At 43.1% G+C, this 72,089-nt stretch overlaps 2 protein-coding genes across 2 annotated transcripts; one reads left to right on the forward strand and one right to left on the reverse strand.

Annotated features, from left to right (window-relative positions):
- Nucleotides 1-11,242: 11,242 nt before the first annotated feature.
- LOC147310789 (heat shock 70 kDa protein 12A-like) lies at nt 11,243-45,016 on the reverse strand. The gene is made up of 7 exons (XM_086267050.1): nt 44,758-45,016; nt 44,582-44,683; nt 43,895-44,239; nt 19,257-19,555; nt 13,710-13,934; nt 13,472-13,637; nt 11,243-13,351 (listed from the first exon to the last, which is right to left on the reverse strand). The coding sequence occupies exons 1-7, from the start codon at nt 44,909-44,911 to the stop codon at nt 12,324-12,326; spliced, it is 2,319 nt and encodes a 772-aa protein (XP_086123176.1). The 5' UTR covers nt 44,912-45,016; the 3' UTR covers nt 11,243-12,323.
- Nucleotides 45,017-52,477: 7,461 nt separating this feature from the next.
- Nucleotides 52,478-54,082, forward strand: LOC147310790 (heat shock 70 kDa protein 12A-like). The gene is made up of 3 exons (XM_086267464.1): nt 52,478-52,696; nt 52,769-52,934; nt 53,055-54,082. Exons 1-3 carry the CDS (start codon nt 52,487-52,489, stop codon nt 54,080-54,082), a joined length of 1,404 nt encoding a protein of 467 aa, XP_086123590.1. The 5' UTR covers nt 52,478-52,486.
- The last annotated feature ends 18,007 nt before the right edge of the window (nt 54,083-72,089 follow it).

Here is a 72,089-nt window from a genome sequence, read left to right on the forward strand (position 1 = left end):
GATTCATCAGAGGTTATAACAATCACAGGAACACAGATGTTAGTACAAGGTCAAAAGCTTCAATAAATGATCATCGATGCGATGCTTGTTGCATGATTCTCATACAATAATAATGCTGATATTAAAATAACAGTAAAACCCCCTTTTATCCCGTTTCACTTGACCCATAAACGTTTATAAATGCCTCTTTTACTCTTAATTTTATTTCCCCCTGTTCTCCCCTTACTGACCACAGCAGGGGGATCTTAGTTTTGAATCAGCCATGAATCCAGCTCACCTGATTCATCAGTGAGCTCCACCATCACTGGCGTCTGACAGGGTGGCGCTGCATACTCTTCCTTTAATGTCACTATTTTCAACCTGTTAATTAGAGTGTTTAAACCTGAAGTCGACTACGTCCACAACAAGTCAATACAGCTGTAAATGTGGCCAATTATCAATCTATTACCAATCAATAACAACAGATAACTTCTATTTTACGCATGCTTTTAATCGACCACTCACCCAGAGGATCTCCAATCCCAGGAAATTCCTTCTCCTCCTTTAATGAGTCTGTCCTCCTTCCATGCCCTGCTAACTGGTCCATCCAGAGCCATATGATCTCAAAATATACATACAACAAGCCAAACCACACCTTGGTCACACCAACCCTCTCCCGCCCCGAAGATGTCCAATGCCATCCTAGTATGGACTGTCAAAAGTGGCTTTAACGCTGACTGTCCTTACAATCCATCATATACATTTCCTGGTCAGATTTGCCAATCTCTGCACCAGGGTTTTAAACGTTTCGCCATTTTCATTAGTTTTATTTTTATTTAGTTTCGACTCCAGATTTTCAATTTTTCCAGTTGTAATTAGTTTTTACCAATGCTAGTTTGCTAGTTTAGTCTAGTTTTCATTTTCTGAAAATCCTTAGTTTCAGTTCAGTTTTAGTTGTGTTTTGCAAAAATTAAGTGTAACAAAATCTCAGTTCCATCATATCAATCATGCTCTCCAGGTTATCCTTGGGTGTTGAGACTAATACCTGTTAACTCTTGCCGCACCAAATGTTCCTAATTTAGGTTGAAGTGGATTAATAACCTTTTTGAAGGTGATTGTTTCACACATTTATTTAGATGTCCCAGTCCTGTTATCTCGGGATACATCACGCTACCTTATCTGGGGTTAGCTGTTTTCGGGGGATGCGGGTTGAGTGGGGGAGCTCTTCAAAGAGGGGGAGTGTGCTCCCCCTGATGAGGTCTTCTAGGTAAGCTAGGTTAACCTTCTTGTGTGAGCTTTTCAAGTGCACTTTAAGGTTTGTGGGATTTTTCGTGTCATAAATGTCCCTCATAACCCCCTGATGGCCCAGTAATTCATTTTTTGCGCAATGTAGTACACATTTAGTTTTTGCTTGTAGCTCTCATACTCTACTTGCCACTCCTCTAAGTCCTGATGTTTCTTAGAGAGGATGACAGTACCTTTAAAATTATATCACATGTGTGGGGGTGTGGCCTTGCCAATTGGTTTTCCCACCTTTTCAAAATGGCTGGTGTGCCCACAAGCACATTTTATGGAAGAAAGGAAGGTAAGCTTGATATTTACATTTAAAATGTTTTGTTAAACTCAGATTTTTATTTTATTCAAAAAATAAACATCTAGTAAATAAGTTGAGGGGTCTTTGAGAATTAGGCTTATTTAGTTTCACAGAGAACATGACTAATTTATTAATGTGTGCTCTACACATTGGGACTTTGTACTTATATTTATTTCACTTTTTCCTAATAGACAACTTTTGACAAAGGTGGAGAGAATTCTTAACAGAATTATTGAGGGAGATTCAAACATAGATTTTTTCAAAATATGAGAGGGTCAGGACCCACTAGAAGCCACACAAAGATTATCGAGATGCAGTGGCAAATGTAATAGAGAAAAACACAGGGCCACCTAAAATCTGTCATCCTATTTGGTGCAAAACCAACATGTAGGAGAATCTGGAATTTTTTGATTTTGAGTTAAAAGAAAATATGGGTAAAATGCAGAAATCTTTTCCAGTAAAGTAAAAAATAAGAGTCGCAATTATAGCTGAATCCATAACACCTAATTGTTTCTACAAGATCACGTCATTGCTAAAAGTTATCAGTGATCTCAATGTGTGAAAAGAACTCACAGTATCTGGAGTTTAAGCTCCTCTTGGCTGAGAACCCTGGGACAAACATGTGAACAAGACCTGAATAGTAACAGTAATGAAGACTTCTCTCCAAAGATCAATAAAAGGAAGCCCCCGTCCGATGAGAGTGTAGCAAAATATGGTTCACTCCACTTGCCTGAAATGGTTAAGAGTCCAAGGCATTTCAGTTGTAGAATGGTTGCAACAGTAAAACACATGTGAGATGTGGGAAGTGCCAAATGTTCCTTTGTGTGTCCGAATAAAAAAAAAAAAAAAATCACAGTACTTCCTCAGATATCATAAATGAATTGACTTTTGTGAAATAGAAAGCCCAGTGCAATCACTTGTTCCTGAACCAATGGCTTACAGCTAGTGAAGTGTCAGTGACTTCTAAGTTGATCCCTGATCTACATCTTTATGATATTGTTATATAAATCAGTTTTAATATCCTGCTTACAACAATTTCAGTGGAACGTGTAATCTTCTTAAACAGCTCTTGAATGTTGTTAATTTCACATTCGTGATCAATGAACTCCCCTTGTGCACTGTGGTGCACATGTTGTAAAATTTAAATAAAATTAGTTAAAAACAATTTTGTTTTTGTAATGTGTTTATTTTACCGTCCCAACACTTGATTTATCTTAAAAAGAAAAAAGAAAAAAGAAAAAGAAAAAATGAAAATACTTATCAATGCAACTAAACACCTTCTGCTATAAATCTAATTAATTTTGTGAACATTCATTACAGTATTAGTTAGTTTTCCTTTTTGTTTTGATTTTATTTCCGTTAACGCAATTTTTTCCACTTCTAGTTTTCGTTATTTCATTTGTTGTCTTTAATAATAATAACCTTGCTCTGCACACTGGAATAAACATAATCAATATGATCAACATTTTTGCTATGTATCAATTCACCTTTTTGATTCAAATGCTCCAGCCTTATGTGGTTTATGACATGTGTTGATCTAAATCTCCACTTTGTCTCTAAATGTTTGAAGAATTTTTCAAGTTCGGGGTCAAATTTTGAAAATTTGACCATAAGTGAAAGTTATGGCGTTATCACCCCCTTTCGGGATTACCTTTTTCCAGTTTTGATGATATTCCTCCCCATTCTCTATTTTTTGCAAGTACCCCTCTTCGATGGCGAGAAACTGTTGGTGTGATCAAGCGAGTGCTGTAAAAACAAAAGCTCAGGACAGAACAGCCATCAGTCATGTACTTCATTCAAAATTAACATATATCAACCTTCATATTGATCCTCTGAGTGTAATGGTACATTTTAATTTGCACTTCTCAAAACTAAAAACAATATTTTCTTTATTTTACTCTTGTTCTTGTGCAGCACCACCCCTCAGCACATGCCCCTGTTATTTTATCTTACTTTTAAATTGTTGACTACTTCAAGAAAGCGCCCAAAAGACGGGGACCAGTGTTTATCATTACATATCTCCATTTTGAGTGTGGCTGTCTATCATTCCCCTGTTATTCATAGACCTCAGTGGAGGGTTTTTTTTTTTCTACCTCTATAAAATTAATTGACTTTTTACAGTGACCCACTATGGTTAATAATAACATGTTCAGTCATGAGTGGAATCAAACCTTTTCTTCACTTTAGCATTTAACATTCCCAACCATATAATATGATACATTAATTAAAACACAGCTACTAAAACACAATTTTCTTAATGCAAACATCAGTAACTCAAAATTAGCAACCAAAGGGTTAAGTCTGCAGTTCACACTCCTGTGAAGCTACAGCTCTTTAATCTCTGACCTCCTTCTGTTCTTGCAAACAAAACAAAGCAAGACAAAACATCCACCCTTCTTTTACAGGCTAGGTGAATTGTCTGTGGACATTCAATAATCCTAAAGTCGGCACCGTTTTTGTCTCAGTATCAAGTCAGTTAAACTTTTAGTCGTCAGTCCATCACAGTCCAGTCATGCATACATCCACACACATTCATACCAGATATTGCTGATAATGGAGTCTCACGCGCAACCTATTCGAGGCTCCATCACCAGCAAGATGACGTCATCATTTTAAAGGAAACAGTTCCTTGTTTGTTTTTCCTTCTTTAGACTGGATTGACTCGCTGCAATCCTTTTAGGCTTCAGGATCAGTGTCCCATATAAGTGAATTTTCTCCCAAGCCCATTATAATCATGGAGAAAAAATACTTTGCGACTGTTTTCAATAAGAATATTTTATAGCGCTTTAAAGTTCAATCTCTCAGGCCTGGATTAAAGAGCTGATTTGTTAAATCAGGAACTCACAAAATACCAAAATATCACCACCGGTGGATCACACCTCTCTGATGTTCTTATCTCAGTGCACTGTAACAAAAGAAAAACAAACGTAAACAATAAAACACTCATATAATAACAGATACTGGGGCCCATTGCAAACATGTCCAAAGTTCAAACCATCTTTCTCTCTCTTATAGAAAGAGAACAATCCAAACCTCACTGATAGAATCAACCTAGTGTCAAACAAAACCCAAAAATCAACCAAAACCTCACACACTATATTTTGTAGGCATACAGGCACCATAACTCATTTTTTCACTGACAAAAACATGTTGGATCAACTTAATTCAATAGTGGACACTGGTTACACACAAATGTTTTGCTTTGGCAGAAACTTAAACAACTGAGTCAAATCAACACAACCTTTTCATATTCTCTCCAAAATAAAACTCACATCGTTCACTCATCATTTTCACTCTGTACCACTGCTCCTTATCAGGCTGTGTGAAGCACAGTACACAATTCAGTGGAGGCCTTAAGCCATAAACAGACATCACGCACAGACATTGTTTTCACAACCAAACTACTTTAGACCTTGTCCCCTAAATCTACACAGATGCCCTCTGTGTGGCATGAAATGCATTTAACCAATAAACAATCAATGAGTTCTTATTGTTGTAACCGACTCCATATTCGGATGTTTGTGTGCAGCATTTGTTAGTAAAGCATTCTTCATTGCATCAGCGTGTGTGTATCACTCTTTATTGCACAAGCTTGTAGATGTGTGTGTGTGTGGATCACTTCTCAGTGAATTGAATCAGCATTTTGTTTTTTGCAGGTGTGTGTGTCATTTCTCACTCCATCAACGAGTGCATATGTGCATATGTGTGTTTTTCTTCATTCTGAGTCAGTGAATGTAGATGTGTGTGTTTTGTGGGTGTTTATGTTCATCACTTTCCTGTTCTGGTGTTCTGGGTAAACCACGGCCTGAAGCGTGCCCTGGGGTCCTGCCCTCCTCCTTTTCAGTCCGTTTGCATCCGTTCGTGCTGCTGCTCAAAGTTCTGTCCATACTGGTTCTGGCCCCAATTGAGGCAGGTCTTTTTCTCCAGTATCCTGCATCTTCTCCTTATTCCACTCCTCCTTAGCTTGACCCTTTTGCTTCTGTAGCTCCTTCAGGGTTTTGATACGCAGCTCAATCATCTGGATGTCAGTGTCAAGCTCCAGTCTACGCTGCTGCTCCAGCTCTTCCTCTGTTTCTCCCAGCCAATTCAAGATTTTGTTCAGGTCAAAGTTCAGCTGCTGTCACTGCTGCTCGTTCTGCTTTGTTCTCATCTCCTTGCTGAGGTCCTGAGCCTGATTTCAAGTCGTGTGTCTGGGACTCCAAGTCTGATGGGTTCGATAATCAGCCAGCTCCTCCTGAGCCATGCTCAGTTATCTGCTCTGATGCCTTGAGCTCTTACTGAGGGGCAGAAACCTCACAATCTTTTCCGTCCACTTCATATTGAAGTCCATCGATGTTTTCCTTGCTTTGCTCCACGGCCTTTTGCGGCTTTGCTGTTCGGCTCTTCTCAGAGGTCAGCTCCTGGCCGAGCCCCGACACCTGTGCCTTCCGCTCATTTTCTCCTGGTGTTTTGTCCATTCTGAGGTGCCTCCTGACCTCAGTTACTCCTCCTGTCTCTGGCACGCCCTTTTTGCTGCCCGATGGTCATTGTTGGTCCGTCACTGTCCTGCACAGTTTTAATGCAGAGTGGTTAAGGTCAGCATGGTTTTGCTCGGCCTCACTTTTCATCATGGGCTTAATGGGCGTCTCGTCACAGCTCTGTCAGCTGAAGCTGTCTTTTTCCATATGGCAAGAATGTAAAGAGTGTGTGAGAGGGGTGTGTCCGATCAGGCACAATGCTGGTGGCTTTGCGAGTGCCTCGTTTTCCAAATCCAGATGTTTATTTGTCACGTACACAGCAACAGAGAGAACAGTCTGTTGTTGGGATGGCTGAGGTCCTTCACGATCTTCCTGGTCTTGGTCCAGCACCGCCTGCTGTAGATTGAGTGCAGGTCAGGGTGCTCGGAGCGGATGGTGCGCTCAGCTGATTTTACAACCCTCTGTAGAGCTCGTCTGTCCGGCATGGTGCTGTTCCCAAACCAGACAGTGATACAGCTGCTCAGGATGCTCTTGATAGTTCCTCTATATAAGGTGGTCAGAATCGGTGGTGGGAGCCGGGCCTTTCTCAGTCTTATCAGAAAGAAAAGACGCTGACGGAAATCTCCCCGTGTAGTGAAACGGGCCTTGGATTTAACTCTCTCCGTCTCTGCTGCATGAGATCGTTTTCTTGCAGCTCTGTTGACGTTTTCAAGTTGTTGTTGTGGGTCCAGCTGCTTTAGCATTTGGTCAGGGTCACATCAAAGATGGTAAAGGAGAGAGCAACGATGGTAGGGGGGAGAGCAGGAGTCCAGGGTCCGCCTCGGCTTCCCGGGCCGACAAAGCAGCCTGTAATCAAGCATAAAGAGAAAAAACAAAACAAACACAAAACAAAAACAAACGAACAGGAAAATGATGTTATTTTGGCTGCGTTATTCAGAGAGGGGAGAAACAACGGGACCAGGCCCTGTGTCAGCCTTCTCTCCCCCTTTTTTTGTTTTTTCTCTCCATATAATCCACTCATGACCCGCCAAGCTGACAGGACAACACAGGTACATGTTAAAATTCTTAAGATCATGTTTAAAAGCACAAAAATTGGAATTTTCTTTCATTTAGTAATCACTTGTATTACTCAATCAGCAGAAAACATGTCACAATTTGACTTTTATTAACCACTAAATTTGTCGTGTCTTCTTTTTTCTTTTTTTTGAAGTTAAGTTGTTGTCCTGCAACCCAAGGAGTTTATTTGTTAGTAGTGGATAAACTTTATTATTTAACGGCGGGTATATGTTAAGTTTCACTGCTTTACTTGCTGGAAAATCTTCACGTGTTCATGGGTGTAAGCTGTTTCTTCATTGCGTGTATGTGCGTTTGTAAATGGGCTAATTTAACGTTTTTTTTTCTCGAACGAGGCATTTCTCTAACATGTGCCTCTCTCACAGTTCTCTGCTTGTGTGTGTTTTTGTTTCACCTTTTTGTTGTGATGCTCCGGACGCCTTCCCAACCTCCACAAGTCTGTTGGCCCCAATTTTATGAATTAAAACTTCTCTTAATTTCTCCTTTAATTCTCTGCTGCTGCTGTCTTTTCCACAGCTGCTGATTCTTGCTGAGTTTGGTTTCCATTACTATAATTTGCTTCGGCCGCTGCGCTTGTGGGGGCAGTTGGTCCAGGCCCGTAGCCACCTGTATCAACACACTGAGAGATTTATTAAATATCATTTTCATCACTGTTAAATAGACCAGCAGGCAAGACGCCCACCTTTGCACTGCAGACTACATGACAGTCTCCCAACACACTCCTCTCTGAGTTTCAGTTTTAAAACCCAACATCATTCACACCCTAGTCATTCAAAACCTTATTTGTAATATTATAATCAGCAAAATCAGCGTTTTAATTACAGGCATGTATCATTGTTTGCAACTCATAATTATAAAACTCAATAACACGCTAAACAGGAAGCAAAGTCCTCTGTGCGCGTCACCGCTCATTTGCATGTTCACACACAGTCTAAAAATAGCTCGCAGCGCTGCAATGCGCTGTCGTCACACACAGGGTCACACAAAGCTCAGACAAAACTCTTTTATTTTATATTACAAAGACGTCTTATATTTACAATCACTGACAGGCCTGACAGATTCAGCACCTAACAAATTTCGACAAATTTAATGTAACGGGTCTTACCGAAGAAAGTCTCACTTTTTTGTAATCAATCAAACAGTATCTGTTACTTCTGGAACAGTTTCTGACCTAATTTCTAAAGAGTGCCTACACAATTTCGACAAATTTAAAATAACGGGTCTTACCGAAGAAAGTCTCACTTTTTTGTAATCAATCAACCAGTATCAGACTCTAACTGTATCTGGCCTAATTCCTAAGGTCCCTAACTCAATTGAACAGTATCCAAAAAAGCACATCACACCGTTCCAAACGGTGAGGAGACTCTAACTCCTAGCTTATTTCAGGATGCCCTGTACCCCACAGCTAAGCCAAACTGAACTATCCCTGTTCGACGACAGGTCAAAGCCGCGCGTCCACGGCCAGGAGGGAGCGTAACCTCCGGGCTATGTGCTTCTTAGCGGACTCTAACCGCCGTTCTATAATAATTTTCGCCTACACAATTTGAAAAATTTTACTATAACGGGTCTCACCGAAGAAAGATAACTTTTTTACGGCCAATCCCAGCCTCTGTTACTTCTGGAACAGTCTCTGGCCTAATTTTCTAAACAACACATAACCAATTCCCTACCAAACTACTTGAGCCTTTATCTCATTTCCTTGGGACTCTAACCCAGCATTTCATACTTTTTCAACTTCATTAAAGACTCTTAGCCGACTTTAACTGCATAACACACGCGGATCCTCATCACAATTAAAAAAAGACCCTCTACCAGTAATTTCAGTGAGTAGACTTTAATTTAGTCATATCCAATTTGGCACACTTTGGAAATAATTCAACAGGTAGTGCCTTACCTTTAGATAAGCCGGCTTATGCCCACTCACGTCAGACCACTGGCTCGTGCCTGTCCGTTCGACAACCTCGGACCGTCCAAACTTTTAAATTCCACCCCAATACCACAGGACGAGCCCCCAAAATGTTATGGTTCAAAATATTGGGGGTGGAGACAAGAGAAAAACCACAATAACAACACTGGTCCGGTCGGGTTGAGTCAAACGATGATTTTAATGATCACACGCGTGGGAGATGGACACTGATGCAGACAGCCTCAAAATCTCAAAATGGTGGAGCATTGCTCAAACTTTTATAGCCTCTGGTGCCTCCACCTTATCATACAAAGCCTAAACATTCACATGCCTTCTCTCACACAGCGCCTAAGCTACGACCTTGGCTCCCTGTTTATCTGCTCCTGCTGAGATGGGGCAGAAAACTCCAGCATGTTCTGTTCTCTTTTAATCAGACAAATAAGGCGATGACTTTCTGCAAACAGTATTTCTTATAACTCAGCAGTATAATGCATCATAAAACAATATCATTCATTCACAATAAGTCAACAGTTTAATATAATGCACATCAATTTAACTAATGCAATAGTTATCAGCTTCTTCTAATTCAGGAGAATAATGCAAACTAAAACTACATAATAATTCACAATCTTTAATTAGGGGTATAGCATGGCATAAAATAATATTATAATCTAATCAGGGTCTGGATAAAAGATCTTTTGGTTTTATGAAAAATCGTAAATTGTGCTGAAAAAGTTTTAAAAAGCTTAAATTATCATGCTTTGTGCTTTAGTTAAATCCTAATGTAGTAACATATTAACAATGTTTCAAAGACACATTTTAACATCACCTCTGTAAAGCAAATAACTTCTGTGAAAATCTCCACCTCAACAACTTTCAAACATCTCATCTGAGTAAAAACATATGGTGGTGTAAATAATCTATTACATGCAAAACCTGCTCCCTCCCCCCATTCTAATCAAAACTAATTCAAAGAGCCTGTTTATGTGATTATACCAGTAGAGATGTGATCTTCAGGAAGACCACAATATGTACATCTCCCAAAGTTTGTGTCTGACAAGGTGATCAGCAACACAGGGGCACCACAGGGGACTGTCCTCTCCCCCTTCCTCTTCACCCTGGACACCACAGACTTCAGCCACTGCACAGAGACCTGCCATCTTCAGAAGTTTTCTGATGACTCTGCGGTGGTTGGATGCATCAGCAGGGATGATGAGACAGAGTACCGGGCTGTGGTCGACTCCTTTGTCACGTGGTGTGAGCAGAATCATCTGCAGCTCAACGTGGCAAAGACCAAGGAACTGATCGTGGACTTCAGGAAGACCAGGAAACACTTGACCCCTGTTTCAATCCAGGGGGTCAGTGTTGACATTGTGGAGGACTATAAATACCTTGGAGTACACATTGACAATAAACTGGACTGGGCTAAAAACACCACAGCACTTTACAGGAAGGGCCAGAGTCGTCTCTATTTTTTGAGGCGACTGAGGTCCTTCAACATCTGCCAGAAAATGCTGAGGATTTTCTACGAGTCTGTTGTGGCCAGTGCGATCCTCTATGCTGTTGCATGCTGGGGGAGCAGGCTGAGGGTCGCAGATGCCAACAGACTTAATAAACTAATCCGTAAGGCCAGCAATGTTGTGGGGATGGAGCTGGACTCCCTCAAGGTGGTGTCGGAGAGGCGGATGCTGTCCAAGATGAAGACAATGTTGGATAACACCTCCCACCCACTCCATGACATGCTGGTCAGTCACAGGAGCTCGTTCAGTGAGAGACTGAGATTACCGAAAAGCACCACTGAACGACAGAGGAAATCTTTCCTGCCTGTGGCCATCTCCCTGTACAACGCATCCACTTAACACACTGTTTGCTGCTACAGCTACCCCCTTCTTGCACATGTTCTTTTTCAGCTATTTATTAATAGTGACTTTTATGTATATATATGCCTGTATATATATTGTGCTATTCTTAGTTAGTGCATTGTCTGTCTTTGTTAATGTTTGTTTAAAATGGAGCACTGTAACGAAAAATAATTTCCCCCAGGGATCAATAAAGTGTTCTGATTCTGATTCTGATTCTTGATGCATGCTCAATCATCCAGGTAAGTAAATTTTCAAAAGTTGATTCTATTCATCTGGACATAGCGTTTTGTGGAAGAAACATTTCTTCACTCATCCATGTGACTTCTTCAGTCTCAGCTGATTGCAGGTTTCCCCAATCTTATGAACAGTACATTTGCATAATGACTGAAAACAGCCCACTGAAGGAACAATGGGCTGGGAGGTCAGTTCCTTAATCTTAATTATGCAAATTCTCATGACCATTGATCAACAACCACTGACCAATGGTCATGAGTCCCATTCACAGAGAGTTGGGGAATGGCTGCAATCACAGCATTGTAAGATGACAGATGTACCCTTAGGCCCCCTCCTCGATTCAGAGATGGTCTTTCCCTTTTCACAAAAATGGCCTCCTTGACTCCGCACTCAAACCAGCGTTCCTCCCTGTCCAAGATGTTACATCCTCATCTTTGAAAGAGTGTCCACTGGCCTGTAGGTGTAAATAGACAGCAGAGTCCTGGCCTAACGAGGTGGCTCTTCTGTGTTGTGCCATCCGCTTCACCATAGGTTGTTTGGTTGTATATATCCTGGCAATCCTGCTGGCACTAAACAGCGTACACTATGTTACTCTGTTTGTGTCGGGGGACCCGATCCTTCGGGTGGTTCAATTTTTGGCGCAGCGTGTTTTGCAGTTTAAAAGCCACAGAGACACAGTGTTTAGAAAAAATGTGTCTCAAATGCTCTTATACTCCTGACACATATGGGATCACTACAGGTTTTTCCTTGGGCAGCGGTTGTCCTTCTCTCCTGGATCGGCTGGAGCTTCCTTTAGGTGCCTTGCAGCTTTGACAAAAGTCCAGTTGTGATAACCACATTTACTCAGGGCCTTCTTGATGTGCTATTCTTTTGCCTCCCTGACCGCTGTGTCTGTGGGGATGGTGTTCGCTCTGTGTTGTAGCATCCTAATGACACCCAGTTTGTGCTCCAGCAGATGATGAGAGTCAAACCTTAAATACTGATCCGTATGCGTAGGTTTACGGTACACATCAGCTTTTAGATGACTGAAGAAGTCACTTGGATGAGTGATGAAACGTTTCTCCCACAAAACGCTACATCCACATGAACATAATCAACTGTTGGAGAAGAGATGTGATCATCATGACTCTTCTAGTTTCCTCACTCCTATCCTTCATTGGTTCTCTGTTGGAAACAGCAGACAAAGTGGCTGCATTCTGGATGTTTCTTAAACATATTCATGCTTTGGTCATGAATTCCATTTTTACTGATTTTTTTACATCACACAGCAAGCCTGTTCCAGACACTCCTATTTTTGAGGAGCCAAACTTGATTTCCAATTTAACTTCATGATTTTTGCTACAAGTAGAGGGCATTCTGAAATCGAGGGAACCAACTTCCTTTACTCCATCCTCATCTGTATACATTGGATTTTTATTGTGTGTGTGATAAAATTTGATTTCCATGCCGGTCTGACCTGCACTAACTGAGTTAAAGTTTAGCCTTCTGACTTCATTCCAACCCACATTTTCACCTTCTTCCAGAAGTGTCATGAAAATATCGCTGCAAAACTCCTCCCCATCTGCTGTGAACTTCTTGTCTTCTCTGTGCTTTAACTCATCAAACTTCTCACAAACAGAAACCCCGTAAGTAAAGGCAGATTTTCGAGATGCCACCACTGCTGGGGTTCTTCCAAACTGCACAGCTCCCTTCAGGATCACTTCTTGAGGCCTAAATGGACACAGAACTTTACACTGATCACCAAATTGATGGATAACATGTTGACGTAGAATCTGGCTTTCAGCGTAGCCCCCCACTAACAGAATGTACTCGATGTGTAGATCTTTCTTCAGGATTTCTCTGAGACTGTCAGTGATGCCCTTCAGACTCTCAGTAAAGAAAGACCTCAGTCTCTCTTTAGAGATTTTGATTAATCCACCATCCCAGGAAGCACCTCTTACTGTTTCAAAGAATTTTTCTATTTCCTGTCTTTTCTCAGCCAATTTTCCCAGGTTATATGGGCACACCACCTGAACATCATCATCTACCTGTTTGAGAAACATAAAATCATTCATTATCCTCTGAACCTCATTGGGAAAGTTTCTCTCATATTCATCCCAGACACCATGACTGAAGATTTCTCTTAGAAACTCTTTGAATTTCCTGTCCACAGTTTGTCCCCCCAAATTATTTCCTGAGGGCTTGTGTAGCTCCTCCAGGGCTCCTCCATCCAGGACTTTATGAACAGTGATGTCAATGGTTCCACCTGAAACACACAGGAAGTGATGAAAGTGGACTTCCTGCAGCAGCAGCAGACACAGTCAGATGTTTCCAATGTGTCTGTGGATGAATGTGTAACAGAATGTAACAGAGTCACATACAGTACCTCCACAGTCCACCACCATGAACTGTGTTCCTTGAGACAGTGATCTTCCATCATTGTTCTGAGTGATGAAGCCATCAGCTGGCAGCTTCTTGCACCAGACTGAGGCTGCCTCTGGTTCCAGTGCGATGATCAGTTTTTCCTGAGTTCCTTCTGTAATGATTCCTGCCTGGAAATGAAATACAACTGAATACTCTGAACATTTCAGCATCTCAGAGCTCTCTTAATAAAATTATGTTACCTGAGCTGCAGCTTCTCTCATGAACTGCTCTGCTGAAGAATCCCAGATCGCAGGTACAGTCAGCACCCAGGTGAGGTCAGAGGGTATGAACTTCCTCCCTTCTGTGTTGGTATTTATGGTTTTAATTGCATCTTTCCTCATGTATCTCAGAGCTTCTGTGAACACCTTCAAGGCCTTCATTGACTTCCCATTTGCAGCTTTAAGCAGCACATCTTTGCTGAGCTTCTGGAGACAATTGAAAGCATGTTGGGTTGTATGAATACAGTCATCAGTTTATCTACAGTCTAAAAGCCGGAATTTCTATTTGGAGCATTTTGATGTCTCAAGAGGATACAGACTCTTTATTTTTATTTTTCATGAATCAGTTTTGATTAATCAGCTCACACGCTGTGACAGATAGAAATTAGAGTCTCCTCTTGGGTCATTATTAACAGGATCTGTAATAAGCAATCACTGTGAGCTGTACAATTTTCACTGCTGTATCAATATGAACTCTCCATGAATAGCTATCTGATCGTGATGGAGGGGTTTGTGTGTCCCAGGGATCCCAGGGGCTATGTTGTCCGGGGGCTTGTGCCCCCGGGTAGGGTCTCCCATAGCAAATTGGTCCTGGGTGAGGGACTAGACAAAGACCGATTCAGAAGACCCTTATGAGAATATCACAGAGGGAACAGTTTACCCTGCCTTGGTAAACTGTAGCCAGGCTACAGGCTACAGGTGCCACCCCCTGGAGAGGTGAAGGGAGCCACCGGGCTGAGGAAAGAATCCTGTCGAGCTTGGTTAGCCTTTGGGACTCCGGAGGCAGCTGACAGGTACCAACAGGCCAAGCGAATGCAGCTCGAGCAGTGGCTGAACCAAAAAGTCAGGTATGGGAGTAGGTCGGAGAGGCCATGGCCTCGAAGAGATTCTGGCAAAACGTCAGGCAACTCAGGATGGGAAAGCGGTGCTCTACCTCCATCCATCCATTTTCATCCCCTTTATCCGGGGCCGGGTCGCAGGGGCATCAGCCTAAGCAGAGAAGCCCAGACCTCCCTCTCCCCAGCCACCTCCTCCAGCTTATCCGGGGGAACACCAAGGCGTTCCCAGGCCAGCCGAGAGATATAATCTCTCCAACGTGTCCTGGGTCTGCCCCGGGTCCTCCCGGTGGGACATGCCCGGAACACCTCACCCAGGAGGCACCCAGGAGGCATCCTTGTCAGACATCCCCGACCAGCAGTGGGCACTCCACCCTTTTCCGACTTATATCCATGGCCTTAGATTTGGAGGTGCTGATCCTCATTCCCAGTGCTTCACACTCGGCTGCAAACTGATCCAGTGCGAGCTGGAGGCCTTCACCCGATGAAGCCAAAAGAACCACATCATCCGCGAAAAGCAGAGATGAAATTCTGAAAGCCCTCCACCACTTGGCTGCGCCTAGAAATCCTGTCCATAAAAATTATGAACAGAACCGTGACAAAGGGCAGCCCTGGCGGATCCCATCATCCACCCGGAACGAGTCTGACTTATTGCCAGCTATGCGAACCAAGCTCTTGCAACGCTTGTATAGAGATCAAATGGCCCATAGCAATGGGCCAGACACCCCATACTCCCGCAGCACCTCCCACAGGACACCTCGAGGGACACAGTCGAATGCCTTCTCCAAGTCCATAAAACACATGTAGACTGGTTGGGCAAACTCCTGTCCACCCTCAAGTATCCTCGAGAGGATAAAGAGCTGGTCCAGTGTTCCGCGACCAGGACGAAAACCGCATTGTTCCTCCTGTATCCGAGGTCAGACTAGCTGACGAACTCTCCTTTCCAGCACCCTGGCATAGACTTTCCCAGGGAGGCTGATGGTTGTGATCCCCCTGTAGTTGGAACACACCCTCCGGTCTCCCTTCTTAAAGATGGGGACCACCACCCCGGTCTGCCAGTTTAGGGGTATTGCCCCTGATCTCCACGCAACATTGTAGAGGCGTGTCAACCAGGACAGCCCTACAACGTCCATAGCCTTCAGGAACTCGGGGCGGTCTTCATCAACACCAGCGGCTCTGCCACCAAGGAGTTGATTAACTGCCTCAGGACTCCTTCTTCAGCCTGGTGACTCCCTTCACCTCTGGTATCCACCATTTGGTTCGGTGATTACCACCACTGCAGGCACCAACCACCTTGCGGGTGCAGCTCAAGGCAGCAGCTTCGGCAATGGAGACATTGAACATGGTCCATTCGGACTCAATGTCCCCAGTCTCCCTTGCAATACTGTTGAAGCTCTGCAGGAGTTGTGCGTTGAAGATCTCGCGGACTGGGGCCTCTGCTAGACGTTCCCAGCACACCCTCACTACGCGTTTAGGTGTACCGGGTCTTTCCAGCATCCTCCCCCGCTACCTGATCCAACTCACCACCAGGTGGTGATCAATTGACAGCTCAGCCCCTCTCTTTACCCGAGTGTCCAGAACATATGGTCGAAGGACTGGTGATACAATACAAAATCAATCATCGACCTGCGGCCTAGAGCGTCCTGGTGCGACGGCACTTATGGACACTCTTTTGTTCGAACAAGGTATTCATTATGGCCAAACTGTGATTTGCACAGAAACCCAATAACAAAACACCGCTCGGGTTCAGATCAGGGAGGCCGTTCCTCCCAATCACGCCCCTCCAGGTCTCGCTGTCATTACCCACGTGAGCATTGAAGTCTCCCAGCAGGACAACACTGTTTCCAGGTGGAGCACCTTCCAGCACCCCCCCCCCCCAGGGACTCTAAGAAGGTTGGGTACTCTGAACTGCCACTCGGCGCATAAGTGCAGATGACAGTCAAGACCTGTTCCCCGACCCTAAGGCGCAGGGAACAAACCCTCTCGTCCACCGGGAAAAACCCCAACGTACCGGTAGCAAGCCGAGGGGATATTAGAATACCCACCCCAGCCCCCCACCTCTCAACAAGGGCAACTCCAGACTGAGACAGAGTCCAGCCCCTCTCCAGGAGACTGGTTCCAGAGCCCAAGCCATGTGTAGAGGTGACCCCGACTATATCTAGCCGGTACCTCACGCACTAACTCAGGCTCCTTCCCCACCAGAGAGGTGACATTCCATGTCCCTATTGCCAGTCTTGGCAGCCGGGGATCAGTCCGCCAGGACCTCCGCTCCTAGCCGCCGCCCAGCAAAGAATGCACCCGACCCCTACGGCGCCTCCGGCGGGTGGTGGGCCTGCGGGAGGATGGGCCCATGTCTCCTCTTCGGCCTAAGGCCCGGCGACCAGACGCTCGCCCTCGGGCACCCTCCCCGGGCCTGGCTCCAGGACGGGGCCCCGGTAACCCTATCACGGGCAGGATAAACTGTTTCCTCGATGTTTTTCTTTATAAGGGTCTTCTGAATCGCTCTATCTGACCTGTGGAGCGCTGCTGACTTTGAGTGAGAAAATTGTCAGGCAGTGGAAGGATGCCTTCGAGGACCTCCTTAATCCCACTGACACGTCTTCCGAGGAGGAAGCAGAGTCTGGGGATGAGGGGAAAGACTCGCCAATTTCTGTGGGTGAGGTCACTCAGGTTGTTAAACAACTCCTTGGTGGCAGAGCCCCTGGTGCGGATGAGGTCCACATTGAGTTCCTGAAGGCTCTAGATGTTGTAGGGCCGACCTGGATGACACGCCTCTGCAATGTTGCGTGGAGCTCGGGTGCAGTACCCCTAAACTGACAGAGTCAAATCTTGGATATAGGAGGAACAATGCGTTTTTTGTCCTGGTCACGGAACACTGGACCAGCTATTTATCGTCTCAAGGATACTTCAGGGCACAAGGGAGTTTGCCCAACCAGTCTACATGTGTTTTGTTGACTTGGTGAAGGCATTCAACAGTGTCCTTCGAAGTGTCCTGTGGGAGGTGCTGCAGGAGTATGGGGTGTCTGGCCCATTGCTACGGGCCATTCAATCCCTATACAAGCGTTGCAAGAGCTAGGTTCGCATAGCTGGCAATAAGTCGGACATGTTCCTGGTGGGTGATAGGCCCTTTGTCACCGATTATGTTCATAACCTTTATGGACAGAATTTCTACGTGCAGCCAAGTGGCGGAGGGCTTTGACTTAGGTGGCCTCAGAATCTTATCTGTGCTTTTCGCAGATGGGTTCTGTTGGCTTCATCGGGTGATGGCTTCCAGCTCGCACTGGATCGGTTCACAGCTGAGTGTGAAGCAGTGGGAATGAGGAGTGCCCACTCCAGTTTGGAGACGAGTTCCTGCTCCAAGTGGAGGATTTTAACTATCTCGGGGTCTTGTTCATGAGTGATGGGAGAAGGGAACCGGAGATCGACAGACAGATTAGTGCTGCAGCTGCAGTGCACCGGTCCGTCGTGGTGAAGAGGGAGCTGAGCATAAAAGCGAAGCTCTCAATTTACCGGTCGATCTACTTCCCTACCCTCACCTATAGCCACAAGCTGTGGGTAGTGACTGAAAGAACGAGATCGCAGATACAAGCGGCGGAAATGAGCTTTCTCCGAAGGGTGGCTGGCATCTCCCTTGGAGATAGAGTGAGAAGTTCAGCCATCTTGAAGGGGCTCAGAGTATTTAAAGTGACCTATTAATCTAAAACAAAAAATGTTCATGCTTTTTTCATTTGTCATTTATTAAAATTATAAATATATATTTTAACTCAAAAGTACAGTTTTTAAATTTAATGTTGCTGAAAAAACAAAGTAATAAAAAAATAAATCTATCTGATCGAGAAATCACTCATCTTTGGAAAAGAGAGTATATTACAGAGAAATGTCTCTTTCCAAAATAAAAGCTCTACTATACGCTTCTTCTGGGCTATATTCTCAGCAGCATATTAAACATATCAGGTCCCCATAAGGAGAATCCTGTGCTAACAGCTGTCTAAATGACTCGGGTAAAGTTTGTAGCATGGTGCTTGTTGTTTTTGTCTGCTTCCACTTGTCTTTGCACTAGGATGATTTTGGCGTAAATGTGCAGTCATATGCATTGTGTTCCCACTAGTGCTGTCAGCGTTAATCTGAGATGACATTAACGCAACAACACGGAAAATCTCCGTTAACGAGCTACTGCGGATCCCCCCGTGCGTGGGGCTGGATGGCGTCAACACGTTAATGAGCAAACTGCGCTAACGCAGTAGCTCCCACCCATGTAATTGAGCATTGCGGGCACATCCGACATACTGTTTTACTTTTGCCCACGACATGCTTACCTTCAGGGTCATGCTTCACATGAAGACCAAAATAGTTCCAAAGGCCAGATCTGAATGAGGGTGGGGGAGGTTCAATTTGCCATGTTGCAAGGAGAGCTTAACTTCTGTCATGCTAGCTTGCGCTGTGCTCAACGGATCTGCGCTCAACAGTGCAGCCTAGGCAGAGTAGTCGAACGCAAATCCACTGAGCTCTCAACACAGACAGCATCGTCAGAAGAAAAGTTGATAAAATTAATTTAAAAAATTTTATTGTTCGATACATATGCGTACCGAACCGAAAGCACTGTATCGAACGATTCAATATCGATACGAGTATCGTTGCACCCCTAATATATAGGTAGATAGATAGATTATTATTTGTAGAAATTTTGACTTACTTTTCCATATAACGTCATCTTGAAGTTTTCAAAGAAGTAGTTTTTCTTTGCTTCTTCACTTCGCATTTTTATATAAATTGTTTTGGCTTCATAACCAAACTTGAGAAATTCTTTGTCTTCATTGAACAGAATGCAGGTTGGAGTCTTTGGAGTGTCCAGTCTGAGCTCTTTACCCCATCTCTTCAAAAAGGGATCAATTTCTGCCCCGCTGGGTGTCAAACTGAAGGCATATCCACTGTATGCAGTGCCAAAGTCTATGGCTACGATAACCAACTCAGTCATTGTAGAAACTGGTCCAGCTAGCCAAGAAGGAACAAAGTGGCAATAAGAAGGAGTAAGAGTTCATTTATTGTTCAACTTTTATATAAGACCTATCTTCTGCTTTGTTGTTGTTGTTGTTGTTTTTAAAAATAATTTCTCAAAAGGTGGTTCTGTATGGCACCCTGTGCTTGAAAAAATATTATAAAATATATATATAAATGTATATGGAGCTTAAAATAAGAGAAACTTCAGACCTTGAGAAACACATCGCTTTAGTATTTCGCATTAAGTGAAAGGATAGTCATTGACTTAAATTTCAATATTTCATACTCAAAACAATGTCGGACTCTGTAGTTTTCTCTGGTCCCCTCCCCAATCAGACCAGGAGTGACATGTTTAGCCGCATGTTCTCCTTAAATTGCTGGCTGTCTGAGTGGTGTCCCAGAAACGATGTGGGCTTCATAGATAATTGGGAAACTTTCTGGAGGAAACCTGGTCTTGTTAGGAGAGACGGCAACCACCCCACTTTCTGTGGTCCATATTTCTCATTTCTAGAAATATGAACAAATTTATTAAACCCCCCAAAATATGACTATCCAGAGTTGACCCAGGAAGCAGAGTTGCAGTCTTACACGCGTCTCTGCAGCTTCTCTCCTCCTATTACCCCCCCAAAAGCCCATCTCCATAGAGACTGTGTCAGCTTCCAAAAAGACAAAAAACAAACAAAAAAAACAGACAAAAAACAACGTAAACACAAAACAATCACAAAGAAAGAACAATACATTATCCACATCTGAACCAAAGAGTAAAACAGTGAAATGTTGATTATTAAATATTAGGTCTCTCTCCCCGCGAAGCCTCTGTTAGTACATGACTTAATAATTGATCAACAAATCGATTTACTCTGCCTTACAGAAACCTGGTTGCAGCTGGATGATTATGTTAGTTTAAATGAATCAACACCGCTGAGTCATTCTAACTACCAGAAACCTCGAAGCACAGGCCGAGGGGGCGGTGTGGCAGCAATTTTTACTAGAGATGGCACGATACCACTTTTTTATGTCCGATACGATATCATGAATTTTAGATCTCTGCCGATACCGATATGAATAGTGTGTTTTTTTAATCAATAAAACTGTTTTTTAATATCTTGCTGCATTTTGTATAAGTTCATACTCGAGTTTAAATAAACAACAACACTAAAGCTATTCTGTTACACCTGTATGTAAAAAATACACTGCACCCAAAATATTTCATAGTTCAGCAATACTGATCAATCTAATAAACTTAAACCTACACCATCCTCCCTATTCTGGTATTTTAAAGAGTGTTTAGCAGAAATATTAAGCAACCTACCTAATAGGGTTGCAAACTCCCAGCAAAAAAAAAAATAGGGAACTACCCCCCACCCTCCACCTCATGATGCTTAATCGACGTAATCAACTTTAATTTGATACAGTGTGGGAAAAAAATGCACAGAATTAAATTATTTTCAGGAATAATTAAATAGATTCAACATCTTTCTTCAACAGAACTGCAGACTGCACAGATGGTATCTTCCCAAAGGGGAAAGTACTACAGCTTATTAGGGTATATTAGACTTAACAGTTACTATATACAGTCATGGACTTCTATACATTTTACATCAGATTAAAAATCTGGGTGTAAGATTCAGATAATTATTTATTAAAAGCTAGAAATTTTAAATGAGAATAAGAAAGAAAAGTATGTCTTTGTGCCCACTTTTCCCAGTTAATGCCCTATCGGCCCCCCTGGCTAAACTTTGCTAGATCCACCCCTGCACAGTTACCAGCGTCAGCTACTTAGAAAAAGATCCTGGTGTAGAAAGTAATATTAAATAAATTCTAACAACAGCTTATCAAGCTTAAACGTGCTGCTGTTGTTCAGCCGCTGGTTTGCTCTTTCTGGTGCAAAGTGGGCCAAAAACAAAGACGAGAGATGGACTCGCGACAGAAAAGCCGATCAGCTGATCATCAAGCAGTTTCATGACTGAAGTAGCAACAGGAGAGGGAAGGACAGAGAGGCAGTCGCTCCATATATCGGTTGTTTACACAGTGACACAAAGAAACACTGGGCTTAAATACACTGAGGAAGTCATCAAGGAATTAGAGGCAGAAGGGGAACACAAGTGGGAGGAATGAGACCTAACAAGAAAGGGGGAGCAAAGCTAAAAACACTGAAATCAGACACAAACAAGAACCTTCAAAGTAAAACAGGAAACAAGACTTTACTAAGACACGGACTAGACAGAGAGAGACAGACTTGACACTGAACTAAACCTGAAATAGTAACAATATTCAAAACAGTATCACTAAATAATCAGAAAATAAATCATAATTCAGAAAAACACTAAAACCTAAAAAACAGAAAAAGCTGGGTCAAAATGACCCAGAACCGTGACAGTTTCTGTCTGATTTCTCAGACTTTTTATCTGACTTAGTGCTCAGCTCAGATAAAATAATTATTGTGAATGAATTTAACATGACAGCCTCAACACAGCATTTAATCTGTTATTAGACTCAATTGGCTTCTCTCCAAATGTAAAAGGACCTACCCACCACTTTAATCACACGCGCTGTAACTAAGTTTAAGAATTTAATCCACCCACTGCTATTGTTGTCAATGCCCTGTACCAACATAGAGCAGAGCAGCTATCTGAACGCTACCCCAACAGAGGTCGATCATCTTGTTAATAATTTTACTTCCTCACTACGTACAAGTCTGGATACTGTAGCTCCAGTGAAAACTAAGGTCTCTAATCAGAAGTACTTGACTCTGTGGTATCATTTTCAAATATGTAGCCTAAAGCACATAATGCGTAAACTGGAGAGGAAATCTCACCGATGTAATATTATGTGATATGTATATATGTAATAGAGATACTTTTAGTACCATTGATATTCATTTAGACTCCTTTTCTCCAATTGATCTTTCTGGGTTAACTTCAGTAATTACTTCCTCCAAACCTTCAACATGTCTTTTAGACCCCATTCCATGCACCTTAGAACAGCACGCAGCAACACTACACATGAGCGAGAGGAGGGAGGTTTGGGGTCTTCACACACCCCTGTTGGCCATCGGGGCGGGGGGGCTGGGAGGAGGTGTTGGCCGTCTGATTGGGATCTGGGATGCGGGGCCTCCCTGCTGCTGCGGAGCCTGGGGTGGTCCGCTTGCCTCCACCCCGGGGGAAAGGGTAACATCTCCTGGGTCTAGGTGCCGCTTCCCCCTCCAGGGGCGAGGGAACCTGGACCTGGGGTATAGAGTTTGTTTGGGGAGTGTGATTGTGTGTACAGTGTCCATGTATGTCTATCCCTACGTTGGGTGAGTGCTGAGTATTTGTATGTGTGCATGAGGGTGGGAATGCATGTTTGTGTGTGCCTATTTGTCTGTGTTTATATGTCAGGTCGGGTCTTAGACTCCACCTCTCTGGGAACTCCCAGGCCCTCCCAGGCCTATCTCCCCTCACCACACTCATTGCCGGTAACTGATGCCCTCTGGGGTCGGTGCGTTGGTGGTTCTTGGTGTTCGGGGCTGGGCGCTCAGGTATGTACCAGCTCACTCTCGGTGACTACTTGGCGGGGCCTGGTACCTGTTGCTCGGTCAGGCCCCTTCCGGGGCAAAGGGGGCTCTTGGGCCTGCGGCCTCTGGGCCTGCGGTTTGGTTCACTCTGGCACAGCTGGCTCCCGGCTGAGTCGACTGGCACGCCACGCCAGTGCAGCCCCCTCTGGCTTCTGCTCCCTGGCTACTGGGTGACCCCTCATCTGGGGCTCTCCTCAGCTCTTCCCAGGAGTGTGGCATGCACTCTGGTGGTCCTCCTTAGGCTCTCGCACTCTGGGGACTCTGGATGTCTGGGGCCTGGATCTCCTCCATGCCTGCTTCATGCTCTGGGGGACGGGGCTATGGCTCTCTACATCCTCTAGCAGACCATTACATGGGGAAACCTTTTGAATAGAAGCGCGCTGATCCACACAGGTGTGCACACGGGTGTCCACTGTTCATACACATAAACTATACCTCTATTGGCTGCTATTTCCAAGCACAATGTGCGCTGTCGGTCCTGCTTGCTACACAACAACATTCAATATTTAGTATTTACTGCTGTTTACACTTAGCTAGATTAATGTGATGGTGTTGTGTTTAGTATGTTGCTCTGTTCTGTTCTTTTTTTGCTTGTTTTCTCTTCTATTCTCTCAACAGGTGATCCAGGAGATTTTTTCTTCTTTTTTTTCTCTTCTTTCTCTTTTTAAGTGCCCTCTTTCACTGTCCCTCTTCCTTTCTGTTTTTCTTTTCCTTCATCTTTCTTTCTCCCTTTCCTATCCCTCAGTCATGTCTGTCCCGTCTGTAACAACTGAAAATATATTAAAATAAATAATAACAACAAAGGTCAATCAAATGGACCAATACGGCAATACTTGGAAGGTCAGACAATAACCTGATTCCTCCACCACCCCCCCCCCCCCTCCCCGCTATGTGCCAATTGCAAGGAGGGAACCTGTGACCACGAGTAGCATTGGGAGGTGGTCAGAGGAGGCCTTAGCGGAACTACAGGGCTGTTTCGAGGTGACCGACTGGGAAACACTCTGTGAGCCTCACGCCGAGGACATCAATGGGCTTACTGAGTGTATCACAGGCTACATAACTTTCTGCACCGATTCCATTGCGCACTGCGGTTGTGAGTTCTCAGAATCGGCTCTTTGAACACAAGAATGACAACATCACGGAGAGTAAGTTTGATAACATCATGGAGAAGCTCACGGCTCTCCAAAGGGAGATTGAGAGACCAGTGTCGGACTGTTAGAACAGCTATGAAATTTATATGAGTTGTTCGCACTAAAGTAAAAACCACCATCATTTCATGCGGACACCCCTTTGGCGCCAGCTGTGGTCTCAAGGCTGGAGCTGAACGACAACACCCTGATAATGATTGTGTTTAGACTGTTCTTCCCATTCTATGCAAGGCCACCTGGGTTGGCTGGAAGACTGTTTACTTAGCCTAGCAGGGCGAATGGTAAATGGTAAATGGCCTGTATTTATATAGCGCTTTTACTCGTCCCTAATGACCCCAAAAGCACTTTACATATCCAGTCATCCACACATTCACACACTGGTGATGGCAGCTACATTGTAGCCACAGCCACCCTGGGGCGCACTGACAGAGGCGAGGCTGCCGGACACTGGTGCCACCAGGCCCTCTGACCACCACCAGTAGGCAACGGGTGAAGTGTCTTGCCCAAGGACACAACGACCGAGACTGTCCAAGCCAGGGCTCGAACCGGCAACCTTCCAATTACAAGGCGAACTCCCAACTCTTGAGCCACAATCGCCCGAAGGACGATCGAACGAGCAAAGGACACTGTCTCAGCTGAACTCTGGACATATACACACACACAGACATCTATACAAATGCAGATGTACTCTCATCCCTCCTCCCCCTCCAAATGCCTTCAACGCTTATTCCCTTCCAATGCTGACGGTGGATCAAGGAGACCAGCGCATAGGCTGCAGGCCCGGATGCACTGTCTACACTGACTGTCCCTCACCCTTTACCCACCCCTGTTGCTTGTCATGTGTTTCTTTGGTGTATTGAGAGTTTTTTCATGTGTAGAGGTGTTTTTTCTGTTCTCAGACTGATCTCCCTGTTGGAGCTCAGTCTGGGGGGAGTTATTTTTTTCTCCTTATCTTTCCTCGTGTGGTGCATTTTCCATTGTTATACCTCTCTGACCTGTCTTCCCCATGTGATGTTTCTGTGTAATGTATGTATGGTCGGAGGGTAAGAAGGCGCCGCCATTGCGTGCAATAGTTCGGCAGCCTTAACATGAAATTTCCCCTTGTGGGACTAATAAAGGTATATCAAATCAAATTGTTCCAGCTCAGACTGTCCATTGTTTCCCAAATAACAAGCCGTGGGTGACTAAGGACATCAAAGCCTTACTTGATGACAAGAAGAGGGCTTTCACAGGGGGCAATAAAGAGGAGGTGAGAAGGGTCCAGGTGTTGCTAAAGGACACAATAAGAGAGGCTAAGGACACCACAGTGTCTGCTCACACCCCCACAACCTCACTGTAACCTCCTTTCTTTCTGGCTCTTGGCGAAGGCGGTCACACTTTTCTCCTCTCCCTTCCCTTATCTTCCCTGCTTAGCGTCTTGTGTCCTTGCCTAGTCTCCTCTATTTTCTTAGTCCTTCCCTGGAACACTCTCTCACAGTCTGTTCTCTAAAACCTAAAAGAGGAATTATGGATTTGATCAACTGGTCCCTTAATGCAACTGACACCCTTTTCTCAATGAGAAGCCTGAGCTCAGGTGAGCTTGAGTGTCCTGGAGGTCCGTTCCCTGCCAGATACACAATGAACGGGTGGCATAAGTGGAGGGTCGTGTGCTTGGCGGGACTGTCGATCGAGGACATCAAAGACATCTACCTGTTCAGAACCATGATAACAGTGTTCTTGCTGATCAGAGCTGGCTTGGCCCTGGCTTATCAAAGATTAAAGAAAGCGAAATCAGCTGTTCAAACCCCACAAGGCTACCCGCTGTGATTGAAATGATGGGACGAGTCGTGAGTTCTCAAAATGGGCTCATTGAATGAATGAAGATCTTGGAAAAGCTTGAGGCTGCAGTGAACACTCAAGGCCGCTGAGCGGAAATTGGATAACATCTTGGAGAAGCTCACGGCAGTTGTGAGTTCTCAGAATATGCTCTTTGAGCGCAAGACTGATAACATCATGGAGCACAAGATTGATAACATCACGGAGAAGCTCACAGCTCTCCAACGGGAGATTGAGAGACCAGTGTCGAACTGCTAGAACAGCTTTGAAATTCACATGAGTTGTTAGCACTAAAGTAAAAACCACCATCATTTCATGCGGATACCACTTCGGCGCCAGCTGTGGCCTCAAGGCTGGAGCCGAACAAAAACAACCTGATAACAGATTGTGCTCAGACTGTTTCCTCCCATCCTACGCAAGGCCACCTGGGTTGGCTGGAAGACTGTTTATTTAGCCTAGCAGGGGGAAGGACACTGTCTCAGCTGAACTCTGGACACACACACACACACACACACACACACACACACACACACACACACACACACATATATTTCTACACATGCGGATATATACACTCATTGCCCCTCTTCTTCCAAATTCCTTTGACGCTTTTTCCCTCCCGACGCAGACGGGCCTGGATGCGCTGTCTACACTCGCTGTCTCTCACTTTTTACCCGCCCCTGTTGCTTTCATGTGTTTCTATGGTGTATTGACACAGTGGTCAGCAGCACAGGAGCACCACAGGGAACTGTGCTGTCCCCTCTTCTCTTCACCCTGTACACCTCTGACTTCTGCTACAACTCTGAATTATGCCACATTCAGAAGTTTGCAGACGACACAGCCATCATGGGGTGTATCTGGGATGATCAGGAAGAGGAGTACAGAAGTCTGGTGAGGAACTTTGTCGCATGGAGTCACACAAACCACCTGCAACTCAACACCTCAAAGACTAAGGAACTGGTTGTGGACTTCGGGAGGTCTAGAGCAGGTCCACTGCCGGTTCAGATAGAGGGGGAGGAGGTGGAGGTGGTCAACAAGTACAAGTACCTCGGGCTGTGGGTGGACAATAAACTGGACTGGTCATGCAACACAGAGCACCTGTATAAAAAAGCCCAAAGCCGACTGTACTTCCTCAGGAGGCTGAGGTCTTTTAACATCTGCAGGAAGCTCCTGAGGATGTTTTACCAGTCGGTGGTTGCTGGAGTACTTTTCTATGCTGTGGTGTGCTGGGGGAGCAGCACAGCAAAGAAGGACTCATCCAGGCTGGAGAAACTGATCAGGAGGGCTAGCTCTGTGGTCGGCATGAAGCTGGACACTCTGGTGACAGTGGCAGAGAAAAGGACATTAAAGAAACTGATGGACATTATGGACAATGCCAGACATCCTCTGCACACGGCCATTAACAACCAGAAGAGTCTGTTCAGTGACAGGTTGCTTCTCCCAAAGACAAGAACTAACAGACTTAAAAACTCCTTTGTCCCACACGCCATCAAACTGTTTAACTCCTCCCTGGAGGGGAGAGGGAGGGGAAACAGGAGGACAAAGGAGGGGGGAACAACTAAGCTGTAGTGCCTCTTCACCTCACTGTGCAATACCTTTTGTGCAATACTTTTGTAAATAGTCAACGGTGCAATAGACTCAATACTTGAAATGTGCAATTCACTTGTATTTTTATTTTTATTCCTATTTATTCTATTTATCCCCTTTGTATATTTTATTTATATTGTCTCTGTATTTATATATATATATATATGTGTGTGTGTGTGTGTGTGTGTGTGTGTGTGTGTGTGTGTGTATTATATATATATATATATATATATATATATATATATATATATATATATATATATATTTATATATATATATATATATATATATATAAAATATTCTGTAACTCTGTAACTTCTGTCGGTGCTGTGCTTTTTTGGAAATCGAATTTCCCAGAGGAACCCACCCGAGGGATTAATAAAGTTCTATCTAATCTAATCTAATCTATTGAAAGTCATGTGCTTTTTGTGCCGGGGTGTTTTTTCTGTTCTCAAACTGTTCTCCCATTAGGAGCTAAGTGTGGGGGGAGTTTTTTTCTCCTCCTCTCACCTCATGTTATGTATTTTCATTGTTTTTTTCCCTATCAGCTTACCTCTGTGACATGTCTCCCAATGTGATATTTGTGTGAAGTTTGGTCAGAAGTGCGCATGCGCCACTAGCGTGCTGCCCGCTGTAACCTATAATTTCCTTCGGGATTAATAAAGTATTCTGATTTTGTAGTCAGCCTGGAATCCAGAGCCACACCACAGTGCCTGCCTCTCTCTCCACATAGTACTGTTGCCTCGGGTGAGAATCCTGACACCCCTCCCCCACCCATCATTTTTGGTCAAGACCAGGTTCAGATGCAAATGAGGAGACTCCACTCAGGCAAGTCTGCTGGATCAGACGGAGTGAGTCCCAGTCCTCAAGGCCAGCACCCCCCAGCTGTGTGGAAACTTCCATAAACTATTCATGCTGAGTCTGAGTTTGCAGAGGGTCCCAGTGCTGTGGAAGACATCATGCCACGTCCCAGTACCAAAGACGCCATGTCCCAGTGGCAGTGATGCCGGTAACGCGTTGCTTAGTAACACGTTACGCATTGCGCACCACTGCCCAGCATCCTACTGGCCAACGTACAATCGCTGGAGAACAAGCTCAGTGACCTAAGAGCAAGAGTCACCTTCCAAAGTGACATGAGGGACTGCAACATTCTGTGCTTCACGGAGACATGGCTGACCCACACCGTACCAGACCAGGCCATAACTCCATCAGATTCATTCTTTGTGCTCCGCACGGACAGAACGGCAGAGTCAAACAAAACCAAAGGTGGAGGAATGTGTTTCATGGTAAACAGAAAGTGGTGTGATGCCAGGAGCATTTCTACTCTTTCCAGCGGCTGCTCGCCACATCTGGAATTCCAGAGCATTATGTGCCGCCCTGTCTATCTGCCTCGTGAGTTCACCTCAGTCATCGCCACGGTTGTCTACATCCCACTCCAAGCGGACACAGGTATGGCTTTATCCGAACTACATGATGTCCTGAGTTCGCTTCAAAACAAGGACCCGGGCGCAGCCCTCATTGTGGCAGGAGACTTTAATAAAGCGAACCCTGGACAAGTCATGCCAAACTTTTACCAGCATGTCTCGTGTCCAACGAGAGGGGATCGGATTTTGGATCACTGCTACACGCCATACAAGCAGGGCTACAAAGCTGTCTCACACCCGGCTTTTGGGAAGTCTGACCACAACGCCATCTTCCTCATTCCCCAGTATAAACAAAGCATACGGAGGGAAGAAGTAACCACGAGGGAGGTGAAACGTTGGTCTGCCCAATCAGAAGCTACGCTACAGGAAGCAATCACGTAGACTGGGACATGTGCAGTCGACATCGACAAGTTTATGGAAGTCGATGTCGACTTATTTGGCACTATTACTTCCTAGGCTGCGCAAACACAGAAATGACACTACTACATCAAAGGAAACACCAGACAAATTCTCTTAAAGTGGCAGAGCTACACTTAGCAGGTCAGTAATGTGTAAATACGTCGAAGCATGCAATGGAAGTACCTAGTTTATCATCAGTGTTTAATGAGAAACACTGATGTAGACAGGAAATCTAGAAAGAAGTGGTAAGTGGAGCTAAAGGAGGACAGACTATGGAAGTCATATCGCCAGTGGCGGGTCTCGCCAGTGGCGATCTGAGCGCATACAAAGCAGCCTCATACGGCGTGTGGCGCGCGGTGAGAGATGCCAAACGCCAGTACCGGGAGCGCGTGGAGTCTCGCTTCCGCCAGGGCGACACACGGAGTATGTGGCACAGACTACGCACCATTATGGACTACAAAGCCAGGGACACTGCGCCGATCAACTCTCTGCATTCACCAACGAGCTGAACCAGTTCTACGCCAGTTTCGAGGTTAGCCAGGCGGCTAATGCTGTAGCTCAGGTGGCAGAGCAGGTCAGCCACTAATCAGAAGGTCGGTGGTTCGATCCCAGGCTGCCTCCTGGCTGCATGCAAGATACTAACCCCATGTTTGCCTACTGGTGGTGATCAGAGGGCCCGGTAGCGCCTGTGTCCGGCAGCCTCGCCTCTGTCAGTGCGCCCCAGGGCAGCTGTGGCTACAATGAAGCTTGCTATCGCCAGTGTGTGAATGTGTGTGTGAATGGGTGAATGACTGAATGTAGTGTAAAGCGCTTTGGGGTCCTTAATGACTAGAAATGCTGGCCATATACCATCTACCGCCTGACTACCGAAGACAGTGACATCATCAGTGAGAGACCGGCGACCAGCATCGCGGAGCATGACGTCCGACTGGCATTGAGAAGAGTGAACACAAGGAAAGCGGCGGGGCCAGACGGCATCACCGGCCGTCTGCTGCGCTGCTGTGCTGACCAGCTAGCAGGTGTGTTCACTTACATCTTCAACGAGTCCCTGGCGAAGTCTGTGGTCCCCACATGCTTCAAAAGATCCACCATCATCCCTGTGCCCAAGAACAGCAAACCCTCATCCCTGAACGATTACCGGCCAGTTGCACTGACCTCAGTAGTAATGAAGGTGTTCGAGAGGCTTCTGAAGAACATCATCTCCTCCTCCATCCAAAACACCACAGATCCGCTCCAGTTCGCCTACAGATTCAACAGATCCACAGAGGATGCCATCGCTCATGTCCTGCACACCACCCTCAGCCACGTGGACAAGAAACAGAGTGACTGAGATTGCTGTTTGTTTGTTGATTACAGTTCAGTGTTCAACACAATAGTGCCCCGTAGACTGTTCACAAAGCTAAGGGATCTGGGACTTAACAGCCGTCTGTGTGCATGGGTGTTGGACTTCCTCACTGGCAGAACTCAGGTGGTGAGGGTGGGTAGATGCGTCTCTAACAGCATCACCATCAACACAGGAGCACCTCAGGGATGTGTCCTCTCGCCACTGCTCTACTCCCTCTACACTTCAGACTGTGTGGCCACCCACGGCTCCAACACCACTGTGAAGTTTGCTGACGACACAGTGGTGTTGGGTGCCATCTCCAACAACGATGAGGCGGCCTACATGGATGAAGTGAAGAATCTGGCGTCATGGTGCCAGGACAACCATCTCCAGCTGAATGTTGGCAAGACCAAGGAGCTGGTGGTGGACTTCAGAAGGAGTCAGCACAGAGACTACAAGCCCATTATCATCAATGGAGCTCCAGTGGAGAGGGTGCAGTCCTTCAAGTATCTTGGTATCCACATCTCCTCAGACCTGACATGGTCTGCCCACAATCAGGTCCAGACCAAAAAGGCTAGGCAGCGCCTGTATCACCTACGACAACTGAGGAAGTTCAGGATCTCTCCAAAGATCCTTGGGAATTTCTATACAGGCGCTGTGGAGCGCATCCTCACATAGAACATCACATCCTGGTTTGGGAACAGCTGTGTTAAGGACCAAAAAGATCTTCAGAGAGTGATCCGTACAGCAGAACGCTCCTGCAGGATTGCCCTCCCCCCGCTTCAGGACACCTACACCAGGAGATGCCAGACTAGAGCAGCGCAGATACTTTGTTCTTTTTTATTATTACCATCCCCTTTTTTAGTTTTGCAAATATAGGCTACAGTGGGGCAAAAAAGTATTTAGTCAGCCACCGATTGTGCAAGTTCCCCCACTTAAAATGATGACAGAGGTCAGTAATTTGCACCAGAGGTACACTTCAACTGTGAGAGACAGAATGTGAAAAAAAAATCATGAATTCACATGGTAGGATTTGTAAAGAATTTATTTAAATTAGGGTGGAAAATAAGTATTTGGTCACCTCAAACATGGAAAATCTCTGGCTCTCACAGACCTGTAACGTCTTCTGTAAGAAGCTTTTCTGTCCCCCACTCGTTACCTGTATGAATGGCACCTGTTTGAACTCATCATCTGTATAAAAGACACCTGTCCACAGCCTCAAACAGTCAGACTCCAAACTCCGCCATGGCCAAGACCAAAGAGCTTTCGAAGGACACCAGGAAAAGTATTATAGACCTGCACCAGACTGGGAAGTGTGAATCTACAATAGGCAAGCAGCTTGGTGTGAAAAAATCAACTGTGGGAGCAATCATCAGAAAATGGAAGACATACAAGACCATTGATAATCTCCCACGATCTCATCCCGTGGGGTCAAAATGATCATGAGAACGGTGAGCAAAGATCCCAGAACCACACAGGGGGACCTGGTGAATGACCTGCAGAGAGCTGGGACCAAAGTAACAAAGGTCACCATCAGTAACACACTACAACGGCAGGGAATCAAATCCCGCAGTGCCAGACGTGTTCCGCTGCTGAAGCCAGTGCACGTCCAGGCCCGTCTGAAGTTTTCCAGAGAGCACATGGATGATACAGCAGAGGATTGGGAGAATGTCATGTGGTCAGATGAAACCAAAGTAGAACTTTTTGGTATAAACTCAACTCGTCGTGTTTGGAGGACGAAGAATACTGAGTTGCATCCCAAGAACACCATACCTACTGTGAAGCATAGGGGTGGAGACATCATGCTATGGGGCTGTTTTTCTGCCAAGGGGACAGGACGACTGATCCGTGTTAAGGACAGAATGAATGGGGCCATGTATCGTGAGATTTTGAACCAAAACCTCCTTCCATCAGTGAGAACTTTGAAGATGAAACGAGGCTGGGTCTTCCAACATGACAATGATCCAAAACACACCGCCCGGGCAACAAAGGAGTGGCTCCGTAAGAAGCATTTGAAAGTCCTGGAGTGGCCTAGCCAGTCTCCAGACCTCAACCCCATAGAAAATCTGTGGCGGGAGTTGAAAGTCCGTGTTGCTCGGCGACAGCCCCAAAACATCACTGCTCTCGAGAAGATCTGCATGGAGGAATGGGCCAAAATACCAGCTACTGTGTGTGCAAACCTGGTAAAGACCTATAGTAAACGTTTGACCTCTGTTATTGCCAACAAAGGTTATGTTACAAAGTATTGAGTTGTATTTTTGTTATTGACCAAATACTTATTTTCCACCCTAATTTACGAATAAATTCTTTACAAATCCTACCATGTGAATTCATGGATTTTTTTTTCACATTCTGTCTCTCACAGTTGAAGTGTACCTCTGGTGCAAATTACTGACCTCTGTCATCATTTTAGGTGGGGGAACTTGCACAATCGGTGGCTGACTAAATACTTTTTTGCCCCACTGTATATTGAGATTTCTTATTGTAGTCCTACTTTATTTTGCAAATTTATTTAAGAATTAGGCCATTGTTGATTGTAAAGATCCAGATGGAGATTTTATTTTATTCTTTATTTCTATTTTTCAGTTTTATTTTTCAAGACTTGGTGAATTTTCGTTTTTTATACTTTGGCCTACCCTTTTCAGTTTTGTTAATATAGGCAATAGTGCGAAGTACTATTGTTGGGTTCAAATATATTTAGTACAGGCCATCCAATTAAGGTAAATGTCATGTCTTTAGTTGTTAGAATCTGATGAGCAATATTTTAATTAATTTTTTGTTGTTTTGTTTTTCTGTTTTCCCCTTGACGGATTGCCACCTTAACATGGTTGGCGTTTGCATGCCTCAGTGCCCCTAAAAGCTAGATCAACAGAAGCTTAGCCTTCAGGTGGGACACCTAAGTTGATCAGGGGCCCGTTCTTCGTACCTCGCTAAGTAAGTTAGCTGGATTAGATGGTTGACGATTTTGCGTGATCTTGGATCGTTCGGTTCCCCGAAGCTCATCCGGGACTTGCTGTCATAGCAACAGAGCCGTAAGCGTAAACCTGCTCCCGAGCAGGTTTACTTTATGTAAACAGGATTATATCGCAGCCACGCAGGTATGTCCGCTTCATTTATACGAAAGCAACAGCGATATTCCACCACTGTTTCACCATAAATAAATAACATCAATGTAACTAAAGATAATGCAGCACCTGATCCTTTTATTGATGTCACACAGATACATACAGGTCATTTCCTAAAAAAGGGAAATGTACTATTAACATTCTATTACATGTATGTGATTATTACAGATGTAATTCATATTTCAGAGTAGTAATTGTAAATTACTTTGTGTAATCAAGATGAGAGACCACGGCTATAAAAGCGAAGGTGGATTTGGGAAGCCTGTCGCAGCCATGTCCTGTCCGTATACGCGAGCCACCCATTGCGGAAGGTGCAAGATTGATAAGGAGAGTCCTCAGAATTCAGCGTATATTGCGGGATAGACAGGATCCTTTAGCTCAGCACGACAGTGTACTCATTGAGAGATATCGATATTCCCGTGAGGGTATTATTCACTTAACCAACTTGTTGATGAGGGGGTGCAGGACCACCACCTGTCTTTTTTTGCTCTGCCCTTTTCGTGGTTGCTGTTATGAACAAACTAACAGATTATTCCAGGGTCTCTTTCCACGAGACTAAAAGCAATATAAGTGATAAATATTACCATTCTGTAGAATATTCTTATATTTCACTTTTACTTGTTCCCATGTTCTTGTGGGTCCTGTTGTGGCTCTAATGTGAAAGGGGATATAATATAACATATTATAATATAATATAATGCCATATAATATTGGATAATATAGTGTCATATGATAGATCTACCCTACCGCCTACTGGTGTTGGCCAGAGGGGCTGATGGCGCGATATGGCAGCCTGGCTTCTGTCAGTCTGCCCCAGGGCAGCTGTGGCTACAACCGTAGCTGCTTCCACCAGTGTGTGAATGTGGGAGTGAATGAATAGTGGTATCGTAAAGCGCTTTGGGTGCCTTGGAAAGCGCTATAAAAACCCAATCCATTATTATTATTATTATTAAATTACATACGAGTTGTCAGCAACTTCCTGCCAGCCCTCTCTCCTTGCTTTTGCAGCCTTTGCAGTGTTCCCTTGCGTTTTAATTAAACTCTGAAACTCCTGAAATCCCTCACTCAATGGTTCTTGCTCTGCTGCCGGAAAATACCGAGCGCGCTCCTTCGACATTTTCGCCGACCAATCAGCGGGTTGCCGATCAATGTTTCTACTATCTCCACCCACCACCACTTCCCCTGCCGGTGGCGGACTCCCTCAGGTGTCGGTGCATTGGTGATTCTTTGTATCTGGGGGTGGGCGTCCGGGTACACACCGGCTCACTCCTTGGTGGCCGCTTATTGGGGCTCGCTCAGGCCATTTCGGAGGTGGGGTGCCCCCGGCCTCTCGGCCTGGGGCTCGGTCACTCAGGCACAGCTGGCTGCCGGCGGAGCCCACGGGCGCGTCACTGCAACTCCCCCTGGCTTCTGCTCCGCGGCTGCTGAATGAGCCCTCATCTGGGACTCTCCTTAGCTCTAACTGGGACAGTGGCGCAGCTGCCCCTCTGTGGGTCTTCCTTGGTCTCTTGTGTTCTGGGGGCCTCTGGATGTCTGGAGTTTTGATCTCCTCCATACCCGCTTGATACCATAAAGGACAGGGCTGTGGCTCCCCACACTCCCTAACAGATCATTACATGGAGAAACCTTTGGAATGCAAGCATGCTGATTGTTACAGGAAAAATGATTCTATGTTTCTTTACCTTCTTTTAAATGTACAAAGATGCCTTTTGTCTGCCCTTTGCCTATGGTTAGATTAGTTTAGAATTATCTTTTTAGACTTTCCCAGCAAACACATCTTGTTTCTGGGACATATTGTTTTAGATTGTTTTATCTTCCCTAGCTCTCTGCTGACGAGACTAGCACCATATATGGAGTTGTTTTATTTTATCTGTTTATTATTTGTTATCCTGTTCTCACTGTCTCTGTGCTCTGTGCCTATAAAAATTACCAAGCCACTGTGCATGGGGTGAGTTGTTCTTAGCGGCTCACCCGTGTACACGTTTGATAAAGAAAGTAGCTTTGTCTCATTGTGTCTTTATTTCTCCTGGGTTTTTTACAGAGTTTTCCCCCAACATTTCTTGGTCCTTCGGAGCCGGAGCGCCTCCATCGTGTCCCATCTCCGTGACCAGTCCACGTTGTTCGTCTGTCGACAGCTCACACACCAGGTGTGTGATAAAAGTCCAGGAGCGTTTAAATTCGGGTCTTGGCCAACGTCTTAGAAAGCGACCCACGGTGGTGGGACCCGATCGAGGTGGACCAGACCCGGCGACACTGACCAGGTAGATACAGACACACTGACACAATCTTGCGTAAAAGCGCATTTTGAATTCAGGGAATTTAAAATAGCGGAAGTAGCTCGTCGACTGGTAGCTCTGGGAGCTCGTCGACTGGTAGCGTAGCTCGTCGACTGGTAGCTCTGGGAGCTCGTCGACTGGTAGCTTTGGAGCTCTGGGTAGCTCCCCCAGCTGGGTCTAGACTGGGTCTAGGGAGTAAGTAGCTCTGGGAGCTCCCCTTATCATAAGGGTTCCGGTCGCGCGCGCGTCGAAGCTGTGAATGTGAATGTGTGTGTGTGTGTATTGTTTTAATTAACGGAGCAAGCTGAATTTTCACGGTCCAATAAGAGACTGAGCTGCTCCTACTGTGTTTTTCTTTTACTGCTGTTCACTGACGTGCTGGTGAGTTGAGAGAACGGTTGAGTTCCGTCTCGTAAAGTTCACACCGCTTTTGGAAATAGTCCGAAAGTAGAAGGGCGTGTGAGCAACCACTCTCGTCTCTAATACCAGCGAAGGTGATAGCAGCTGTATTGTGTATATATTACTTAAACAAAAATAAGCAAATACATAAATAAGATGGGTAATCAAGCAAGTGAAATTAAAACTCACTCCTGCTGACGAGCAGTGGTGAGAAAAGAAAAGTCCAGACGCCGGACAAAAACAGTGTCTGTAAACTGAGAGATTTAAGAAAACAAAATATAAACAGTCAGAAGAACAGAACTCAACTGCCAGTTTAGTAAAACCAGAAGACGAGACACTGTGCAGTTCCCACAACCCTTTTAGAAAGCCATCACTCATTCCTGCAGCCGCATCTGCAGCACCACCCATATCAGGAAGAACTTAATAATCCCTTATTAAGTGAAAACTAGAGATCAAAGTAGTTTGAAGTAATTTAAAAGGGTTGAAAACAGACCCCACTGAGTAGATATAAATATAAAAAGTACGAAATAAAGATGAACAAAGGGAAAGTTACAGTAGAAATTATCTTTAGAGTATTTGAAATTAATAATAGCAAGGATAACAACCTGTAAAGTGATATTAACAATGAAACACAGTTGGCATGATGACCATGCCCAGCATGTATAAAATGAATATAAAGCAAATAATTCACACGAAAATATTTTAATAAAATAAATAAGGTATATTAAGGCTGTGTCATTGTTCAGCCAAGGACAGTGTGTGAAAAGGTAACTGTCTCCACCTTGGGAAAAGGATGATTCTGCAGGTCATCTGAAGCCCTTGATGGATACAAAATAAAATATAAATAATATATTATAATAGAACTGCCTGGTCCGCCATGCAACAGAGAGAACAAATGTGACCGCAGATTGGATGAATTCTAAATTATCTGTTTGCTGAATAAGATGATCCTAACTATCAAATTGGCTCAGTAGTAGTATAATGGTACACACTGATAAAATATTATAATATGCTATTGCTGTTATATAAGACAAAGAGGATAATATTAACAATGACATAATATTAATATGAAGAGGCACCTTAATCGGTTATGATGTGAGGTGGATAATTGTTAAGCAGTAGTCTGCATCAAGCTTAAGGTTTGCTGAAACTCAGTGTAATGACATGTGAGATGAAGACAATACGGAGAATAACTAAACTAATGAAGTGCATAGAGGCACTTGACCAGCTTGAAACTTATTCTAGAATGACACATTGCTGAGATATAGAGCACACCTATAATAACAACCAATAAGCAAAACCCTGTAGACAACAGCTAAAACTACAGGATTGAGAAGCTGAATTAAATATGTAGACACTGCTAAGCTGATGAGCATGTTCCACATTTTCTTTTCTTTTTATTTATTTGTTTCTTTTAGAGCAGAAGCTGCTGTAACACACCAAAAGAAAGACTGTAGGTCTGACCAACCGTCTCAGTCATGGGCAAAAAGATGTCAGTCAATAAAATTCTAAAAGATAATTTATTGACGAAAAATATATCAAGAGATAAAAGATAAAACAGTCCAGTGTCCCACTTAAGAATTGTATAAAAACACACAGTCCCAAGGCCAGAGACAGCTATGACACACGGCCAAGTTGCACTCCACATGTTGCCTTTAACAGGGTTAGAAGTTGTACTTGGAGACCCACCACCCTGCAAGCATATAGTCAGTGGTCACTCAAGCCTCTGCAACTCTGCTGCCTTTAGGCTGTGGCATATAATAGGCCCTGGACTGCACAGAGAGACAAAACAACACAGCGGTGTTTGTAGTGTGGGCTATATGTAGACCAGTGTATCAGTGCAATCAAGTACACCTGCCTCTAATTAGTCCAACCCCATTCCAGCCATTGGCTCACCAAAAATGTGACAACCACAAAACGACTCCCAACCCAGTGAAACTTCACACAATAATATGGAGCTGAATTAACACAGGCACATTAGTCTACCATGTTACAAGCTGCATGCTATTAAAAGCCAACATATGCAGACTTCTGCCTTGTTCGGGTGGCAGCATTTTTCTTTTTTCTTTTGTGTCCTGACACGTTTATGTTTTTTGTTTTTGTTTGATTATTTTATTGGTTTTGAAAACGAATTTAAACGAACTTGTGACAATACTTGAGAATCACAGTGACACATAGTGATTAGGCATATGATTGAAAAATGCCTAGGTTTAGAGCTGTGAGCTATGAGCTGTGACCAATGCAAAGTTAAATATATATATATTTGTATAAATGGGAAACAACCCTAACTTGAAAGTTTGAAATGTGTGAGATCCATGAATTGTTTGAAGAACTAGAAATTATCTAAAAATGCCTTAAGTGAAAATGTAGAGTTGCATCTATTCTCCCAAACAAAAAAAAAAAAAAAAAAAAAAAAAAAAAAAAGAGGAGAAGAAGCATTCTGTAACTTAGAAATAAGGCTGACTGTTGACAACAGACTAAAACACTAATCCGCAGGTGGCTATCAGGAACAGAGAGGCGAGCAAAGTCACAAACACCAAGGCTGCAGACAGCCACGCAGAAACAGCAGATAACATAGAGACAACACCTGCTAGAACCGTGGAGAGGAAGGTCACTTCCGACGAGATTGTAGGAGTAGGCCACAGAGAAATAATCCAAAACAGTTTTGAGGCAGCCACTTCAACTTACAGTTTTCAAAGGACAAATTAGTTGTAAAGTCAGCTGCAGGTCACACAACTGTACAACAATTAACTGCCCCTTTAGAACTAGTACATACAGCAAGTGGCCGCAGGTGCTTTATTAAATGCATATATGACCCGTCGTGTCCAGTAAATTTGCTAGGTAGAGACGCTCTGACAAAACTTAAGATAGCAGTCATGCCATTCTTTTCTGGTATTACACCTGAGTGCCAGAAACCGACCGAGTATCACAACATTCTGAGATTTAAACAAACTCCAGGCCCAGATCCACCTTATGATCAGCAAGTGTGGAAGCTAGGAGAACAGCATTTGACCTTACAGCACAGGCCGAAATTGTGTAGGTTACGCAGTAACCACAGATAGTAAAATAATAGAAGCAAAACCACTTCCTTCTTCATGTCCTGCACAGAGCGCTGAGCTGATAGCTGTGATACGCGAAAGCTAAATACACAAAGACAAACTAATAAACATACATACAGACAGCCAGTATGTTTTCTCTGCTGTGCATCATTTTGCAAAAAATTTGGCATAACAGAGGAATGATTACACCAACTGGCAAACCAGCATGCCAACCTCTTACAACGCCTACTGACTCTTTCATTACTACAGGCAACAATTTTGCTGACAGAGCAGCAAAACAGGCGGCACAAAAGACAAACATCACATTGATGGCAGTAAACACACATCAGATTCCACTGGATGTGTTGAAAAATGAACAAAAAGCAGCAAGCACAGCAGAGCAGGCAAAATGGCTAAAACACGGTGCAGTTCTGACAAACGACTTAATGATGTGTTATGGCAAGCCAGTGTTGCCAAAAAATTCCTCCACAAAATGGCGGCATTAGTGACTCATGGCTGTACGCATTTGTCAACGGGGGGACTGACCAGTATTGTCAACTCTCATTTCTACACTGTAAATTCTACACTGTAAATTTTGAAACCTCAGCAAAACAATTTGTCAGAACTAGCATGACGTGTCAAAAATATAATGCTCAGGGAAACCTGAGACCACACAATCCATATGGACTTTATTGAGCTAAATGAATGCCAAGGGTAAAAATACACCCTAGTGGTTATAGATGTATTCTCAAAGTGGCCAGAAATCTACCCAGTGAAAAAGGCAGATACAATTTCAGTAGCAAAATGTATGTCTAAGTTGTAGGAAAATAAAGAGATGATTGTAAATGACGAAGAATGTAATGATGTCTATCAAGTGTCTTGCAGACTAAAGCCCGGTGACTGGGTTCTGATCAAGGTGCTCCAAAGGAAAAACTGGAGCACACCCAGGTGGGAGGGGCCATACCAAGTCCTCCTCACTACACCGACCGCTTGCAAAATTGCGGAACGACCATCCTGGATCCATCAGAGTCACTGCAGGCGAGTCAGTGAAGACATCTAAACACAGCTGACGGCAGGCTTGCCCACTTGTTGTGATCTCGCCCGGTGGAGGGGTAAGCTTTCCTGGCCGGGGGGTCTACTCGCGACAGGAGGGTGTGTTCCGTCGTCATGAGGTGGTGGCTCTTAACAACTGCAGCGGCCCTGACCATGGCCGGGCTCCTCACCTTTGCTTCCGTGAGGGACAACAAGTCACGTTATATGGAGAAAAGGCAGACACTGTATGACAAAGGAAAGTACACCAAGTTTCCCCATGGCTACGCCACTAACTTCTGGTGGCAGTTTATGAACACTACAGCTTACTTGAATAATAAAACTGACTGCTATGCAAATACATATACACTTTCTGCCCACCGAGGAACGAGAGGAAGTGTATGGACTGTTCACTCAACGAAACCTGTGCCAGTAACGCAACACTGATGAGCCTCAACTGTCGCTCCAACTACAGCTACCGAATGATACTACAAACAAAGACTCATTACCAGACAGGATGTGCACGGACGGCACCAAGCAGTAAAGGAACCAGAGTTTCGCATCTGAGGAGGAGTGAAATTCTTACAGAGCTTGATCCCCGGCATTGGAGTTGCCGAGGTGCGGGATCACGTGGAAATCAACCGATATGCTCTGCTACGACACATCAACTTAACTAAGGCCCTGGGAACGGCCTTAGCAGGAGAACAGCAGGCCATCAGAACGATGGTGCTGCAGAACAGACTGACACTAGACCTGCTAACAGCATCACAAGGAGGAGTTTGCAAGCTGATCGGGGAAACATGTTGCACTTTTATCCCTGATGGATACGAAACTGGAGGAGACATTTATGAAGCTTTGCAGAATTTGACCGCTCTGCAAAAATATGTCACTGACCACACACCTGGAGCAGCTACAGCACAAGGCTGGCTGGACTGGCTGTTCGGCGGTTCATGGCTGGCTGCTGTAGCAAAGCCATTTTTCCTTCTAGGTCTCATCATGATAGCACTGCTCATATTAGTGTTGTGTGTGTTGCCATGCCTAAGAGTAATGATTTCAAAGATGATAACAACTACAATGACTGCTTATGTTGCCGTGCCTGAAGAAGAACAGCATCCCGTTGCAATTCTGTTAGAGGAGAACTTGTAATAACTGCTAATGAATGACGTGGTGATTAAAAATGACTTGTCAAGTGATCACGCACTGACTAAAACATTAGTAGGTTATGCAGGTTTTCATCCTTTTATTTTTTGAAGTTCTCATCCTTTTATTTTTTGAAGTTTTCATTTTAAATATGAAGTTTTCATCATTTTACATATAAAGTTTTCAATTTAAGGTTTGCATCATTTTAAATATAAGGTTTTCATCCTTGTATTTTTTGAAGTTTTCATTTTACATATTAGGTTTTCATCATTTTTAAATACAAAGTTTTCATTTTAGTTTTCATCCTTTTATTTTTTGTAGTTTTCGTTTTAAAATATAAGGTTTTTATCCTTAATTTTTTGTAGTTTTAGTTTTATTATTTTTTCTTGTTTATTCCACTTGTTATTTCATTTACTATGATTTTCATTTACTATGTTTTTCTTTTTATTATTTTCTTTTGTTTTATTCTTTAGACCAAATGACTTCCATTTCTGCTATGCTGACATTTTGAAAATTAAAAAATTGCTTAATAAATAACCTTCACAGACAATTGTTGTATACATTTAAAATAAGTTAAAACAGGAGGGAATGTTACAGGAAAAATGATTCTATGTTTCTTTACCTTCTTTTAAATGTACAAAGATGCCTTTTGTCTGCCCTTTGCCTATGGTTAGATTAGTTTAGAATTATCTTTTTAGACTTTCCCAGCAAACACATCTTGTTTCTGGGACATATTGTTTTAGATTGTTTTATCTTCCCTAGCTCTCTGCTGACGAGACTAGCACCATATATGGAGTTGTTTTATTTTATCTGTTTATTATTTGTTATCCTGTTCTCACTGTCTCTGTGCTCTGTGCCTATAAAAATTACCAAGCCACTGTGCATGGGGTGAGTTGTTCTTAGCAGCTCACCCGTGTACACGTTTGATAAAGAAAGTAGCTTTGTCTCATTGTGTCTTTATTTCTCCTGGGTTTTTTACAGAGTTTTCCCCCAACACTGATCCACACAGGTATGCACACAGGTGTACACATGGGTATTCACAGACGCGGACTAAAGCTTTCTTGGCTGCTGCCTCAAAGCACACTGTGCGCTGTCTATCTTGCGTGCTGAACAATATCATCTATTATTTAGTAACTATTGATATTTATGACTAGGTAGTTTATTGTGATGGTGCTTTTTTTTTTCTATTATTATGTTGCTCTTTGTTGTTTGCTGTCTCCTCTGTTTGTTTGTTTTTTTTTTCTCTCCATACAGGTGACCCAGGAGTTTGTATTTTTTGTTGTTTGTTTTTTTTTCTCTCTTCCCCCCCTTCTCACCGTCTCTTCTCCCCTTTGGTTTTCTTTCTTTCTCTCCCCCTCTTTCTTTCATTCTTTCCCCCTGTCCTATTAAAAAAAAAAAAATGTTTCTACTATCGATGCGTAGCCCCTTTTACGACACCCAGTGATGTCACATTACTGCGTCCAGCTGTACTAATCGTCAACGGCAGGTGTGTTCCGGGAACCAGATTAGCGGGCTCACGGTTAGCGCGATGGTTTGGTCTTGGATGTAGTGAGCGACGTACGAAGAACGGGCCCCAGGTCTTAAGGATAGAGGGCTGACAAAGTGCACTCCATTTACATTACATAAAACAGTTATCCAGAGCACCCCACCCCTTTCCCGCCTCCATTGCTGCCATGTGCCCCCTTTAAATTTCTGTCTTCCCCCTCATATATCCCCTGTCTAGAACCGGCACAGGCGCACGGTATGCTTTGAGGTAGCAGCCAACCAAGATAGTTTGTGTCCCCCAACCCCTGAAAGGGGCGCGACTGAGTCACGGGCACCAGGCCCTGCCGAGCAGCCACTGGGAGTAGGCCAGTGCGTACCTGGGCGCCTAGCCCCAGACACCGAAAACAGTGCAAGGACGGCTGAGGGCATCAGCCTCCGGCAGGGAGTTTGGAGGGGGGGGAATAGGCTCCCCAAAAATGGAAAGACTGCTAAGGTGAACTTACTTTACGAGAAGCTTATCCTTAACTAGAAGCTATAGTTCTTCACAGCTATTAACACACAGCCATTTAACAAAGCTATTCTACTGACCTTTGACCTTTGAGCTGTGTCCGCCTCTGACATGGAGTTGTACTTGTTTCGTCATCAGAATGTTTCCCTCACTGCTGTAGGCGGTGCAGGTGTAGGTGTCTGAGTCTGTGGGAGTCTTCAAGGTCAGAGTAAGGTTTCCAGTTTTCAGCGGGTTTTTCTTCATCTCAGTTTGGTCTTTGTAAAGCCAGTGCTGTTCTTCAGGACAGTCAGAACCAGTCTCACACGCATGCAAAATCCTTTTTTTACTGTTCTCCCACTTAACCGTAACATCTTTAGGTAAGCGAACAATGGTCTTGCAGGGCAGCTTGACAGATTTAACCCCTGAATTCACCTTCACCTGGTACACTAAGGGGACAAAAATGTAAAAGATTAGGTATATAGGTGGCAGCATTAATGAACATGACCTCATTGTCAAGTAATTTTTCAGTGTCAAAGTTGGGTTTGTGCAGTAAAGTGGGTCTAAGAATGAGCTCAGGAAGCTCTTCTCTATGAAGTCACTTAAAAGGCTTCAGCTTTTACACTGGATCATCCATTTAAATACAAAGAAGTTTGTCTTCAGCTCCCTTTAACAACTGTTTTAAACTTTAAACTGTCAGAATCTGAAATAAATTTGTGTGCACACCACTCAAGAAGCCAAAACAGGACACATTAACCATCACAATTATAAGTAGTGTAGTAGAGACTTACCTGGCATGAAATATTGCCGAAATTTAAATAAAACACTCCCAGAAACAACAAGAACAACAATCAGAAGCGCTAGAAGAGTTTTGGCCCAGGTCGGAAATCTTTCTGTGGAGAAACACAAAGAACATGACCTCTGAGTTCTGACCTTTATCTACAGCAGCTTAGGGTGCCTTGCCAACCTTTGACCTGCAGCTGGATGTCTCTCAATCTTTGTTCTCTTCTTCCATCACTGAGGGTACAGGTGTAGTTCCCACTGTCAGTGAGTTGGGGTTTTCTCAGAGTGAGGCTGAAGTCTCCAGTATCCAGAGCATCAGACCTCATTGATGTTTGCATGCTATAATGCTGGTTTTGGCCTTGAGGATCATCTTCTTCTTCTCTTCTTCGGTGGACAATTGTTGGATTGAGATCGTAGCGGCTCCAGATTACTGTGGGATTTCTCTCAGGTATCAAACCAAAGTATCGACAGGGCAGCAGGACAGACTCCACTTCCTCATAAACCTCCACCACCTCAGCTACTGCAAGCCTGGAAACTGCATGCAAACACTAATTAACAGCATACTGATTTATAAGCCACATCTTGAATGGCAGATTAAATTATTTGACTGTATTATGTTAATGGATAACAAATTTAATTTGTAAATGACTGCAACATTTCAGTGGAGATCAGGGAAATATTTTACTGATACTATTCATAACCATCACCGTTACCATTACATTAATTATCATTTCATCAAAGCATTTATTCAATAGATTACACATGTTCTTAGTTAAGATTATTACACCTATCACAGAGAGCTTCTGTCTGGTAAAAGGCCAGAAGCGTCAATGGGCGGGGTGAGGCTGAGTGCGTTGGAGGTCGAGACACACAAACAGTAGTTAGACTCATGTTTAGGTAAGAGTTCAAACAATAGTTGCAAAAGCTTGTGACGGCAAAATTGTGTCTGCCTAAGGGACAGTTTGCTCCAGGAGATAAGTGAGATTCAGAAGATTAACAGGAAGTGCCTGGCCTCGAGACGGAGAAGATGTCCTTTTAAATGTGTCAAAAGTCGTCAACATTTATACATTTGTATTGTATCTGCTTTGATGCACGAGGGGGCGTCATAAATAACACCCTGATGTTATAAAAACAACGGCTTGTGTATCATTGGGCGAAGATCGATGCAGTCTGTGTGTAGTGTTCATCTCCCCATGCATGTGTTCATTAAAAATCATTGTTTGACCAAAGCTCTTCTGGACCAATTGTTGTTTTTGTGCTCACCCTCAATATTTGAACCCGCAAAAATAACTATTTGCCTGAGTTGTTGTTGAAAATCTAAACATATATCATTATACATTTCAAATTCCTTTAATTTTAAATATCTTTATATTGTCTATTCTGTAAAATAGTCAGATTGTCTATTCTTATTTAATTCACTTGGTGTACAGAATTCACCTGCTTGCTGCTGCTACTGCACATTCACGTAATGTATATACTATATATATAATGTTCTTCCTCTACCCCCCCCACACACACACACATGCATGTGACAAATAAAGAACCTTGAACCTTGAACCTTATAATACATTGACTTATCTTGAAAAATGCATAGTATTTTTTTTTTAAAAAATAGCCCATGATTAAGGATTCATGAATCTTTAAAACTAATGCCATCAGATTAGAAAAACAATCAGGTCAGAAGGAGGGAGGATGTCTTACCGTAGAGAAGGATCACTAACACAGCAACCTTTTTCATCTTCCTACAGAAACTACACTATTTTTAAATCAGTTTCTTACTAAACTAAAACTTGTAAAACACTTTGAGGTTATGAGCTCAAAGTCAGTCCAGTCTTTGTTTTACTGATAATCAACTGGCAGTCAGAAACACGCAGTTTCACTTCAGGCTATTTTCAATTAAGCAGCAGCTGGAATGTAAAGAAACCAGCTTAGCAGCTCTAACTCAAACAGACAGATCAAATTTCCTCTTTATTTTGATCTCTCTCCTCTCGCATTTATTCTTTTTTTCTTCATTACAGTATCTCATTGAGAAGAGAAACTCCTTCAGGATTTAAATTCAATGTCAGTAAATCCAAAGCTTTTCTGTGTAATAACTCAATTCAATTCAATTCAATTTTATTTATATAGCGCCAAATCACAACAAAAGTCGCCTCAAGGCGCTTCATAGATACAGAGAAAAACCCAACAATCATATGACCCCCTATGAGCAAGCACTTTGGCAACAGTGGGAGGGAAAAACTCCCTTTTAACAGGAAGAAACCTCTGGCAGAACCAGGCTCAGGGAGGGGCGGGGCCATCTGCTGTGATTGGTTGGGGAGAGAGAAGGAAGACAGGATAAAGACATGCTGTGGAAGAGAGACAGAGGTTAATAACAGATATGATTCAATGCAGAGAGGTCTGTTAATACATAGTGAGTGAGAAAGGTGACTGGAAAGGAAAAACTCAATGCATCATGGGAATCCCCCGGCAGCCTACATCTATTGCAGCATAACTAAGGGAGGATTCAGGGTCACCTGGTCCAGCCCTAACTATATGCTTTAGCAAAAAGGAAAGTTTGAAGCCTAATCTTGAAAGTAGAGATAGTGTCTGTCTCCTGAATCCAAACTGGAAGCTGGTTTCACAGAAGAGGGGCCTGAAAACTGAAGGCTCTGCCTCCCATTCTACTTTTAAATACTCTAGGAACAACAAGTAGGCCTGCAGAGCGAGAGCGGAGCGCTCTAATAGGGTGATATGGTACTACTATAATTACTATAATAATATAACTAATACTGGTAGTCTCATGGTCCTGGGTCAAGCGACCCAGTGTTTGAGTTTATGTATCTTTTGTATTCCTGTTGTGCCTTAGCTTAGTTCACCTAGTTAATTTCTAGATTACTGTGTAGTCTTGTTTCTTAGTTATGTCATCTCCCCTGTACTAAGTTTCCCTGGTTCATGTGTCATGTCTGTGTGGTTATGTTTGGTTCCTTGTCTAGTCTGTCATGCGTGTTAGGCCTGTTAAGTTGTGTTGTCGTGTCTAAGTCTGCATATTTCCTGTTTTATTTTGAAAAGGGTCTTGTGTTCTGTGCTCATGCGGTTAGTTTTACTCTTGCCTGTGCATCATTATGTTTATCCTAGTCAGCCGTTTCCTCATGTGTCTCCACTTCCCCTGATCACCTCATGTGTGTATTTAAGTCCTCTGTTTTCTGAATGTCATCGTCGGGTCGTCTGTTATCCCCACCATAGTCATAGAACTTCGCAGTATTTGTTTCTTAGTGTTTTTTAGTTTGCTTAGGGTTCTTTGGTTAACCCCTGTAATCATCCAAATAAAGGATCGCTTTCTGTTGAAACTTGCAACACCTCGTCCACATCTGCTTTTGGGTCCTGTTTCAAAAACACACCGCCGTGACAGTCATATTTTTCTGTAAAGGTTAAAAAAAATTTTTTTACAAGTTCTGCTTGTATGACTTTGTTTCAACCAGTCCATGCTTGTTGACACAACAATGGTTTTGTTTTCGAAAAGACAAAATGCAGCAGCAAAATCAATGGACACCCATCACTAGGCCTCTCATCAGTCCCAGTGTAGAGTCCATGAAACTCTACATCACATATATAAAATCATAAACACAATTTTGTTTTTTTGCAGCCTTAGAATTTTTATTTTTATTTTTCTTGTCTGTTTGGGAGCAGCCACAGTTTCTTAGGGGATGGGGTTTAACAGGACGAGGAAGGGGAGAGCTAATGGGGGCTACATTACCTTTGGTTGCAATGACTACAGGGATCTATCTAGGGACTGGGTTTTCAAGGGTTTGAAGCATGATCTCTTATTTGGTGATTCTAGCCTCCAGAGCTGCAAACAAGCCTAAATTTACAAGAAGAATTGTTATTGCTAAAAGAGGCAGAGGAGTAATAAACAAATCTAATGAAAAAAATCTTTATTAGAGCATAAATTTAGCAGATATACAGTGTGTAGATGCCTAGCAACTTATTGAAATGATTAGAATGAAAATACAATTCAAGTCATGCTGATAGTGCAGATTTTTGGGGGCTAACGAAACAGTTTAAATAATCAGATACTGTAAAAGAGTTAATGCAGAATTCAGGTTAAAAAGTTATTCATTTATCTTGTTAAGCTTGCCGGTTCAGCTCTTGTTAGATTCACATGAAGAAATGAGTGTCCATTTGTCAGCATTAATTTCATTGTTAATTATTAAAAAGAGTTTGACTGTATGATTTAGTATATTAACATATATACTGTAATGTTAATACCATTCAGCTGAACAATTGCACCTAAGAATCAGAATGTACAGAAACAGCTGGCATCACAAACACCTTCATATTTATTTGGCACACCCTTCAGTTTCCAAGGAACAGACTGTGGAGAGAAACAGAAACTTGGCAAAGGGAAGAAGCAAAGGTGAGTAATCACACAAATCACTGTGACTGATATGCAGATCTTCCAGTTTCTTTAGTTATTTGTGATCTTTATCTTGACTTGACCTTTTGTTTCAAAATGTTTAGTTTTAATTATTGTCTAGGTGTGAGCCACAGCACAGTATTAACAAAGTCTGCTCACATGCTTGTTTCCATGGAGAACACAAGCATATTTCCACTGCATGTGGCGAATAAATTTTGAACTTGAACTTGCATTTATATAGCGCTTTTCTAGACACCCAAACTGCTTTACAATGCCACTATTCATTCACTCTGACCCACTGGTGGAGGTAAGCCACAGTTGTAGCCACAGCTGCCCTGGGGCAGACTGACAGAAGCGAGGCGGCCATATCGCACCATCGTGGTGGTCAGAGGGCCCGGTGGCGCCAGTGTCCGGCAGCCTCGCCTCTGTCAGTGCGCCCAGGGCAGCTGTGGCTACAATGTAGCTGCCATCACCAGTGTGTGAATGTGTGTGTGAATGGGTGAATGACTGGATGTAGTGTGAAGCGCTTTGGGGTCCTATGGACTAGAAAAGCGCTATACAAATGCAGGCCATTTACCATTGGTCCCTCTGGCCAACACCAGTAGGCAGTAGGGTAAAGTGCAAAAGGACACAACGACCAGGACAGAGAGAGCAGGGGGATCGAACCGGCAACTTTCCAGTTACAGGTGACCTTCCCAATCCCCTGAGCCACGGTCGCCCTAACCTATGACACGCCCTAACCTTTGTAACTCAAAAGTGGCCTTTAATATACTGGCCTGCTATTAAATGCATAAAACAAAGGTACACAGCAAATAAGCGGTAGAAAATGTATTTTCCTAACAATAGCCCTGACCACCATCTGACACATAACAATGTCATGAAAGCATATTTTTAAAAAGGGTTATGTAAACATGGTGAATAACTTTTCATCCTGATGATCTGCAGAATAAGTTGGGCACAAAAAAACATTTCCCTGTTCAAGGAATTACAGACTTCACTATATACAGTGAAGACAGCGTGGACCCTCTTAACCAGTGGTTCCCAAAGTGAGGGGCCACTCCCTGCAGGTTTCCTGCGTTGGGAGCATGCGCTGGGCTGTCCAAATCATGACAAACACTTCACCTGCTGCCCACTGGTGGTGGTCACCGGGCCCGGTGGCGCCAGTGTCCGGCAGCCTCGCCTCTGTCAGTGCGCCCCAGGGTGGCTGTGGCCACAACGTAGCTGCCATCACCAGTGTGTGAATGTGTGTGTGAATGGGAGAATGACTGAATGTGTAAAGCGCTTTGGGGTACTTAGGGACTAGTAAAGCGCTATATAAATACAGGCCATTTACCATTTACCATTCTTATAACAACGAACTACTCCTGAAATTTTGGAAATTTTATCTTTTTATACAGTAAAGTTGCAGCAACAATTTGTTCCCCCTGTCCAAATCACAGACGAGCAGTATCCCACAGTGGTTTATGTTTTTGAACACATTTTGCACAGAGAGGCATTTTTTGAAAAATGTATTGATTGCAATGCTGAATATTATTACACAGGGAAAAACACTACACGTAAAACAATTACACCATTACCCCTCTGCCTTTCTAAATGGAGGGACAGTAACTGCGTGTTGTTAGATTCTAATATTAATTTATTATTATATGCCATGCTATACCCCTAATTAAAGATTGTGAATTATTATGTAGTTTTAGTTTGCATTATTCTCCTGAATTAGAAGAAGCTGATAACTATTGCATCAGTTAAACTGATATTCATTAAAGTAGACTGCTGATTTATTGTGAATGAATGATATTGTTTTATGATGCATTATACTGCTGAGTTATAAGAAATACTGTTTGCAGAAAGTCATCGCCTTATTTGTCTGATTAGAAGAGAACAGAACATGCTGGAGTTTTCTGCCCCATCTCAGCAGGAGCAGATAAACGGGGAGCCAAGGTCGTAGCTTAGGCGCTGTGTGAGAGAAAGCATGTGAATGTTTAGGTTTTATGATAAGGTGGAGACACCAGAGGCTATAAAAGTTTGAGCAATGCTCCACCATTTTGAGATCAGGGGCTGTCTGCATCAGTGTCCATCTCCCACGCGTGTGGTCATTAAAATCATCGTTTGACTCAACCCGACCGGACCAGTGTTGTTATTGTGGTTTTTCTCTTGTCTCCATCCCCAATATTTTTGAACCTTAACAGTGTGTATATATAACTTGAAAAAACTGCACATAGTAAGATTAACAGTAACAGTATTTTGTCTGTATCTGCCATTGTAGAAATTCATCGCATGTAAACAATAATGTGGCACACAGCGTGATGTGAAAAAAGGCACACACCTTTGACGTTGCATGATGAACTCATGTATTCCTCATCCACACGTGAATGCAAAAATAGTTTTCGAAAACCTCTAACCTGACAGGAGCTTTAAAAAATCTCAGTTTTCAGTGATTCAAAACGGCATTTACGTGTGGACAAAAGGTCCTAACGCACAGAAAAGCTGTTTTCAAAAATATCCCCATACCTTTGGACATAGCGTAAAAGAGTTAGTAGTTCATTTTGTTGCTACCTGTAATTTATTGCATTTTACTTTTACTTTTTAATAGTTTACTAAAGGTTTGAGGTGTGAAGTAAACTGTAGACTTTAACCATTTCACAGGCCACTAATCTGGTCCATGGCTTTGGACTTTCACAACAAAACTTGTATCATAACACAATTCTAACAAAACATATACTATCATTATTATTACTACTATTATTTTTACTATTATTTAAAGTTCAATTAAACAGAAATACTGGTTAAAGGTAAAACACCTTAGTTATGTTGCTAAACAATTGTTAGATTTGATGCAACAGATGTTTAAAACCAACTGTAAATCATCAAAAATGAACACAGGGGTAAAGATTATACAGTTCATATATTATAAACATTCATATGGATTGAAAACAAGCCCAAAAAATCAGTGTCAAATGCTGCCCCGCCGTTCTTGTTCTTTGTATTATTGTATCCAGCTAGTGCTGCCTCTTTTCTGAAAAGCCTTTATGTCCAAATATTTGTAGATAAAAAAAAGAGGTGTGGTTTAAAGAAAGCAAAAGAATACATACTCTGTAACTGCTGCTCGTTGGCACTTTATTTAATTCCTTCACTCAACCTGCTGGACATGTTTCTACAATGAATGGAAACAGTGAGCAATTCATCATAGCCTTAGACTTTGGCACTGCATACAGTGGATATGCATTCAGTTTGGCACCCAAAGGGGCAGAAGTTGATCCCTTTTTGAAACTTGGTAGATGAAAATAAAAAATGTATGTTGATGCAGCACAAATCCCCTCGCAGTGAAACCGTACAGCTCTCAGTGATCAGTCTTTACAGACCCTGTTTGTAAGTTCATGCAAACTGAAGAAGGTTGGAGTGATTTAAATTATTTAATCTTCCGTAATAACACTTACGGAAGATTACGGAAACTAATAAATTGAAAACTGTCCATACAAGCTAACATCTTATCAATCATCTCTAGAAACTCAGCAGAGATATGACTATTGAAGCTGCAAATGGGAAGACGATGAAGGCTTTGAAGGTGTTTACCGAATCACTGAAATACCTGAAGGATGATGCACAGAAAACAATTGCCAGGAACACAGAAGGGAGGAAGTTCATACCCTCTGACTTCACCTGGGTGCTGACTGTACCTGCGATCTGGGATTCTTCAGCAGAGCAGTTCATGAGAGAAGCTGCAGCTCAGGTAACATAATTTTATTAAGAGAGCTCTGAGATGCTGAAATGTTCAGAGTATTCAGTTGTATTTCATTTCCAGGCAGGAATCATTACAGAAGGAACTCAGGAAAAACTGATCATCGCACTGGAACCAGAGGCAGCCTCAGTCTGGTGCAAGAAGCTGCCAGCTGATAGCTTCATCACTCAGAACAATGATGGAAGATCACTGTCTCAAGGAACACAGTTCATGGTGGTGGACTGTGGAGGTACTGTATGTGACTCTGTTACATTCTGTTACACATTCATCCACAGACACATTGGAAACATCTGACTGTGTCTGCTGCTGCTGCAGGAAGTCCACTTTCATCACTTCCTGTGTGTTTCAGGTGGAACCATTGACATCACTGTTCATAAAGTCCTGGATGGAGGAGCCCTGGAGGAGCTACACAAGCCCTCAGGAAATAATTTGGGGGGACAAACTGTGGACAGGAAATTCAAAGAGTTTCTAAGAGAAATCTTCAGTCATGGTGTCTGGGATGAATATGAGAGAAACTTTCCCAATGAGGTTCAGAGGATAATGAATGATTTTATGTTTCTCAAACAGGTAGATGATGATGTTCAGATGGTGTGCCCATATAACCTGGGAAAATTGGCTGAGAAAAGACAGGAAATAGAAAAATTCTTTGAAACAGTAAGAGGTGCTTCCTGGGATGGTGGATCAATCATAATCTCTAAAAACACACTGAGGTCTTTCTTTACTGAGAGTCTGAAGGGCATCACTGACAGTCTCAGAGAAATCCTGAAGAAAGATCTACACATCGAGTACATTCTGTTAGTGGGGTGCTACGCTGAAAGCCAGATTCTACGTCAACATGTTATCCATCAATTTGGTGATCAGTGTAAAGTTCTGTGTCCATTTAGGCCTCAAGAAGTGATCCTGAAGGGAGCTGTGCAGTTTGGAAGAACCCCAGCAGTGGTGGCATCTCGAAAAAGTGCTTTTACTTATGGGTTTGGTACAAATGAGATATTTGATGGGTCTAAACACAAGACAGAGAAGAAACATACAGTTGAAGGAAAGGATTTCTGCTTTGATATATTCTGTAAAGTGGTGGAGGAAGGTGAAAACGTGCGATATAATGAAACCAGAACTCATATTGTTTATCCATTAAAAGCAAATCAGAGAGCAGTAGGCTTTGAGTTTTGTTGCACAGCTAATAAAAATCCAGAGTATATAGACGAAGAGGGAGTAAAAAAAGTTGCTTCATGTTTAGTCGAAATGCCTGACACTTCAGGAGGCATAAATCGTGCAGTGAAATTGGAAGTTAAGTTTGGCTTTACAGAGATAACAGCAACAGCCACAGATATGGCTTCCGGGTTTAAAGATAAAGTAACATTTGACTTTATTACTGGATGAATGCTCAATCATCCAGGCAAGTAAATCCCAAAAAGGTGATTTTGTTCTTCTGGACCTAACATTTTGAGTGGGAGTAATGTTTCATCATCATCCAAGTGACTTCTTCAGTCTCAGCTGACTACAGGTTTCCCCAAACTTATAAACAGTACATTTGCAAAACAACTGAAACCAGCCCACTGAATGGTGCTCACTGCTATTGATCAATGGGCTTTGATCAGTAGGTGTTGATCAGTGGTCATGGCAATTTGCATATTAATGATCAAGGAACTGACCTCACAGCCCATTATTCATTCAGTGGTGCTAGTTCAGTCATTATGCAAATATACTGTTCATAAGATTGGTGAAACCTGCAGTCAGCTGAGATTGAAGAAGTCACCTGAAAGAGTGATGAAATGTTTTTCCCACTCAAAACGTCAAGATGAACAGAATCAACTCTTTGGGATTTACTTTATGACTTTTTTGGCTTTGACTCGTGTAATAAATTCAGGAACCACTTGGGTTTAGACAATGTTCTACCTAAAAGCTATCTTTACATGGGTTTGTGGATCCTATATTCTTACAATTTTAGCTTATTTTTTTCATTTGCATTGACATATTGCAGAAATTCTTTGCACCGAGAGGCAATTTTTTGTGATTTGGTGATGAATAAAATAGTACTGAACTGAATTTAATGATAACAAAAAAAAGCTTAAAAAGACACCTCTGATTCTCACATGCAATTTACACTAAAGAATTAGGGGATATACAGTAACAGTTGACTTCAGATAACTTCTTCATTGTTATCGGACACATCATTCAGTTTCCAGAGAAAAAAAGTACAAAATAAAAGAGAAACTTGGCAGTGAAAGAACAATGTGGCTTGGAAAAAAAACAAAAAGGCAAGTCACTAGACCAGCCACCGTCACTGATAAGATGTTTTTTACTTCCTGCATATTTAGAAACAGTGGTAGCTGTTTACTAATCCTCTGGAATCAGAAACTCTATTGCTTATTTCAAATTAAATAAAGATACCAGATATAATTCAGAAGCCTGCCATGAGAGAATCATGGCATGTTTCCCCATTGGTGTCTCTTTGTCTGTGTCTCTTTTGGGTTTTAATTTGACTTTAGACATGTTTGAACTTTCATCAACTTTCATAACACAATGCTGTTGACTGAAGCCTTTCAGGAATACTTTTCACAATACTGGTAGTCTCATGGTCCTGGGTCAAGCGACCCAGTGTTTGAGTTTATGTATCTTTTGTATTCCTGTTGTGCCTTAGCTTAGTGCACCTAGTTAATTTCTAGATTGCTGTTTAGTCTTGTTCCTTAGTTGTTTATGTCATCTCCCCCTGGACTAAGTCTCCCTGGTTCATGTGTCACGTCTGCGTGGTTATGTTTAGTTCATGTCATGTCTCCATGTTTCCTGTTTTACTTTGAAAGTCTGTATTCAATGTCAGCGTATTCAGTTTCACCTCTCCAGTCCTGTCGTTATGGTTCATGTGTGTCAGCTGTGCTCCCATGTTTGGTCACTTCCCCTGATCATCCCTCATGTGTATTTAGTCTCTGTGTTTCATGTAGTCTGCGTCGCGTCGTCTGTGTTCCCATCCCCCGTGTTTCGTATCCCCAGCCATAGCCTTTCCATAGTTTGTGTCCAGTTTAGGTTTCCTTTGAACTTCTGCTCTTGTGCTGCCCTCATTCTGGTTCGTTCCTTTCATCAGCCATAATAAAAGGCTCGCTTTTGTTTAAATCCACTCCCGTATCCTCGCTTGTGTTCGCACCTGGGTCCACCACACACATCTCCGCACGGTCTGCCTCCGCAGATCGTGACAGGTAGACCCAAATGGAAGATTCTGCTTTCTGAAAATTGCATTGATTTGCTTTATTTCAAAGCTGGCATGCAGTCCCTTAATTAGTGGATCTGAATGCCTATACATCCTATTGTTTTACATTCCTCAAGTACCAAAGGTTAACAATTCTGTGTATGGAGCCTAAATTACGATTCAGTGAAGGGTTTTGAATTCTCAAGAGCCTGTATTACATCTGCTTTAAATCCCAGGTCTCTTCTGCCATTTTTCTTTCGAGAACATCCCCTTCAGTGAGCTCTCAGTTTTGAAATGTATTTAACTACAGTTAATTTATTGTAATAACTAGAAAAAGTTAAATTTCCTGAGAAAATGCCATGTAAATGCTGCATAGCGGAAACCATCTGCTAAAAACAGAGGAAGAAGCTGAAATCATAATAACTTTGCAGAATTGTGATAAATTAGCAGAAATACTGAAAAAGCAAAACAGTCCTTTAAAATAAGTGGAACAAGATGAAGTTACTTCAAAAGTACTTGTTGCTTATTGCTGAGAAATGGGCAGAAAGTTTAGACAGCCAAAAAAGAATTGTCAGCAGATTAACTAAGGCTGTGCAAAACTAACATAAAACATTGTGTAACTACCAAAGTTTAGCAATATGGACATAAACAGTGTGAGTACAAGAAAATAATTATTATAATGTGATGTATTAAATTTGTTTAGATCACAGGAATAAGGAAGGATTGGTCTGTGTTTCAGTGTGCTTAGCTGTGGCCTGAGAGCGTGTGTAATTGTTTAGAAAGAAAGGAGTTTATGGACACTGGGGGTCTGCTGTCATGAAAGGAGACAGGAAGCTACAGTTGGGGGTTGCTGATGCTTGTACCTTTAATAAAAACTCATAATTGTTATAACTTAGAAGCAGGTTTGCAGGAAGCTCTCCACATGCTTATCTGTAAATGTAAGACAACAAGAGGCCAATGGCCCAATGGATGCAGAGTGGGAGTCTCAGTGTTTGTAATTTGTTAACTGTGTTTTCTATGTTCTGTGGAAATACAGAAATTGTTTCATTGCTAACATATAATCTGCAGTTTTATCATTTATCTCTTACTGCATTTGATAATGCAGTTCTACACTGCAATCATCGAGCCCATCCTCACCTCCTCCATCACCGTGTGGTACGCTGGAGCCACTATCAGGGACAAACAGAGACTGCAGCGTGTTGTGCTCTCTGCTGAGAAGGTGATTGGCTGCAGACTCCCATCTCTGCAGGACCTGTACACCTCCAGGACACTGCGGCGTGCAGCTCGGATCTCAGCTGACCCTTCTCACCCCGGACACAGTCTGTTTGACCTGCTCCCCTCAGGCAGGAGGCTCCAGTCCATTCGCACCAGAACCTCTCGCCATAAGAACAGTTTCTTCCCCTCTGCTGTTGGACACATGAACAATAACCATATGACTGTTCCCACCACTAACACATGACCCTACGCTGTGTCACTGCATCATTACATGTTTGGCACTGATCACCACCTGCACTCATGTATATATCTTTCTACGTAGCACTCTTAATTCTTATTCTTATTTTTATTTTCATGTCTATTTAAACGTAATTTATGACAGTTTCCTAATGTTGTAAACCTGCTCAACATTTGGCAATAAAACCCTTTCTGATTCTGATTCTGATATTGCATTAAAGATGTTTATTAAAGTTAATCCCACCATGTTAACCTTTAATTACAGGTACAGCCAGAAGTAATATAGACACATTGCATGTTTGTGCTCATTCAGAGTTGATGTTCAGTCTCTTAAAGAAGGTCTCAAGCTTTGTGAAGTGCTATGACTTCACAATCAATTGTGTAAAAGACTTAGAGCATAGAAGGCCGCATACCCGCTTACAAACACATAGAATCCATAAACCTGCCAGGCCAAATTCATTTAGCTTCCAACCACATTTTAATTTACTCGGTAACAGATGACCAGAGTCAAGGATCAGCCCTCAGAGACCCTTAGAGCTTTAAGTTTATTGAAGGTGTTATAGAAATAGGAAGTTCTGTGTCTGTTTTTAGCCATTTAAGATGTACCATTTACTGCGATCAACGTCTTTGATCTGTATTTGACGCCATGAGGGGGACGTAAACCCTGACGCTTTAAAAGTGTTTTTTGGCAGAAGACATGTGCTGATGTTTCTTCTCCTGTGTGTTAATAAACTCATCGTTTGATTGCACTCTTCTGGGCCTTCGTGGTTTGTTTCACTGCTCTACATTGATTGATCTCGCAACAGTTGTCTAAGAGAATTTGGTGTAGCTTGGGTGAGGAGATTACTTTTGACCGGCAGGAAGTCACAGAGACACACACACAGTGCTTTGACTGTTACGACACACCCACACCTACATGCACAGTAACTCACATGCACTCACATAGACACACGGGTACGCGCACACAAAGGCATTCACGTGCTTGTGCATACACACATAGACACACAAAGTTTGCAGCACACCATGGGGGTTTTATGATAGGGTCCCTTCTACAAAACTGTGTTTCACAGACAAAGGAGGGAAGATCTGCAGAGGGACACCGGCCTTGCACATCTTCCCCTCTAGAAGATGCATGCTTAAATGAAGATGAATAAAGATGAATAACGGTTTTGTGAAATGACTACTCAGTTCCGGTGCCGTCTCTGGATGCCTGAGGAACAAAAAGAAGCGGGGTGAAACTGATTTCCTAACAAGAGACACAGACAAGTAGTGCTCCACCTCTACGTAAAAATCCTTTTTTTTACGTGGGTGCGGGGGACCTCTGGTGCATAGGCCCAACTAGGGGGCTCTCTAACTGGTGGGGAGGTTGTTATATCTTTGCAGGTGGTCTCCTCTCTACAGGAGCTCACTCTGCAGGTGGGGGGAGAGATATAGGAGAGGTGGAGAATGAACTCAACCTGGGTGTCTATTGTCTTGTGTAGTTTGGGAGATGATTGGATGATGGGGTGGGTGCAGTTTTCTCTGGGGTGGAGTTGGGTGGGCTGCCCCGGACTCTGTGGGGCTGGGCGGTGCTGCTGCTGCGGGCCCCGGTCTGGATGGGCCTGGGCCCGCTTGCCCTGGTGGGTTCCACAGTGTGGGGGTGCCTACTGGGGTCAGCGGGGGAGCTGGCCCCAGGGAGGGGCCGCTTGCCCCTCCCTTTCTTCCCTCCCCATCTTCAGCTGCCTCCCTATTCCCGCTCTACCACACCCACCCACACACCCAGGGCTTGGGGTGCAGGTATGTCACCAGGGTGCAGGGGAGGCACTCCCCCTCTGTCCCCTTCTGGCCGCCTGTGCCTCAATTTTATTCTGCAACCTAGACATCCACATTACTCACACTCTCACATAACACATACATATAGGGCCTGGGGGTGGGCACGTTTTACAGCATCCAGAGGATGGTCGGTGTACTCCAACCCACCTCTGGCGCTGGTGCCCTACCCTCAATTTTAAACGCATATAGACACTAAGGGTTTTCGGGAGGAGCTGTGCTGCTCTCTGGTAGGAATAGTTAAAAATATTTTTCCCTGTTATTATTGTTTAAAACATTGTTTATCTTCAAAACATGCAAAATTCATATTTAAAAATATAATTAATACCAAGAATGAATTATAAACAACACAATATGAAAAAAAAAGAAAAAACCATCAAAAACACCAAAAAAATAGTTAAAATCAGTTCATAAAATACTAAAAACAATTTAAAACAAAGTTTTAATTAAAACATTTCTTGTGGTTAAGAACTATTAAAAAACCTTAAAAAATGTTTTGTATTACTCAAATATTTGCACATTTTATATTTTCTGTATTTTTTCATCATTATAGGCAAGACTGCAAAAAGTAAAAACATCAGTTCATTGGAAACTGCATTTTCAGTTTAGTTTACCAGAGGCTATATAAGGGGAGGAGTGCTTAACACCCCTAAACCAAACTTAACAAACTGTATGTTGTACAGTGTAGCGAGGAATGCCCAGACCTCTACATTAGAGAGACCAAACAGCCACTTCATAAACGGACGGCACAACATAGAAGAGCCACAACAACGGGACAAGACTCGGCTGTCCATCTGCATCCTAAGGAAAAAGGTCACTCTTTTGAGGATGCCAATGTTAACGTTTTGGACGTTTAAACCCAGGAAGCGGCATGGTGGATTGCAATAACGCATCGCCAGCTTAAGAGCAATGTTGTGTGGTTGCTATTAGTTGTGAGTGTGTTCGGCTGGCAGCTGGGATGCTGCAGGGCAGGTGTATTGTAACAGCAACTGAATGAAATAAAAAGGAAATGTCAGCAAATGGAGAACTGTGGTTGTGTCATTCCTGCCACACTGTCCTTGTTGAATTGTCATTCAGCAGATTCAGAATGACACACTCGCCACGGTTCACTAAATACTATTTTTGAGTGTGTGTGTGTGTGTTTACACATTGTTTCTCTTTTTTTTTCTTTTTTTCTGTTTTGGTTTGGTTGTCTAAAGCAGTCATTCTCAAACTGCGGTACACGTACCACTAGTTGTGCGTGTGCTACCTCTAGTGGTATGCCATAAATCACTAATGTTATTCTTTAACATTCAGTAATGATTTAAAATATACATACATAAAAAATTAAATTAGTAAAAAATTACATTAATTGCTTTAGCAAGTGCAGCTGTTTTTGTGTGTGTCCACATTTGTAAGGATTTTTACGTATATATTATATTATATATTATTATATAATATTATATAACTCCCCAACAGCTTGTGTCAGAACAAATGACCAAACATCCTCCAGCTTCTGTCTCCTGAGGGGCACCAGGCAGGGATGCCCACTCTCCCCTTCACTGTTTGCAATTTTTACTGAACCACTAGCAGCAGCAATTAGACAGAATTCAGTAATTAAGGGCATAAAATGCAAGAATGTGGAACATAAAATCAGCCTTTATGCGGATGATGTGTTACTCTTTCTCCAAAACTCACAAACCAATATCTCTGGGGTGATTGAATTGATAAACTCTTTTGCAAGAATATCAGATTACTCAATTAACTGGTCCTTCCGATTAATTGCTCCTACCATAATTCTTCTTCTACACCACTGCAATCGGGAAATATAAAATATTTAGGTATTAATGTTTCTCCCAAGCTTGCAGATCTAACTAAATTAAACCATATCCCACTTTTAAAGAAGGTAGGTGATCTGGCTAGGTGGAAATGTCTACCCATATCACTGATAAAACTGATCAGTGATCAGCTGATCGTCTCTCTTGTTTGTTTATCGCCCACTTTGCGCCGAAAGAGGAAGCAGCGGATGTCGGGCTAAACAACAGCAGCACGTTTAAGCTTGATCAGCTGTTGTTAGAATTTAATATTAATTTCTAGTATCAGCTGATGTTTGCTGGAGCCACAGCTGCAAAAAAGCTGCTGGTCATGATGGTTTGGATATGTGGTGAGAGGGAAACATGAAGATGAAACCAGGAGATGTCCTTACTGGATCATCAGAGCTGAACAGGTGATGGAGAAACAGGTTTAACTTTCAGGTGACATGAATGAGTTGAAGTTATGAGCTGTTTCTGAGAGACAAATAACACCAGGATCCTTTGTAGCTGACAGCTGGTAACTGTGCAGGGGCGGGTCTAGCAAAGTTTTGCCAGGGGGGCAGGTAGGGCATTAACAGGGAGAGGTGGGCACAGAGATATACTTTTCTATCTTATTCTCATTTAAAATGTCTAGCTTTTAAAAAATAATTATCTAAATCTTACAACAAACGATTGATAGATTGATACATATATACCATCAAAACAGTGAACATCACTGTCACAACAGCGTTTGTTTTCATTCAAAGGCTTTATAATTTTTCCTATAATGGTGGGCCGGTCTCTAGTCAAAATGTCCAGGCCAATTTTCTGTCCCAGTCCAGCCCTGTATGCAGCTCATCTGCAGTCTGGTGTTACCTACATCTTCCTATTCAGAAGGCAGAATTTCCGAGTTCTGAGTACAATCAAAGCACCACGACTGCAGTTTTTGTGTTGGATGTAAAAGGCGCACATGATGCTGTGACGTAGGCTAGAATCATGGCAGCAGTCAATGACGGTCCAGGCGTGGGATTTCTCTCGTGGAAATATGCACATTATCTTTTCCTTTCTGTTGGTAGGTGGCACAGTGCACTGTGGCAAGTAAGCAAGCTAGAAGACTGGCAAAGTTATGGAAGCAACACATTAACAAGAGAATTCTGAGTAAAACCAAAGTTACTTTCCCTAGTAACTAGTTACTTTGAAAGTAACGAGTAACTTGAAGTAACTGAGTTACTTTTTAGAGAAGTAACTAGTAATGTAACTAAGTTACTATTTTAAAGTAACTTACCCAACACTGGTCTTGATACAGCCTCTGCCACCACATCAGATCAATTGCTCTGGGCTCCTTTGATCAGCTCCATCACCTAGTGGGGGTGGGGGGTCATAGTTTGGTCCCGACTTCACTGTTGTGATTGGTGTGGGGGTAGGGACAGGCTTATGGCGTCGGGGGGTTCCCTGGAGGCATCTTCCTTGGGGGGCTCAACCCGGGGTAGCGGTCATGTCCGGTTGGGGGCTCTGTTGGCTCTCAGGTGACTGTTTCCTTGTGGCTGCGTGCAGCGCGGCTAGGGGAGGGTCTGTGCTGACGGACGTGGGTTACTGACCTGGTAGCCTGGCTGCCCCTGGGTGGTTCCGGGATGGGCGTGAGGTTCTGGGGGCACTCCGGCTCTGGTCTGGGGCCCTGGCTGGGCCTCGGGGGCTTGGGTCCTGGTTTGTGTGTTGCCGGAGTTGTGGGCGGGTGGGTGCATGGGGGCCCAGCCCTGGCGCAGGGTCCCGCCGGTGCGTCGAGCCACCTGGGGGGCTCTTCAACTGGTGGGGGAGATTGTCACATCTTGCAGGAGCTCTCCTCTCTTCAGGAAATCTCTCTGCAGGAGGGGGGATACAGGAGAGGTTGAGGAGGATCTCAGCCTGGGCGTCTATTGTCTTATTTAGTCTGGAAGATGAGTGGATGGTGGGGTGGGTGCAGTTTTCTCTGTGGTGGGGTTGGGTGGACTGTCCCGGGCTCTGTGGGGCCAGGGGGCGCTGCTGCACTGGGCCCCGGTCCGGATGGGCCTGGGCCCCCTTTACCTGGCGGGTCGCGGAGTATAGGGGTGCCTACTGGGGTCAGCGGGGGAGCTGGCCCCAGGGAGGGGTCACTTGCCCCTCCCTTCCTTCGCCCCCCCCCCCCCCCCCATCTCCAGCTGCCTCCCTCTTCCCGCTCCACCATAACCACCCACACATGCAGGGCCTTGGAGTAGGGGTATGTCACCAGGGTGCAGAGGAGGCTACCCCCCCCCCCCCTCTGTCCCCTCTGGCTGCCTGTGCCTCAATTTTATCCCACAACTTAGACATTCATATTACTCACACTCTCATTACACATACATATAGGGCATTGGGGGTGGGCATGATACACGGAATCCAAATTACCATCAGGGTGTACACCTCACCCCTGGCTTCGTTGCCCACCTCTCAATTTTAAATACACGTAGACATTGAGGGCTAGCAGGAGGGACTATGCGCTTACCTGCTGCTCTCTGGCAGGTAGCTCCATGCCCTCCTGGGTTTTAATTGCACCTTAGAACACACATGCATCAACACTACAATGAGCAGGTGGAGGGAGGTTTGGAGTCTTCTCTCACCCCTGTTCTCTGTGGCCTGCTGGAGCGGGGGGGGGGGGGGGGGCTAGGAGGAGTTGGCCGTCCGACTGCGGTCTGGAGTGTGGGGCCTCTCTGCTGCGTCGGGGTCGGGGCGGTCTGCCTCTCCCCACCGCAGGGAAAAGGGTAACACCACCTGGGTCTGGGTGCAGTTCCCCCCTACATGGGCAAGGGTACCTAGACCCGGTTGGTAGAGTACGCTTGGGGAGTGTGATTGTGTGTACAGCGTCTCTTTATGTCTGTCTCCACGTTGGTTGAGTGTGGAGTAAGTGCACATGAGAGCATGAGGGTGGGAATGGATGTTTGTATCTGTGTGTGCCTGTATGTCTGTGTCTATATGTCAGGTTGGGTATCAGACGTCACCTCTCTGGGGACATCTCGGGCCCTCCAAGGTTTGGAGGCGTTGGTGGTTCTTTGTGTCTGGGGATGGGCGTCCGGGTATACACTGGCTCACTCCCTGGCGGCCGCTTATCGGGGCCTGGAGCCTGGGGCTCACTCGGGCCACTTCGGAGGTGGGGTGCCCCCGGCCTCTCGGCCTGGGGCTCGGTCACTCAGGCACAGCTGGCTGCCGGCGGAGCTCACGGGCACGTCACTGCAACTCCCCCTGGCTTCTGCTCCGCGGCTGCTGAGTGAGCCCTCAACTGGGACTCTCCTCAGCTCTTTCTGGGACAGTGGCCCAGGGGCAGCCAGGCTACCAGGCCAGTAACCAACGTCCGCCAGCACAGACCCTCCCCCATCTCCGCTGTCCGCAGCCACAAGGAAAAAACCATCTAAGAATCAGAATCAGAAAGGGTTTTATTGCCAAATGTTGAGCAGGTTTACAACATTAGGAAATTGTTGCTGTGCTTCAGTGAAAACATACTGCCATAAATTACGCTTAAATAGACATGAAAATAAAAATAAGAATAAGAATTAAAAGTGCTAAGTAGATAGATATATACATGATATATACATGAGTGCAGGTGGTAAGAGCCACCAGAGCCATTAACCAGGTCATGGCCACATCCCCCGGGGTTAGGCCCTACAGGGAAAACACTCCCCAGATCCCCTAAGGCCGTCCCTACCCCCATAATAACCACAATAGCGAAGGCAGGACCAAACCATGACCCCCCACCCCCACTAGGTGATGAAGCCAATCAAAGGAGCCCAAAGGGATTTTGTATTGTTTTAATTGCAAACTGGGATTTCTGATCCATTGAAAGGTTTTTAAGCATATCTGAGACCAAAGGTTTTGGTCTAAGCTGATCGATAAATCTGCTTCCCATTTTGCAATAGGAAGGGATATGGATTCATCTATTTTAGAAAGTGTTCTGTATATTTTAGACAAGAATTTGGGGGGGTTTAGATTAAAAAATTGTACCACACTTGGTGGTGTTTGTAATTCAGCTTCACTGGGATTAAATTTCTTTTTTACTATGGATTTAACCCTAGAACACTATCGCTATAAATAGAAACACAATCACTAATGCCGGGTGATTTTTACCCGATATAATATAACCAATAAAAAGTAATCAAATATATCAAAATATGACAACACATGACAAATTAGAGTGGTCATCTTTTACTTTCAACTGTGCTATGTCTAACAAAATGGAAAAAAAAACAAAAACTCCTAAAACAAAATAATGACTCTGGAAAGCTGGTCTTTGGTCCACCCATTCCTGGGACATTTGAGACTTCCCTGGTGAAGGCACATGCTCCTCGACACGCAAACAGCTGCAGGAGAGAGAAATCATGTAAATGTATTTGCTCGGGTGTAAATCACCCAGCGATAGTGTTCTAGGGTTAATTTGTTGATATTCCAAAAACGTTTCTTGTTGGTTCCATATTGTGTAACTAGTCTGTCAAACGAAATAAATTCTGTTCCCTCCGATATATGTTCAAAGTATTTCATTCCTTTGCAACTCCAATCTGGAAAGTTTATCATATTATTGTTTTGTAATATGTCCGGATTGTTCCAGGAAGGTGTACGTTTGCATGGGATTAATGAAGACTCTGTCATTTTTAGAAACTCCCACCATGGTGTCAGAGAAGAGCTGATGCTGATACTTTTAAAGCATTCATGTCCTTTGATGTTTGAGCTGATAAATGGTAGGTCTGAAATTTCTAGGTTATTACAAAGTGCCTGTTCTACATCTATCCAAGGTTCATCTAAGAAGGTGTGTTTAAACCATCTAGAGATGAACTGAAGCCTGTTGGCTAAAAAATAGTGATTAAAGTTAGGCAGATCTAATCCTCCTTTATCCTTGGTCCTTTGTAATGTTTTTAAGTTGATAAGTGGGGGTTTATCTTTCCAAAGGAATTTGGAAATATACGAGTCTAGAGATCTGAACCAATCTTGTGATGGCTTATTTGGGATCATTGAAAATAAATAGTTTATTTTTGACAAGACCATCATTTTTATAGCGGCGACTGTTAGAGTTAAATTGTTAAATGTTTGTCATTTTTATGTTTACCATTTGTACAGTGTTTTAACTCTGATGAAAGAAATTCCACTGTCCTTCCCCCCAGATTCTCGAGGTTCTGGTGGGGGCTGTAATGTTTTATTGTAGATACATCCTATTCTTTTGATGTAAGCTTCCTGGGTTTATGACCCTTTGGTCAGCAGGAGGTCTCACACAAACACACACACACACACACACACACACACACACACTTACATACAGTGCCTTGTCTTTGTAACCAAAGGGGGTTGCAAGGGGAGGTGTTTTGTAAACTATTGTTTGAAGTTTGTCAATAAAAGGCAGCGAGAGGAGGCCATCACCGAGGTCTTTGTCGTGCTGGACACAGATGAGAGGCCTCCCTTGCGCAAGTAATGGATCGATCGACTGTCTTGTTTTCTTCATGATGAATAAGTCTCTAGAATTAGTGGGGTTTGTGGAAACACAGACCCAACAGCGACCCTTCCCATGAGTGATATGAGCAAAGATTTCCATCTAGCCAGATCGCCGTTGTCGCAAAATCGATCAATGTAGAGCAGTGTCACAAACCAAGGAGGCCCCAGAAAAGTGCAATCAAACGTTGAGTTTATTAACAGCCCGGAGAAAACATCAACATATGTCTTCTGACCAAAATACACGTTGTGGACACTTATAAAGCAGTGGGGTACACGCCCCCATGGCGTCAATGAGAGATTGAAATAGGTTCCAGACATTAGTCACAGTTAATCGTACATCTTGTACATCTTTAATAGCTATAAGCAGACATAGAACTTCTCTTTTCTATAACACCTTCCATACAAGGTAATAAAACTTCAAGCCCTCAGGGTCTCTGAGGCTAATTATTGACTCTGGTCATCTGTTGCCAAGTAGAGTAAAATATAGTAAGACACCAAATGAGTTTAAGGCCTCAGGCCTGACACATTCCTAGATTATATGTATTATATATACTGTAAACATGCATTGCAGTTATCCTTCTATGTTCTAGTTTCCCTCAGCATGTATCACCTGGACAGTCACGCCAGTGAAGCTTAAGACCCTTGATGAACCGAACATCAACTCAAAATAAGTACAAATAAGCAATGTGTATGAAATACTTCTGACCGTACTAATAAAAGTTAACATAATGGAAGGATCCTCAAATGGACATCTTCAATAAACAACTGTAATGCATTATCAATACTGTGAGAAATATTATTAAATGGAATAATGCTGTAAAGAATGTTATTAATGCAGTTATAATGATGCAGATTATAATATATATATTATATTAAAAGAATTTCTGTATCTTCACACCTTCTACTGTCTTTAAAAGTGGGATCTAGTTTAATTTAGTTAATTCTGAAAGCTTAGGAGAGACATTAATACCTAAATATTTTATATTTCCAGATTGCAGTGGGGTAGGAGAAGAATAATGGAAGGAGCAATTAATTGGAAGAACTGTAGATTTTGACCAGTTAATTGAATAATGCCAGAGGTTTCTTCCTGTTAAAAGGGAGTTTTTCCTTCCCACTGTCACCAAAGTGCTTGCTCATAGGGGGTCATATGATTGTTGGGCTTTTCTGTGTATCTATGATACTGGTTTTAGTAAGAGACTGATATTTGCAGAGTTCATATTTGGTGGTAGTCTGCCATTTTCTTTGATTTTCTGCAACATCCTGTGAAAAACTGGTGCCAGAATCGTCCAGAATTCTTTGTAAAAATCTGTTGGAAAGCCGTCTGGACCTGGAGCCTCTTTATTGGGCATACGTCTAATAATTTTGGAAGAGTTATGTTGTCGAGAAATTGATCAATTTTGTTTTTAGATTGGTTTATTTGTGGTGTATATAAAGTTTCATAGAAATCCCTAAAAAATTTGTTTATTTTTTTAAGATCATATATTGTATTCCTAGATAAATCTTTAACAGCACATATAGTTGTTTTTTCTTTATTGATTTTTAACTGGTTAGCAAGAAATTGTCCGGATTTATTACCGTGTTCATAATTTTGCAGGCGAAGTCTTGTGACACATACGCTTTTTCTAAGGATTTGATGTTTTTTTCTAGTTCCTGAATATTTTTGTTTTCTTCTTTCTTCTTATGTGATGAGAAAGAGATTATTTTACCTCTCATCACGGCTTTCTCTGCTTCACAGAGGACAGATTCTGATGTTCCAGGAATGTCATTAAAGTCTAAATATAGAGTCCATTCTTTTTTAAAGTAATTGCTAAACTCTTCATCTTTAAGCAGCGATGTATTAAATCTCCAGTTTTTACTTGGTGTAGTATAATTCTTCTGTATTAGTGTTAAAGATACAGGAGCATGATCGCTGACAGCTATAGGATGACGCTCAGTGTCTGAAATGTTACTCAGCAGTGAGCTGCTGACCAGACAATAATCCAGACGAGAGTAGGAGTGATGGACATGTGAGAAAAAAGTATATTCCTTACTGTTGGGGTGAAGGGAGAGCCATGAATCGCAAAGACCAAAGTCGCTCATATACTGTTTGATTATATTTGTGGACTGCTAATTACGCTGAGTTCCTGTTGTGTTGAGCCTATCCATTTCTTCATTTAGTCCAAGGTTGAGGTCTCCCCCAAGAACAATTGTGCAGTCTAGGTGTTCGGAGAATGTACTTAAAAAAACGTGGAAGAATGAGAGGTCATGTCAAAGGAAAATTGTGTATATATGATCAGCTACATGAAATTTGAGCTTTTTTGACACAATTTTGCGTAAAAGCGTATTTTAAATTCAGGGAATTTTAAATTCAGGGAATTTAAAATAGCGAAAGTAGCTCGTCGACTGGTAGCATTGGAGCTCGTCGACTGGAAGCTCCCCACCTTTGTGGGTTAGGTTTGGAGCTCTGGGTAGCTCCCCCAGCTGGGTCTAGGGAATAAGTAGCTCGTCTACAGAAAGACTGGCAGCTCCCCTTATGATAAGGGTTCCGATCGCGCGAATAGGTGTGAATGTGAATGTGTGTGTGTATTGTTTTAATTAACGGAGCAAGCTGAATTTTCACGGTCCAATAAGAGACTGAGCTGCTCCTGCTGTGTTTTTCTTTTACTGCTGTTCACTGACGTGCTGGTGAGTTGAGAGAACGGTCGAGTTCCGTCTCGTAAAGTTCACACCGCTTTCGGAAATAGTCCGAAAGTAGAAGGGCGTGTGAGCAACCACTCTCGTCTCTAATACCAGCGAAGGTGATAGCAGCTGTATCGTGTATATATTACTTAAACAAAAAAATAAGCAAATACATAAATAAGATGGGTAATCAAGCAAGTGAAATTAAAACTCACTCCTGCTGACGAGCAGTGGTGAGAAAAGAAAAGTCCAGACGCCGGACAAAAACAGTGTCTGTAAATTGAGAGATTTAAGAAAACAAAATATAAACAGTCAGGAGAACAGAATCCAACTGCCAGTTTAGTAAAACCAGAAGACGAGACACTGTGCAGTTCCCACAATCCTTTTAGTAAACCATCACTCATTCCTGCAGCCGCATCTGCAGCAACACCCATATCAGGAAGAACATAATAATCCCTTATTAAGTGAAAACTAGAGATCAAAGTAGTTTGAGGTAGTTTAAAAGGGTTGAAAACAGACCCCACTGAGTAGATATAAATATAAAAAGTACGAAATAAAGATAAACAAAGGGAAAGTTACAGTAGAAATTATCTTTAGAGTATTTGAAATTAATAATAGCAAGGATAACAACCTGTAAAGTGATATTAACAATGAAACACAGTTGGCATGATGACCATGCCCAGCATGTATAAAATGAATATAAAACAAATAATTCACACGAAAATATTTTGATAACATAAATAAGGTATATTAAGGCTGTGTCACTGTTCAGCCAAGGACAGTGTGTGAAAAGGTAACTGTCTCCACCTTGGGAAAATGGTGATAACTGCAGATCACCTGAAGCCCTTGATGGATACAAAATAAAATATAAATAATATATTATAATAGACCTGCCTGGTCCGCCATGCAACAGAGAGAACAAATGTGACCGCAGATTGGATGAATTCAAAATTATCTGTTTGCTGAATAAGATGATCCTAACTATCAAATTGGCTCAGTAGTAGTATAATGGTACACACTGATAAAATATTATAATATGCTATTGCTGTTATATAAGACAAAGAGGATAATATTAACAATGACATAATATTAATATGAAGAGGCACCTAAATCGGTTATGATGTGAGGTGGATAATTGTTAAGCAGTAGTCTGCATCAAGCTTAAGGTTTGCTGAAACTCAGTGTAATGACATGTGAGATGAAGACAATACAGAGAATAACTAAACTAATGAAGTGCATAGAGGCACTTGACCAGCTTGAAACCTATCATCCTAGAATGACACATTGCTGAGATATAGAGCACACCTATAATAACAACCAATAAGCAAAACCCTGTAGACAACAGCTAAAACTACAGGATTGAGAAGCTGAATTAAATATGTAGACACTGCTAAGCTGATGAGCATGTTCCACATTTTCTTTTCTTTTTATTTATTTGTTTCTTTTAGAGCAGAAGCTGCTGTAACACACCCAAAGAAAGACTCTAGGTCTGACCAACCGTCTCAGTCATGGGCAAAAAGATGACAGTCAATAAAATTCTAAAAGATAATTTATTGACGAAAAATATATCAAGAGATAAAAGATAAAACAGTCCAGTGTCCCACTTATGAATTGTATAAAAACACACAGTCCCAAGGCCAGAGCCAGCTATGCCACACAGCCCAGTTGCACTCCACATGTTGCCTTTAACAGGGTTAGAAGTTGTCCTTGGAGACCCACCACCCTGCAAGCATATAGTCAGTGGTCACTCAAGCCTCTGCAACCCAGCTGCCTTTAGGCTGTGGCATATAATAGGCCCTGGACCGCACAGAGAGACAAAACGACACAGCAGTGTTTGTAGTGTGGGCTATAAGTAGACCAGTGTATCAGTGCAATCAAGTACACCTGCCTCTAATTAGTCCAACCCCATTCCAGCCATTGGCTCACCAAAAATGTGACACACACAAAACCACTCCCAACCCAGTGCAACTTCACACAATGATATGGAGCTGAATTAACACAGGCACATTAGTCTACCATGTTACAAGCTGCATGCTATTAAAAGCCAACATATGCAGACTTCTGCCTTGTTCGGGTGGCAGCATTTTTCTTTTTTCTTTTGTGTCCTGACACGTTTATGTTTTTTGTTTGATTATTTTGTTGATTTTGGAAACGAATTTAAACGAACTTGTGACAATACTTGAGAGTCACAATGACACATAGTGATTAGGCATATGATTGAAAAATGCCTAGGTTTAGAGCTGTGAGCTATGAGCTGTGAGCAATGCAAAGTTAAATATATATATATATATATGTATAAATGGGAAACAACCCTAACTTGAAAGTTTGAAATGTGTGAGATCCATGAATTGTTTGAAGAACTAGAAATTATCTAAAAATGCCTTAAGTGAAAATGTAGAGTTGCATCTATTCTCCCAAACCAAAAAAAAAAAAAAGGAGAAGAAGCATTCTGTAACTTAAAAATAAGGCTGACTGTTGACAACAGACTAAAACACTAATCCGCAGGTGGCTATCAGGAACAGAGAGGCGAGCAAAGTCACAAACACCAAGGCCGCAGACAGCCACGCAGAAACAGCAGATAACATAGAGACAACGCCTGCTAGAACCGTGGAGAGGAAGGTCACTTCCCACGAGATTGTAGGAGTAGGCCACAGAGAAATAATGCAAAACAGTTTTGAGGCAGCCACTTAAACTTACAGTTTTCAAAGGACAAATTAGTTGTAAAGTCAGCTTCAGGCCACACAACTGTACAACAATTAACTGCCCCTTTAGAACTAGTACATACAGCAAGTGGCCGCAGGTGCTTTATTAAATGCATATATGACCCGTCGTGTCCAGTAAATTTGCTAGGTAGAGACGCTCTGACAAAACTTAAGATAGCAGTCATGCCATTCTTTTCTGGTATTACACCTGAGTGCATGCTAAATGACACCCGCCACATCCACTTTCCAGAAACCGACCGAGTATCACAACATTCTGAGATTTAAACAAACTCCAGGCCCAGATCCACCTTATGATCAGCAAGTGTGGAAGCTAGGAGAACAGCATTTGA

The sequence above is a fragment of the Aulonocara sp. 'chitande type north' Nkhata Bay genome, linkage group LG16 (assembly GCF_057382095.1).
Source record: "Aulonocara sp. 'chitande type north' Nkhata Bay isolate Kocher_YH1m ecotype deep benthic linkage group LG16, A_spYH_male_GT1.1, whole genome shotgun sequence".
In the NCBI taxonomy this organism is placed as follows: Eukaryota; Metazoa; Chordata; class Actinopteri; order Cichliformes; family Cichlidae; genus Aulonocara; species Aulonocara sp. 'chitande type north' Nkhata Bay.

Bases quoted from the DNA above. Each gene is read 5' to 3' on its own strand.
- LOC147310790 (XM_086267464.1), top strand. From the start codon at position 52,487: ATGACTATTGAAGCTGCAAATGGGAAGACGATGAAGGCTTTGAAGGTG. The intron at 52,697-52,768 runs GTAACATAATTT...TTTCATTTCCAG, and splicing joins TGAGAGAAGCTGCAGCTCAG to GCAGGAATCATTACAGAAGG. The intron at 52,935-53,054 runs GTACTGTATGTG...TGTGTGTTTCAG, and splicing joins CATGGTGGTGGACTGTGGAG to GTGGAACCATTGACATCACT.
- LOC147310789 (XM_086267050.1), bottom strand. From the start codon at position 44,911: ATGCAAACATCAATGAGGTCTGATGCTCTGGATACTGGAGACTTCAGC. The intron at 44,240-44,581 runs GTAAGTCTCTAC...TTGTCCCCTTAG, and splicing joins TCGGCAATATTTCATGCCAG to TGTACCAGGTGAAGGTGAAT. The intron at 13,638-13,709 runs GTAACATAATTT...TTTCATTTCCAG, and splicing joins TGAGAGAAGCTGCAGCTCAG to GCAGGAATCATTACAGAAGG.